Source organism: Nicotiana tabacum, chromosome 11, assembly GCF_000715075.1.
Source record: "Nicotiana tabacum cultivar K326 chromosome 11, ASM71507v2, whole genome shotgun sequence".
Lineage (NCBI taxonomy): Eukaryota > Viridiplantae > Streptophyta > Magnoliopsida > Solanales > Solanaceae > Nicotiana > Nicotiana tabacum.
In genome coordinates this window covers 50232121-50303721 of record NC_134090.1, presented here as the reverse complement: position 1 = coordinate 50303721, position 71601 = coordinate 50232121, and the positions used below count along the sequence as shown (strand labels likewise).

General features: G+C 38.3%; 5 protein-coding genes across 5 annotated transcripts; all 5 read right to left on the bottom strand.

The window, feature by feature from the left end:
- Positions 1 to 4621: 4621 nt before the first annotated feature.
- On the bottom strand, positions 4622 to 5920 carry LOC142165833 (uncharacterized). Its single transcript, XM_075224210.1, has 2 exons — positions 5307 to 5920; positions 4622 to 5206 (listed from the first exon to the last, which is right to left on the bottom strand). Exons 1-2 carry the CDS (start codon positions 5802 to 5804, stop codon positions 4622 to 4624), a joined length of 1083 nt encoding a protein of 360 aa, XP_075080311.1. The 5' UTR covers positions 5805 to 5920.
- Positions 5921 to 15682: 9762 nt separating this feature from the next.
- LOC142166279 (2,3-bisphosphoglycerate-dependent phosphoglycerate mutase 1-like) lies at positions 15683 to 21237 on the bottom strand. The gene is made up of 8 exons (XM_075225072.1): positions 21041 to 21237; positions 20590 to 20867; positions 20246 to 20469; positions 19227 to 19345; positions 18995 to 19151; positions 18783 to 18884; positions 18580 to 18699; positions 15683 to 16251 (listed from the first exon to the last, which is right to left on the bottom strand). The coding sequence occupies exons 1-8, from the start codon at positions 21151 to 21153 to the stop codon at positions 16204 to 16206; spliced, it is 1161 nt and encodes a 386-aa protein (XP_075081173.1). The 5' UTR covers positions 21154 to 21237; the 3' UTR covers positions 15683 to 16203.
- Positions 21238 to 24155: 2918 nt separating this feature from the next.
- Positions 24156 to 26370, bottom strand: LOC142166278 (uncharacterized). Its single transcript, XM_075225071.1, has 2 exons — positions 25448 to 26370; positions 24156 to 25347 (listed from the first exon to the last, which is right to left on the bottom strand). The coding sequence occupies exons 1-2, from the start codon at positions 25943 to 25945 to the stop codon at positions 24757 to 24759; spliced, it is 1089 nt and encodes a 362-aa protein (XP_075081172.1). The 5' UTR covers positions 25946 to 26370; the 3' UTR covers positions 24156 to 24756.
- A 10444-nt stretch (positions 26371 to 36814) lies between these two features.
- LOC107814760 (2,3-bisphosphoglycerate-dependent phosphoglycerate mutase 1-like) lies at positions 36815 to 42371 on the bottom strand. Its single transcript, XM_075225070.1, has 8 exons — positions 42175 to 42371; positions 41724 to 42001; positions 41380 to 41603; positions 40359 to 40477; positions 40127 to 40283; positions 39915 to 40016; positions 39712 to 39831; positions 36815 to 37383 (listed from the first exon to the last, which is right to left on the bottom strand). The coding sequence occupies exons 1-8, from the start codon at positions 42285 to 42287 to the stop codon at positions 37336 to 37338; spliced, it is 1161 nt and encodes a 386-aa protein (XP_075081171.1). The 5' UTR covers positions 42288 to 42371; the 3' UTR covers positions 36815 to 37335.
- A 2920-nt stretch (positions 42372 to 45291) lies between these two features.
- Positions 45292 to 47000, bottom strand: LOC107814761 (pollen-specific protein C13). Its single transcript, XM_016640220.2, has 2 exons — positions 46643 to 47000; positions 45292 to 45826 (listed from the first exon to the last, which is right to left on the bottom strand). Exons 1-2 carry the CDS (start codon positions 46785 to 46787, stop codon positions 45495 to 45497), a joined length of 477 nt encoding a protein of 158 aa, XP_016495706.1. The 5' UTR covers positions 46788 to 47000; the 3' UTR covers positions 45292 to 45494.
- Between the last annotated feature and the right edge of the window lie 24601 nt (positions 47001 to 71601).

The window sequence follows — 71601 nt, the reverse complement described above, 5'->3', positions numbered from 1 at the left end:
TAAAGAAATCCATCTTTAAATTTGAATAACTGTGTAAATTCTGTAACGTTTATAATGCCATGCACATGCATATAAATGTCGTGTCATGCATATGTATGAGTGTACATAATATCATCAAGCCACTGAGGGCATCCCATCATATCGTTTCGGCCACTGTGGGCAACATCATTAACATATACTAGCTGATCAGGTGGTGGTGCGTATATAACGCCGTAACCTTTTTCTCATATCCCATATACATATATATACATACATATAAATGCGCGTATATAACACCATCTGGTAATGGGTCAATGTACTTGTATAAATGAATGAAATGCATGAAAAATATGTAATAATCTTAATATTCCTTCCGGATAAACTTTTTCAATTGCATATTATTCTAAGACCCATGAACAGAAGATATAATAATATGTCACATGGGGAATCAAGAACGCAGAGACCCCTAGTATTTATATGAACAGAGTCATTTATAAAAACTGTGTATTTGCTCATTTATTCTGTATAATTGGACCATGCCAAAAAGAAAGAAGGAGTAGCCTTAACATACCTGGAGTAGGAAAAACTTCGTATAATACTCTTGGAGAAGATTGCACGTATTCCTTTAGAACCGCAAAATTTTACGTTGCTACGATTCTAACAAATTCTTGTTGGAATTGTGATGTTGCAATAATTTTTCGTTGGAAGCCTTGTGGAGTAAGTAGCTTTTGTTCTTCAAGTATTTTGAACTTAGGAAAGTGATATAGAAATGAGAATGGACATTCTGATGCTTTGTCCAAAAGAAAAATGGTCCAAACTTTTAAGTCTTTACCCAGTAAATCCTAATTGCTCTTAGTTAGCCACCTAGGCATAGAATGACTAAGAGTCATTCTTAGTCTTGTGGCTTTGGGCCACATTTTGGGGTGCAATTTATTAATTTTTATCCATTTATTAGTAAATTGGGTAATGTTCCGTTACCCGGTAATTAACCAATTACCCGCATAATTTAAAAATTATCTCAAATTACTTAAAATTTTACTTATTTTTAATATACTTTATATATTATACTACAGTTATGGTACTAGTTCATAATTATCGGGTATTATCGCTCGACCCGTATTTTATCCCAAATTGGTCACTTTCAACGAAACTCGTTTTTCTTAATTCGTGTACCCTTTATCCCTCATGACACTTAATTATCGCTTGTTATAAATAGCATAAATACGTTAACCTCAAGATAATCTCACCCCCGAGTCTACGTCAATTAACTGAAGATGAAAATTTTAACGTACGAAAACGCGAGATGTAACAAGCATTTTGCATAAGCCAGAGCTATTGGGCAGATTAGCTAAATGGGCCATAAAATTAAGAGAGCATGATATCACATATCAACCACGAACGGTGATATTCAAGAGTCATCACCGACTTCAGCGCAAAAATAATGCACAAAGTCAAAATAGAAGCCGCCCATGCTTCTCTACAAATACAAGATCTATGGATTTTGTACACCGACGACGCTTCTAATGCGTCGGGGTCCGGGCTGGGGCTTGTACTCGAAGTCCCCACGGGTGAAGTGATTCACCAGTCCATAAGATGCCCGGACATGACTAACAATGAGGCCGAGTATGAGGTCGTGATTGCAGGATTAAGGCTAGCACTCAAGTACAGAGCGAGGTGACTCGTACTACACTGCGACTCTTAACTCGTCGTCAACCAAGTCATAGGGACTTTCCAGATCAAAGAACAAAGGTTGCAAAAATATCAGGCCTAGATCTGCAAACTACTGTCCGAGTTTGACGAGTGTCAGCTTGACCAAATTCCTCGAGCACAAAACATCGAAGCAGACGGCCTCACCAAATTATCAACATCTACTAAAAACATAACCGGAGAAAGGAACGTGATTACCCTCCTCCACTCATTGATAGATCAAATCGAGGTAAGGACTATAAATCTAACTTGGGACTGATGCAACCGTATTGTTATATGCTTGCAGGATGGCATACTCCCAGATGATAAAAAAGAAGCCAAGAAGCTTCGGATGCAAGCGGCCAGGTACAACATCATTCATAATGACCTACACAAGAGGATGTATGGCGGCCCCCTTGCGAAATGCTTAGGCCCAAATCAGACGCGGGGCGTCCTTGAAGAAGTCCATGAAAGGCCACTATGGAGATCATTCCAGCAATCGAACTCTGGTCAGATGTCTCACACAGGCAGGTTATTACTGGCCCACTATAAAAAAAGAGGTTGCAGACTTCGTGAAAAAATTCAAAAATGCCAAAAATATGCCCTAGTGATCCACCAAGCAGGCGAGCACCTCTACTCGGTCACTTCCCCTTCGCCGTTCATCAAGTGGGGAATGGACATCGTCGGTCCCCTCCCTGCGGGGCGAGGTAACGTACAATTTCTTTTGGTTTTAACTGACTATTTTTCTAAATGGGTAGAAGCAGGAGTATTCGCCCAGATACGCGAACAGGAAGTGATCGCCTTTGTATGGAAAAATATTGTGTGCCGCTTCAGCCTCCCCAAAGAGATCAGTTGCGATAACGGACCCCAATTCACAGGAAAAAAGGTCGCCAATTTTTTTGAGAAATGGCATATCAAGAGAATACTCTCAACACCGTATCACCATGCGGGAAACGGACAAGTAGAATCCTCCAATAAATCAATACTGAACATCATGAAGAAAAAGCTTGAGGACGTCAAGGGACTATGTCCAAAGTTATTACCATAAGTGCTTTGGGCCTACCGAACTACGCCAAAGACGAGCACAAGAGAGACACCCTATTCATTAGTCTATGGGACTGATGTGGTAATACCAGTCAAAGTTGGATAGCTCAATCTAAGATATTCCCATTAGAGTGGGCCGATAAACGATGAAAATAGAAGGCAAAAGCTCGATGAAGCCGAAGAACGGAGAGATATAGCCTACATAAGGATGATCACCCAAAAAAAATAGGTGGAACGCTATTATAACAAAAAGGCCAAGATCAGACCACTCAAAGTCGGGGACTACGTGCTCAAAGTCAAAACATAAATAAGGAAAGACCCGCAGGAAGGCAAATTGGGAACAAATTGGGACGGCCCATACAAAATCGCGGCAATAGAAAACAAGGGGTCATTCCAACTAGAAATAATGGAAGGAAAACTACTACCAAACAACTTGAACGTCGCCCACCTCAAGTACTTCAATGTTCTCCAAGGCATACTCTTTTTTACCTCACTTGAGTTTTGTCCTAATTGGGTTTTCTCAAGAAGGTTTTTAGCGAGGCGACAAGAGGGACACTTCAAGCTGAAGTACGGATGGAAGAAGGCAATGGACGATCAGTTCATTGCCCAACCTCTCAACACTTCTCTAGGTTGCCCAATGAAGGGACTAGATAGACTGGGGCTAGAATGCCAGCCCGGAAAAAATGTAAATTTCTCCAAGTGTATGAACGAAACACAATTGCATGAAATTCGCCCATATTTTCGTCAGAGCAACATTTCCCAATCCATAATCGGCCCCCGGCCTTAACAAAATAAAAGTTACTTTCGACCCTGCTCGAATTAACTAAGTACGGGTTATATTCGACCTCGTTCGAATCAACACCCACTCGGCCCGCGACCGCAATCAAGCAAAAGTTACATTCGACCTTGCTCTAATTAACTAAGTATAGGTTATACTCGACCTGGCTCGAATTAATTCACAATCAATCTCTCTCGAAATAACTCACATTCGAACTCGCTCGAATTAATTCACATTCGACCTCGCTCGAATTAATTCACATTCGGCCTCGCTCGAATTAGCTCACATTCGACCTCGCTCGAATTAACTCACATTCGACCTCGCTTGAATTAATTCACATTCGACCTCACTCGAATCAATTCAGATTTGACCACGCTCAAATCAACTCACATTTGACCCCACTAGAATCAACTCACATTCGACCTCGCTCGAATTAATTCACATTCGGCCTTGTTTCGAACTGACTAAATAAAAGTTACAATTGACCTTGTTCGAATTGACTAAGTACAAATTATATTCGACCACGTTCGAATTAACACCTACTGGCCCCCGATCATGACCAAAATCAAATTCTGTTTCGACCTTGTTCGACACAAACAAACTAAGTTTTTGCGATTGAAGGGACCAAACGACAAAACAAAAGGAAGAAGCATACAAGCCTGAACTGAAAGAAAAGAATCAGATACGAACAACGAAAATGACATTTCATACTTCACAAATATATTTTTTAAAAGGATAGAGCAAATGCCCGCAAAAATATGTACAAAAGTTACAAGCAAAAAGAAAGAAAAACAACTACTCGCTACTTAACCCAACAACGCCATCTCCACCCGTCTCTCCACCATCGTCGTTGCTGTAGGAATACTTATCCTCGTACCAGGAGTCCTATTCAATCCCATCCACGTCTTCCTCACCATCACCGACTTGTGTTGTAGCGGGATCATAGACACAAGTGATTCGAGCTTTACACGCCTTAGTGCGGGCATCCTCGAAGTTGGCCTCAGGTTCTTTGCCCGCCGTCATCAAATCTCTAAATATATCCAGCTGGGCCTCTGCGTGAATCCACTTCTGATACAAATCCCATGGAACATTCGGGAAAGCAGAAGTACGAGAGGAGGATGGCTGAGCCAACAACTAGGACTTCTCGGCCTCAAGGGCGATGACTCGTTCATTAAGGACCGAAGCTTCCTTCTCTAACTCCCCTATACGCTCATCGAGTTGCTCCTCTCTGAACCTCGCCGTCTCCAAGTCACTCACCCGCTCTATATGAAGAACGCGGATTACGGCCTCTAATGCCTCCACTTGCCTCAAAGTCGCCAACCGATCCGATTCTGACTTCTCCAAGTCCACTGTCCTCCCGGCGAGCTCACCACCCAAAGCATCCACCTTAAATAGACTTTTTTCAAGCTCTGCTCGCAACGAGATCACTTGGGCTTGGAGATCGACACATTGGGCCTCGACCCCTTTGATCACCTTGAGCTCTTCCTCTTTCTCTCTCAGTGCTCCCTCGAGGACACTACACTTGCCGATGACTTTCACCAACTCGTCATATTTTTCCTTCAGCTCGTCTTGGAGAGCTTGGAAGTTACCACTCCCACCAAATTGCATGCAAATCTCTCGGTGTTTACTACGGTACTCGTGGTAATTTCGTTCCATCTTCTTGAAAATGGCCTTACGCCTCTCCTTCCGACGAGCAGTCTCGATCTCCAAGATAATGGTCTAAGAAAAAAGAGGAGAAAAAGACCAAAGTTAAACAAAAGAACAAAAACAGAGCACAAGGCATGGAAACTACGGAAACTAGAAAGGTCAGAAAACTTACTCTAAGGGTAAGGTCGGCTATACCCATTGATAGGGCGACACCGTCCAAGGTCTCGAGGGTCCTGCCCTCCACATCAGAGAAAATAGGACCCAAGGAGGGAACTACGCCCTCTGTGTTCAACAATAGGTCCCGATCCATGGGAACCACGATGGTCCGCGAGGACCCTTCCAACCTGACTTCAAAGCAAGTAAACCCCTCGCTTAATATCCGAACCTCATTAGGATCGAGATTGGAGCCCGTCTCACAACCATCCTCAGCAAGCCCCTTACCTCTTTCACCAGTAGACGAGATGGGAACATCAGCTGGTTGCGAGGAGGATGGCTCATCTCGCCGCATAGTACCTAGAACCTCCGCAGACGGTCCACCAGCTCCAATGTCAGCATCAGGAAGGGGCACATTCTCTATGACTTCTGCTGACGGCAGGACTTCAGACAAAAGACTTGCACTATCTTCAGGCAAGACGGCAACTGGCTTGCAATCATTCCTTGTAGAGTCCATGGCTCAGACAATTCCATCGCCGACATCCACAAACCTCCTTTTACGAGGGATCAAATCCTCCTTACTCGATGATGACTCGTCTATAAAATGAAGTAGGGGAGAGGCCAGAGTCTCTGGTGCTAAAGCCGTTGTTGGTCGAGCCGATCTAGCCAAAACTGGAGGCTAAACAGAAGTGGATAGCTGGGCATGCTTGGCCACATTCACACTAGGGGCGGACCCCATCGTAGCATCGTCCCCCTATGAAAGCTAGGGGAGAAGAGGTGCATCAGTTGACGGATGGTCACTTCGACCCCAGCTAACTCCGCATATTTCGAGATTATGTAGATGAGTTTGTAGTGTAGGGAGAAAGTTGGGCCATGTAGACTCGGTAATAGCGGCAAAACTCCTTGGCCAAGGGGAGGATATGGAAAGAATAATCCACATGGAAGGGGTACGCGTAGAAAGCACAGTACCCGGGGTGGTGTATTTTTATTACGTCTCGCCCTACGGGAACTAGGTCTACATGAGCGGGAATTTTGAATTTATCCCTAAACTCAGCAAGGGCTACCTCTTTCATCAACGACTCCAAAATCTCAGGGTCGTCCTCAGGCATCTTTGAGAAGTCAAATCTAGCCTTCTCACTACAAAAAATTATTTCCTCCACCGTAAGGAAGCTATCATCCTCAGCAACAGTGGCAACCCCATCGTCATAGGGAGGCATGCGCACTGCCAAGGAAACAGGGTCAGGTACCCCCCAGAATTTGAAGACACATTAACCACTTTGTTTATAAGTAAAGAAGGTGTAAACACAGAATAATCAAGAGTAGGAAGAGCCACCAGAGTCGGTGATAGCAAAACACGAAAGTGAAATCAAAATGGCAAGGATTCTGAGTGAAGAAGGAAGAAGAAGGTATGGAAATCCAATGTTTAGGTTGCAAAGAATAAGGCAAAGGATTTTGTATCCCTATTTATAAGAGTTCAGGCATCAATATCGAGAAAGCAAACCGTCATTTCCTAGCTCAGGAACCAAAATGGCAGAGGCACAGGAAACAGCGCAAGGTATTGGGAAAACGCATAATAATGACGCATAATGACTGTCATGCCCCCTTTTTCCCATCTTCGCGGAGGGAGGCCCGGGTTTCGACATTCATGGGGGTGCAATGACTCATTTCCTTTTAGGAATTGGGTATTTGAAGAGTCGCCACCTAACGGATTATGGTGCGTTAGGGTACCTAGAGCAATTAACTCTTGGGTTGGTTTGCATTACCAGATATTAGGGTAAGGGCTCGAAATAACCTCGAGGGGAAGGTGTTAGGCACCCCTCTTGGTCCATAACTGTGGGTCCCATCCGAACTTATATTTACAAATTAGTTCATATAAACAATTAAGTTGTAAAGCTCATTGAACAAGTCAAGTAATGAAATAAAGGTTTGAACAAATTATACAAACAAAGTTTTAAATAAGGAGAGGATTTGGGGTAAGAAGGGGTCCTAGGTTGTTTAGCCTATAGGATCACCCCATGCAATGTCCGGTAAACACTCCTCAATGAGGGGCTACACGTGACATTAACGCGTAGTCATCATATCCCATGTATACCCTTCCCATCCCCTTATTGGTCATGCAAAGCGAGTGTTTGGTCATTGATTCTTATTGCGTGTTGCTACCCGTCCCATCTTAATAGTCCCGAAGGGAGTTGGGACCCTTACCTATAGGTCGTTCTAGACGTACCCCTAAGGTTTTAAAGGCAAAACTCTAAAGGCGACAGTCAAAAAGTATCTAGGAGTTTCACATAATGAGAGCAAGTAAAAGGCTCATAGTTTCCTCCGCAAACAAGCATGCATGCAGCACGACTCAACCACAAGTAAGGTCTTTAGTAATCAAAGTCCTAAAGCAGGATTTCTAAGTGATTATGCAGAAATAAACCACTTTCAAATACAGAAGTCATAACATTATTAGCTGCCTAGGACCTCCTCTTTAAAAGTTTATTAGAATTCAGAGACGTCAAGTGACAGCTTCAGAGAAATGCAAGTTTTGAAAATGCCCTAAGGCTTGCCTATATGTAGAACTGTGTCTATGTTAATGCATAAATAGACAAGCTTTTGAAATAGAACCTTTCAATACCTATAGTCAGAATATCTAACGGGATTAAAGAAATTATGAAAGGACCGATTTTAGAGAGTTATCGCTTGACAAGGCCAGTTTTAAGAAGTAAACTAGGTGAGATAAAATTGACTCATTAGGCTAATTAGATTATCAGACATAATTGCGAGTAGAAGTCCCTATAGGCATGGTATCTAGGCGTGTTACTGGTTTTAGGCAATTTTCAGTAACTTATTAAATCGGAATTATGTCTTATAGGCATGGTATCTATACTTGAATTGATTTAAAACATGATAGCTTGGAACCTGGAAACATGGTTTCTAATATGACAAATGCAGGATTTATGAACATGGTTTATATCTGATGCAAATGACATTAAAAGTGAAAACCTATAGACATGATGTCTATTATGCAAAATGAAATTAGATTCAACAAGAATCATACCCTATAAACATCTTTTCTATTGAGTAAAGCAAGCATATTTGAAAGTAAAATCGTAAGAGCAGGATTTCTACCCATATTACCCCACAAAGTATACATCTACCCACCCCTTTTACTAAATTACCCCGAATATCTGTTTACAAAATATTGCATGCCAACAAAAAGAATTACATAAATGAAATAGAAAACTAAGAAGCTATTCTATAGGGAGCCTGCAATCAGGCCCAAGTTTTCCAAAGCCTCCAATGGTCTTTCAAACCTCATTTTCACAGACAAATCAGGGTCTAGGTGCATTAAAGTTCCCTAAGGGTCTCAAGGACCCCGGACAATGCTTACATCTAGACTTACTAGCCAAGAATTGAACCAGTGTAGTGTGAAAAGCCAGCCTCAGTATGCCAGAGTTCCAAGGGTTCTCAAGAGGATCCCAATGCAGTACACATACTAGAGGGAGCAGAACTTATTAACTAAGAGTAGAGTGAAAGTGCAGGACACATGTTTGAAAGAAGTTTATTAAAGACTGGACTTAAAGGTCTATTTTGAAAGCAATTAGTAAAGAAATAGAGGTTGTTTGAAAGAGGTTGGAGTAGTAAATAGAGTTCAAATACTTCAGGATAAGACCACACACAGCAAGTTCACAGAATCTAAATGTATTTAGTAATCACACAGGGGTTAAGGGGTTTGGGGATACACAGACATTGCCTGCAGACACATGACCCCAGCAGGAGTATTAGGACTGGTATGGACATGCTCAGAGATAGCTTGACACTGGCATAATCACAAACCAGTCATGAGGAACATAAACATTTAGAGGGGAATAGGGATTTGGGATTCACAACATGGTAAGTGCACAGTAGGTAAAGGAAAATAATTGTCCAGACATGCTTGAATCACACAAGGGAATACATGAGCTTAAAGGGAGGGGAGTTATACTAGCATGTTTAACTACAAACTCCACAACAAAACCATAAGTAAATGCAGACAAGAAATAAAAGAAACTGAAATAAGAAAAGAAACATGTTGTTGTTGTGGCTGTAAATTAAACTAGGACATACCAGTGAAGATAGAAGTAAGTAGAATGAAAGAACCAAAGAGCACAGATGATTAGCCTTGGCTTGCAGCCGGCTAATAGAATAACATAGAGATTTTAAATAAGAGAGGGGTGTTTTTGGAAGCCAAGTGTGTGTCGTTTGTGAAAGGCTTAGGGTATTTATAGTTGAAAGTAGGTAGTGGAATAAGGTAAAAAAATATAGTAGTATACTAATTTAAGAACTCAGAATCAATCACTTAGAGAATCAAGGAAGCACTTCCTTGAGTTAGGGGAATCAAGGTCAAACAGAAAGATTTAGTACCATATAAGGGGGAAAGGAGGAATCAGTGCATAATTAAACAAAGAAAGGAGCCAGAGTCCATTAGGCATAAAGTAGTCGATTAGGACCAAATTTAGAAAAACCCAATTAAGGAAAGACTAAGTAAAACCCAGTATCATAGTAAATAAGGTAATAAAATCAGTGAATTCAAACAGACGAGTAGAATTCTAGGGTCTTGAAGGAAAATCTTTCATTTACCAACAGTTAAGGAAAATCAGAATCAATCATGAGGGGTCATGATTCTGCGTGTTTCAACATATAAATAGAGACCAATGAACAGAAGTAGCAAACAAAACAAGGTCAATTATATAGGCAGAAAGAAATAAGAGATGAACAAGCACAGTCATATAGAGGTGATGTAAGTAGGCTAGAGATTCAGCATGACATATTCGAAGCATGGTGACCACGAGAAATTGACAAGACCAAGGCAAAGAAAGTTATGCTAACACACAGAGCCTAGGAAAAGAGAATCATGCTAACACACGGAACCAAAGTGAAGAAAATCATGCTCACACACAGAAACAGAGTAAGAAAATCATGCGAACATACAAAAACAAGTAAAGAAAATCAGGCCAACACACAGAAACAAGTAAAGAAAATCTTTTAAAAATTAGGGCTTTTAACAGAGTAGAGTTAAAAAGCAGTAGGAATATAGAATCAGTTAAGATAAACGAGGGAAAAAGGTTTAATCATAAAGAAATCAATTGAAACGCTATACAAAGAACTCCGAGAAAACCCTAGTTTTCAAAGAAAGTAAGAAGGGTTTAGACTAGAGGATCTTTCAGAAGAAAGCTCGAAAATAAGCAAATCATAGAAGGAAACAGGTTTAAAGCATGAAAATAACACAGATCTGAGAGATCCAGAAGAGAGTTAGGGTTTCAAAAGGAAACCTAGGTAGAAATCAAAAGAACCTGTTATAACTTCATAAATCGTAACACACATGGTGTGATTTTGCCCAAAATCACACTAGAGAAGTCTCGAACAACAGAATCAGGAACCCGAGGTCCGAATCGGCATGGCCCAGGACACTTGAATGCCTTAGAGATGATGAGCAAGGTGATGAGAGTGACCCTTGGAGGCTTGGGGTTTGAGAGAGTCGCCGGAGATGACCGGAGAAGGAGGTGAGTGGAGGAGTCTAGGGTTAGGTTTGAGAGAAGAGTGGAGATGAGAGAGCATCTGAAGGAGGCGCCTTTGTAAAAGTGACTTAGGGTTAGGGGTCGTTTGAAAATTAAAAAGGAAAGGAATTATTTGGATCGTTGATCTCCAAGATCAACGGTCAGGATTAAAACGGGTAGGTGGGTTCTGGGTTTGGGTAAGGATTAATAGGGTATGGGTCGGGTGTTTTGGGTGTGAAATTGGGCTGGAAAGGGGTCCAATTTTGGCTATAAGTGAAAGCCAAATTTGGTTGTTATTTAAATAGCCAATATCCTCTATTTAATTTATAAAAAAATAGTAGGTAATTTCTGGAAAATAAATTAAGGTACAAAAATGATTTAAAATACATAATTAATAATTTAAAAATACAGGATCCAATTTTATGCATATAAACATAATTATATCTAAAAATGGGCTAACATTGCAATTATATGTAATTTAGCTTTTAAAAATACTAAATGTAATTGTGAAAACACATAAAAATTACATTAACCATATTTTGGCATAAATATAGAAATCCAACAAATGAATTATCAAAATAATAATTTCAAAAATAATTATTGGGATTTTATGGATAAAAAAGGGGAGAAAATAAATCAATTTAAACCCTTAAAATTATGAAAAAATAATAAAAACCTTGGGCATGCTTATGTATGCATATATATGCTATTTTGAAGGCTTTTATGTATATTCAAAATATATAGGGGAAAATTGGGTATCAACAATGACATGACGCTACTCTGAAACAACGTGACCCTAGGTTGCGGCTCACGGAATGCCACGTTTCTACCCCGTCTGAAATGCTACTACTCGATCTGCTCGCCTAAACTTCTCAACCATAACAGAATCCGCTCATCGAGATCGTCCAGGATCGACCTCAATAAGCAGAGGGACTAACTGTATAGGTCAAAATCCGCCTCAAGGAGATTTAGCATGAAGTGGTATTATGAAAAGTGATATGGCCGAGGTCGACTAGTAAACAGTGGGGCTTATAACCGGGCGGTCAATAACGGTCGAGGTCAAGTATCAAGGGCAATACTAATGGGCTAGTTTTTGTAATAGGATATTTAGGAGAATATTTCATTGACTATTCTCTGTACTTGTACTTTTAGGGTTGATTGGGTGTATGTCCCATATAAATAGAAAAAGAGATAAGGGGAAAGATATGTAACATTTATTTTATAAGAACACTTTTTGAGGAGAAGAAGCTCTCTTTAGAAAAGATACAAATATTACCTTTCTAATAAGATTCTTCCATCCATTATTCCATACTTTCTCATCAGATCCGAGAATAGTTCTAATATTCTAGGATTTGTCTGTCACTCATCACTATCAGAAAGACGAATCATCCACCTCATCCAATATTGGGTGAATCATTCTCCCTATTTACGTTAATGCCATTTATTGTTAAATATTGCATGATATTCTCTTATCATTACTGAAACTTTTCAGAATATTAAATTTTAATCCCCTACCAATATTATCTTGCAATATTTGTGCTAATTAATTATAAATCTAGGGATATTATCATTAACTCGGTTTAACTCCTTGTTACATAAAATTAATTAATTTAATCAAAGATTTACACTTTTTGGTCAAACAAGTCTATATAGTGAAGTGTTGTTATATAAGGATGTTGTTATAGAGAGGTCTGACTGTACAATTTAAGATGTTATAACATATTACCAATTTTTATAGGTTATTAATTAATAATATTAAATAGAGATATCTATAATTACTTATTGTGTAAATAAGTTTTACTGTCATTATATAGAATTTAAATTCTTTAAAAATTGGTATTAGCCTTTATTATTGTTGTACATTGTATAATTTATATGTATGCCTATTGTTCACTCAGTTCTTCACTTTCAGTATCTCATTTTTCATTTGAAATAAGTCAAGGATTGATTGCTACTAGAGAGATTGATTTTTATTCTCTTTTTTCTTTTTCTCCCTTCTTTGTTTTTAACAGATGGGTTAATTCGATTGCAAAGTCAAAAATAACTACTAGCAAATGTCCTTCAAAAAAGATTTCTGAAGCTTCTCCAGGTTGCAATCAAAATTGACATTTTAAGCCGCCAAAAAGACTAAAAAACTCAACATTTGTCTTTGTTGCTAAACAGATGCATATTATTGAAAGCACTAAAGAAGTTCAAGTAGTAGTATTTTAACAAGGAACTAATTTGAGAGATGTTGTTTCAATCAAGTGCCTGTCGATTAGCAACCTGCAATTAGTCAACAAGTGTGAATATCATGCAGTTTTATTTGGTGCACAAATCAAATTAATCAGTACCTGAGAATCTGTCTCCACAATTAGTGAAAACAGATTATTTGTTTAGCAAATGATGATACTTACTTGACACTTGTTATAATATCATATTTTCCCTTTAGATTAATGAGCAATGCCTAGACCTTATGTTTAACGATAAATTTATAATGTCCTTCTTATTGTAAATCTTAACACCTCTGCTTCAGTATGCGAATATACAGTTGCATCACATAAATCACTTTTTCCTACCTTAATATATTTCTTTAACCCACTTTGACATCTCATTTCTCCACCTGGCCAAAAGATAAACTCGAGTCGTTAATTATAAAATTATTTTTTTTTAAGTGAATCCTACCATTATTCGAGCCGCAATATTTACACAATGCGCATAGTAGTATACGCGCACACCAATGAAAGGCATGCAGTGTTAGATGAGGGATTCACACTGGATTCAGCTCAGAGAAAGAAAAAAAAAATCTCGTGGAAAATCCAAGGAATGGGTGACGTTGGTTGCTAAAGTCAAGTCATTATTGGATATTAAACTTTGTTAGTCGCTAAAGTCATTATTTTCTTCCTTCGCTTCATAGCGCGCAAGATTTACTTTTGGAGCTGAAGTGCGAAAGTCACGTGACAGTCTCTCTACCAGGCCTCGCTACTTAAAATTTTGTAAAAATAGCACGGTATAGCCGTTTTTGAACTGGTCATTCAAAAATAGTCAGCGTTTATCAAGTCATTAAAAAATAATCATTATTTTGATACAACAGAGACCGGTCTGGCATAATATACTGGAGTTTGGTGCACCTGTGTATCAACTCCAGCATATTATGCTGGACCGGTATACTTTGCTGGCAGGGGCGGCCCAATATTGTTGGTGGGCTAAAGTAAAATCTTGATGAGGGGCCCTAATTTGTTAACAAAATAAATTTGTATATTTTTGTTTGAAATCTATTTTTTAAACTTTTTTAAATGATAATATAGCTAATCCGATCCATTTAAATTCTCCTAATACATTATTGATCCTAATGCAAAATTGTTATAGGATAGGTATTTAACAAAAATTAATTCTTGTTATCTTATTGAGTATACGGATCGGAGTATTATCTTCTACTTGTAATATTTCCTTTAACGTCGGCTCCCACCCTCCAAGAACTCCCCACCTTGCTCTTGGGGTAACTCGAACTCACAACCTCTTGGTTGGAAGTGGAGGGTGCTCAACACTAAAGCAACCCACTCTTGTCAAAACAAAAGATATCTTTATACCCTTTAAATAAAAAATCAAATTTTACCCACTAAATAAAAAAATCAAAGATATCTTTATACCCTTTAAATTATTAAAATCTCAACTATCAGCGCTAGTCACAAATTAAAATTTTCTTTTCCTTTTTGTATTAAGTTATTTACTTTTTAACATTAAGATACTCAATTTTTATATATAAAAAAAAAATAAAATGACTACCAAGGGAAAATGGGGCCCCCAAATTTTGGGGGCCCTAAGCCATTGCTTGTGCTGCCTCACCCTTGAGCCGCCTATGTTTGCTGGTTCCAGTATAATATACTGGAGACTGAAGCATCGGTGCTCCAAACTCCAATATATTATGTTGGACCAATATACTTGCTGGAACTCCAGTATATTATGCTGGAGTTCTAGTGTACTTATGCTGGAACTCCATCATATTATGCTGGAGTTCCAGCATACTTATCCTGGAACTCCAGTATAATATGCTGGAGTTCAAGTATACTTATGCAAACTCCAGCATAATATACTGGCGTATTTTCCGAGTTTTAAACAGTGTTTTCGCTCAGATTTATCTTTACATGAAAAGTGGCTAAATTTCGATTACTTTTGAAATTGGGCTATTTTTGAACGACCAGTTGTAAATCTGGGTATTTTTTAAATTCACCCTAAAATTTCTTTCTTTTCATCCCATTTCCACACGGCTTAACAAATTTTTTGGAACGCTCTTCCTAATTAAAAAAGTTGTCTAAATACATATTAAATAAGACAAGAAATCCCCACCAATATCAGTATAAATGGGGCAGAAAATTTGAGATTACGCAGGTAAACTTGTTTCAGCTTAAGTAAATGAGAATGGATTGTAGGAGGGTAAGTAAAAAGGGTTTTTCTTTTTGATTCGTCCATATCAGACCCGACCCGCACGTCTGCTACCCCTACACATTAGCAAACAACTTGAAATTTATGTAAATACTTTTCTTTTTGTAAATAAATCAACCACCTACCCTTTCCAGTAACTAATAACCTATTTGGCCAAGCTTCTTTTTGGTCAAAAGTGCTTCTTTTTTTTTTTTTTGCCAAAAGTACTTTTGGCCAAAAATTGAGGTGTTTGGTCAAGCTTTTGAAAAGAAAAAAAGTGCTTTTGAGGAGAAGCAGAAGCAGTTTTGGAGAAGCAGAAAAAAGTAGTTTTTGAGGAGAAGCACGTTTGAGAAAAATACATTTAAAAGCAATTTTTTAAAGCTTGACCAAACACTAATTGTTGCTCATAAGTGCTTTTCAAAATAATTAGCCAAACACAAACTGTTTCTCACCAAAAGTACTTTTGAGAAAACACTTTTGAAAAAAAACACTTCTCAAAATAAGCTGATTTTTGCAGCTTGGCCAAACGTGCTATAAATCTGACAAGTCAATATAGAAGTTGAACATAAGTCAACCAATAGCAATGAAATACATTGCAAACCAATAACAATAGACAACAAACTCTCTGATGTAAGTAATAGAAGCTCTGGCTAAAGAAACATGAAAGAATGAATTTATAAAGTTCCTCAAATGAGGATAGTAAGAATCAGCTAAGTAAATTACCCCCCAAAAAAAAATCAGCTAATCAGAATCAGCTTTGGATCTGGTCTACACCGTTCCACAAAAAGTGCTCAAATTATATGCCAGTCGGATCTTCCCTGGCATACTCACTTGAACCACTAAGAGGGGCACAATTTGTGATTGTTACATGCAAAAAATGTCTTCCATCTTGGCTCTGGTTTTCTCAGAATTATTGAAGACAAAATGCCTCAATGAACATCCAGCGACATGAAGATATTTAAGCTTCCATCCTAGATTTTCTTCAGGGACAAGAAGTTACAAAGACACTTCATCTAGCAGATTTTGCTTGTACAAGGCCAAGCTCTGCAGAAAGGGATATAAAATACATAAATTTCGACAGCTCTACAAGCTTCATGCATCAAATCAGACGTGCATCTAGCAGAAAAGAGAAAAGCATTGATGATCGCTATGATAATGGTGTGACAGAAATGGTTGTTAAAGTCCATTAATGACAATATGAGATGCTGTTCAATATAATTCTCATTCCAGAAGGGAAAGTATGAATGTAGAGCAAGTGCCAGGATTGCACCTTTCATCACAAACATCATACTTGCTGCAGTAAGTACCCTTCAACCAATCACCAAATGACTCATATAGTTCTACAGCCTTAAACGTAGCACTTCTACCACTTTATTATATGCACACTGAAATCCAACATAAGAGGAACTTGTCTAACATTATTAGATAATTGTTGGGCACGCATAGCCCCTAAGTGGTCCTATAGATTATGCAGCATGACTCGTCGAATACAAAATATGAGGCCTGTAGGCAAGTCTGTCACCTGGAATGCCAAATGGGAGGCCTATAGTAGTAAGTCAAGAGAGGTCAACTTGGATATTCTATAAATGATTCATGCAGATCTTGCTGATCGTCTTGGATTTTGAATGTCTGATATTCGCTTCTCTTATTTCATAAGGCCAAAGATCTGATAGGAAATTAAGCGCTTATTATATACCCTTCTCTTTCAATGGACACTACCTATACACCTTGTTTGATACCAATTCAATTGTGTCCACTTTTTACTAGTTCTTAACTATTTTCACTTCGAACAGTAATCTCTAAACAATATCGGTGGGAGGGAGGGAGGGCCTTCTATCTTTTCACTAAGAAGAGATTTTTTTTTTCCTATAGGTGGAAATTAGAGACAGATTTTATGGAATTATATTTTAACAATCACACAATATTATGGTAATATATAGTTACATGCTGTATCATCTGAAGCAATGTATCAACAATGACTTTTATGTTTGTCTTTTTCTCTTGATCATTTGCTAAATGCCTAAAAATCAAGATAAATATAATTCTTTTGATGAGCATAAAACAAGTACATTAAAGGTCATTTCACGTAACCAACTGCTCCATCCAGTAAACAGAAGTCTCAATTTGCAACTCCCTACTATCAGACCCTCCATTACCGCCATGAGAAAAAGGAGAAAAACATTGATAATTTTATTGTTAAAAGCTCACTTGAGGTAGGCTTAAACCCTGAAGCTAAGTGCAGCTTCAGTGCTCTCACTCTCAGGGCTCCCTTTAGTAGGGTCAGACTAAACAATGGATATAGCGGGCAAACTGATTTAGTCATTACTAAGAAAATGTTATGAATGATTATGTGAGAGATGAAGAGTAACTAATTAAGAATATAGCATATGAAAATCAGTCACTAAACATAAAATTATTAAACATTAAGTTTGCTTGTTTTGTATCTCAATTGGAAATTTAAAATCGAAAACAGATTTCTAACCTGATTGTTGTAGCTATTTTAAAAATCTTTTGTTGATATAATTGTTTTTTGTTTTTTGTAGTTACCTTTTCATGAATTACCTTTTTTCCACTTAGGCTTTATTCACTAAAACCCACACTTCAATTGCGCTTTGCGCTTAGAGCCTTAGCAAACATTGTCTTTTTTTTTTCAACTCTTGTTGCCTTTGATAATATTCCCATTTTATCAGGGCTCCCTTTAGTAGGGTCAGACTAAACAATGGATATAGCGGGCAAACTGATATAGTCATTACTAAGAAAATGTTATGAATGATTATGTGAGAGATGAAGAGTAACTAATTAAGAATATAGCATATGAAAATCAGTCACTAAACATAAAATTATTAAACATTAAGTTTGCTTGTTTTGTATCTCAATTGGAAATTTAAAATCGAAAACAGATTTCGAACCTGATTGTTGTAGCTATTTTAAAAATCTTTTGTTGATGTAATTGTTTTTTGTTTTTTGTAGTTACCTTTTCATGAATTACCTTTTTTCCACTTAGGCTTTATTCACTAAAACCCACACTTCAATTGCGCTTTGCGCTTAGAGCCTTAGCAAACATTGTCTTCTTTTTTTTCAACTCTTGTTGCCTTTGATAATATTCCCATTTTAGCGTTATGGTCAAGGAAGCACATCTTAATCTTCTATTTGAAACTTTCGTCATGCTATTGTGTCCTTGGCATCATAAACGTGATATCTCAATAGGGTAATAGCACAACGTCAGCTTAAACTGATCTTTCTATCAATTTACTAGTGTTTTTTTCAGTTTCACATCTGAAGTACTTCAAAATACAGAAATAAATGGAAGCTACCTACCAAACTAACTCCTACAGAATGACATACATTAGTTAAGCAGAAAAGATATCTTACCTCTGTATAAGCATAAACTCCGGCCTCCATAGATCCCAAGGGACTTCCCCTCCTGATGAACTGATTCCCTTTGTATATGTAAAGCATTGGTACTCCAGTTGAGAGTTCTAAGTGGATGACCTGTTACCAAGGAGCTATTCAAACCCAACTAACATGCATAAAAAATGCATGGTACTAATGAGAAAAAAGGCAATACTCATTACCTCCTCAGCAGTCAATTTATCAAGATACATTAGGATGGACCTCAATGAATTTGCATGAGCTACTACCATCACATTCTTTCCACCGGAAAGTTGGGGTTCAACCTGCCATTAAATGTTCAATTATGAGAGGTCATGATTTCAAGCCCTGCATCAGTAGAAACTAGTCTCCTCTTTATGCGTTTATGCTTTTTATAAATCACAGCAGCTTTTACTTGCTCTTTGAAATAGGTAACAGCTCTTCGCAGGCACATTTCCAAGCTCTCACCGTTGGGTGGCTGAGCATCATAGCTTCGGCGCCATTTATAGACTTGCTCTTTCCCGCATCTTTCAGCTGTTTCCTGCTTATTATATCCTTGAAGTTCCCCGTACCTGTAAAATAACATCTTTTTGAAGCGAGGACGACATCATACTGGAATAAAAACAAAATGAGAGCTGTGAAAGTACATTCTTTCATTCAGTTGCCATGCTTTAATAACAGGAACAGATTGCATCTCGGTGCCTTCACTATAAATTTGACTCCATAATTTGGCTTGTTCAGTCTCATTGTGTATAATAATGGGCACCTGGAATTCAAGTAGGATTAAGTTCTATATACTGTGGCCTTTTCTTGGATAATTTTAATATCTTTCTGCGCATTATACGGGTGATATAAGAACAAAGAGCACGTAATCTTTGGCAAACCAGCATTTCAGTAGCATGGAGACAATTTACACTACAACCAGGAGGGAGTCTCATTTCTTGAAACTCTGTATCATTCCAATTTTATCGGATGTCCCAAAGGGACCTCATTTCTTGAATCTCCTGGAAAGATTTAACTAAATATTGCAATAAAGACACTTTTTATTTATTTATTTATTTATTTCCTGAAGTGTTTATTTTAGAAGGTAAATCTTGTTTTACCGCCATCCATGTAGCTTGCAACACGAGAAAGAAACCGAGAAGGAAACATTAAGCCATGCATAACTAAGAAAAAGACTTTTCAGTAAAGGATCACAATATCCAGGAAGTAGGAAGAACATTTCCCAGAACCAGCCAATAGATTTAATTATTTGTTACAAAGCTTAACATATTTTTATTTCACATTGCTAATTCAAGCTGTGTCCTCATGGATTCTGATTTCTGAATCAGAAATATTGACATAAACCAGGTTAAATGATTGAAAACAATAAGCAAAATAAATGTAACAATTGATAAGGGGAACTTCCTCCAAAATCGCTCACCATGAAAAGGATCAGTTTTGGCGTACATATAATAGATCCTAAGGGGACTTGACATAGCATAAGAACAGACACCATGATGGCAGCTGTAATGGTCCAACCGTATGGGAAGTTTCAAACTATAGACTAAATTCAAGAATTTTTTTTAGCTCTATCCTAAGTTATAACAAAGCATTGCAATAGTTAACAGGACTATACTTAAAAAAAAAAGAACAAGTTATTTCGAAGACCAAAAAGCAGAAGTACCTTCTTGCAGTGGTGCTCTGTTAAAGCAAGCATGGCAGTCATCTGAGAACGAATCAATGCAGAGATGTAGACAACATCAATGGGTAGGTGTCTGATTCTCTTACCGGCTTCAATTGCTTCTTCTACTCCTTTATTGGTTAGTGGCACATCTACACAACCAGTGAACAGGTTCTTCTCATTCCACATCGATTCTCCATGCCGTATTAAGATTAAGTATGATTCAGCTGCAGAGAATAAAGCCTTAAATAGGACAACAAGATCACGAAGATACCACACAACAGTTAATGAGTACACTCACTTTTTGATAGATGATAACAAGAACTATTGGAGAGGAATGTACTCACGTGCTGATCTCCGTGAATCTTTGGTACTTGACAAGGAGGAGAAAATTGGCTTAATAGCACATAAAGATGAATTTGGTGAATGCCCTATGCATTTTACAGAGTGCCCCAAATTGCAACTTCCTTTTCTTAAAACTGGTTTCATTTTAAGACCCCCATATGAAGATGTAACCAAGAAGTTCCTAAAGCCCTCATTAGAAGCACAAGTGTTGCAACTTATGAAGTGTATTGCTTGGTGATAACCACCAGAAGCAACCATATTGACTTTGCAGTTATCCCAACTAAGCATCACAAAAGGAAAATGAATAGACATCAGTGTCCAGCTAATTTCAAAACAAAAGCAAGTAACTGCATTTCATACATACTCAGATGAGCTAATGGACAATTTTAGAAATAATGATAAGTTTATGATCAACTAGTAAAAATAATTTCACGGATAGTTGTGTTATCATACATCCTATCAAGTTGATCATACATGTTCATAGTCATGTAACTAAGAACATGAAGAAAAATCTTCCAAATCGAGAATGTGGTCACAAACATAAACAGAACTTTAAACAGATGCATTTAAATAGCTCAAATACATAAAAGAGAATTGTTTTTTAATTTTGAAAAATAAAATCTTGATTACGCATGTGAGTTAACAAAAAGATGATCATACCTTTTTGTGATCAAACTGGACCTTCAAGAACTGTTTAAAGCACTTTGGAATCAAAAGAACGGAAATACAAAGAAGATCATACATGTGAACGCGGAGATCTCAAAGACCGGCTGTCGGAGGTCGCTGTCATTCTGTAACAGTTAATTGCGACGCCGTTTCATGCTCGTCACAGTAAGTTGCTCGTGTTCAACTTGGGCTTGCTTCATTCGGGCCTTTGTCCATGGGCCGTCTGCATGATTTTGTTAAGATTTGGAATTTTTACCACCTTATTTATTTCAAATAAATATCATTTACCTTTTTGATTACCTCCTACCCCTAAGCCACTAAATACGCAATTCAATTACACTATTTTCTCTCTCTTTATTTGATAAGCTATTCAATAATGAAAGCACTAAGTTTCCTCTTTATCAATTCGCCATCTTCAACTGCACCAATCCGAACCACCGAATTCACCATCGCCGAACGCCGAATAATCTTCAAATTCAAGTGCTGATGACTCTTCTTCGTCGTCGTCGTTTTGATATGGGCATATTTGGTCTGATTTGAATTCTTGTGAAGGCTACAACGGAATGAACCTGGATGATTTGTCGGCGCACACATGCAATGTTTTTCTTTTGATGATGATTTTGTTGGCCGCTATTCTGCTGTGGTTCACGGCGGTGAACGAGACGACGGATTCGCTGAAAATTAGGGTTGTTCTTGAACAAAAGACGACGGAGTTTGGGGCTGAGCAACTTGATTTTCTGTTAATATATTTCAATGTATTTTTATATATTTCATTGTATTCATTGTCTTTTTTTTCATTGTAATTCAATGTATCTCGTTGTATTCCATGTATTTCATTGTATTTACTGTTTTTTTAAGTTGTATTTCAATATATCCCGTTGTATTCTATGTATATCATTGTATTCACTGTCTCACTATATGCCATGAATATATTTGTATGTTTTTTTAATTAATATAATTTATGTATTCAGATGTATTATATAGTTTCTCTGAAGATCGCTATGTTTTTGGGGTATTTTTCGGTTGAGAATCTTTTTTATAACTGTAAATATAAAATTTGTGTGTTATAATTGAGTTCGTTGAGTTATATTATGAGTCTATTATGTTAATTGATTCACTTTCCGTTTAAAAACATTGTAATCCCCTATTTCACGCCGTGAATACAATCGAATATAATAATATCCAACTGTAATCTCATGTTTCACGCCATGAATACAGTCGAATACACTCGAATACAATAACTGATTAGCTGGACTTCTCTGATTCACGCCTATTTTTGCTATTGTATTCATGAATACAGTAGTTTAAATACATCTACTACATCTTATAACAACAGAAAACGTATTTACAATCCGTAATATAGCAAATAGTATCTATAAATAGCTAATTACCACTAAAAGATGGTGCTTTGAAAATTTTTCTTAAGATTTACAGCCACCTTCGTTGTTTTATTTAGGGTCATATTCCCAAAAGGTTTGGAGTTAGTATATAATCTATGAATACTGGTTAAGAAAGTATAAATCACACCGAGTAGTTATTCTAAAGGGCTGCTATTCAGGAATTAACCAGTGCGTCCTGAATTTCAGTTTTTCAGTTTAATTTTTCAGGACAAAAATATCCCGAGTTGTTTTGAAGTTAAGATTTATAGTTTAAAATTTCAGGACAAAATAACTACTGGCTAATCTCTAAATAGCATTATTGAGAATGACTACATGTGCACTTTCCCGCTAAGAAAAGTATTTATATAAAGATCCCTTATGATAATTCCCTAATCTTTCTTCCATTAAGTATTTCTACTTACTAATCCTAGCATAGTCCCAATGGTGTCGTCATTTTGTTACATTTTAATGTTAGCAACATGTTTTGCTTCTTGGCAAAATATTACTTGTTGATTAAATTTATAGCATCTTTTACTAAATTAATACTTGTGTAAAATTATTGGAGGAATCTGATAGAAAAAAAAAATCTGCCTGAATCGGATGAATAGACTTGAGTATCTGACTGCCGTGAACCTCCATTTCATGAGTTATTTATCAACATTGTTAGGAAGTGAAAATTATAGACCAAAACTCCTGGTGCCAAAGCAGCGTACCATCTTCCAATAAAAACTTACCCGCATCCTATGTTTACACTTGATCATCTTAATTTACTATGGTCAAATAATAAAAACTTACCCGCATTCTATGTTTACACTTGATCATCTTAATTTACTATGGTCAAATCATAAATTACAGTAAGAATATGTATTAATTAACTATGGTAAAATGATAGAGCGTAGATGAAGATATGTGTCATGTATACATTTAATTGGTATAAACTTCAGACGCCATATTAATTGTACTCTAGTAAGGCGAAAGCTATTAGGACAATAAGAAAGATATATATGCCCCTCTTAATAAATGTACTGTGTATCCGAGGAGTTTCAAGACCAAGACAAGTTGTTTAATGTAACTCAAACTCTTCACCTCAGCTCAAAATGGTTGCAAAATTTAGTCGTGGTAGAGAGTTCAGCTCTATTTTTCCCTTTTTCCTTTCTACTTTGCTTCTTTGCAATTTATCCTTGATACCAATATGAATTCCACAAGTAATATCATGTAATTTATGGAACCAGATATTATTATGCCCTTTAGGGTTCTTACAAGGTAATATGTTAGTAAGGCACAAACAGGTAAAAACTTAGCAGTTTAATAATAAGAGTGTGTAGAAACATTGTATTGTACATTCATAGGATTAGTATATATGCAGATAAGTTTTAACTCACAATCACTCCCACCCCCTAGAATGACACCAATCAAGGCTTTTCCCACTATAGGCACTTCAACAGAAGGATGTGAATGGAAATGACCTGTGGGGCAAAGATTTCGCTGGAATAAACAATTATTGTAGAGATCAGAAGCAACAATTTTAAAGAGCCATTAAAATTTAACTCAAAGACTAAAAAACAACATAACACTTGGAAGTTGAACGTCCAGAGATACAATAACAAAGATAAAAGTATGAAGTTTGATGCCTAAAGCATCATCAGCAACATCATAATAAGAATAAATATAAGCCCTAAACAATAAACATCAAACAAAGATTCATAGTAACAAGTCATTTGTTCCTTCAGTATTGGTCCTCAGTCAACTGGTATTGCTGGAGGATCCGAGTGCAGGCGGAAAGAGGCTCATCGGAGAGGAAACCCATGTTGTTGGCGTAACGGACATCAGAGATCATGCCATTGTTGCGGGTGAGGATGACACGGGCACGGTCACGACCACCATTGGGTTTGCCACATCTTTTATCAGAGCTCTCGACGAGCACAACATCGCAGACATCGTCTCCACAGTCACGGTCGACCAAGATGTTGTATTCACCTTGTGAGTTTGTCACACCGCCAATTGTGTATGTGATTTCGTTGGTCACCCTGTTTCTGCACTCAATTTTAACCTTGGATCCTGTCCAACATAGGCACAATTTATCAAACTATAATTCGAATGTCGATTCCATAGCTTATAAAAAAATCATTTTCTTGAGCATTTGGAATAAAAGTGTGATAAGAATCTGAACATCCAATCTAAAATCTTCTCTAACTCCCCTATACGCTCATCGAGTTGCTCCTCTCTGAACCTCGCCGTCTCCAAGTCACTCACCCGCTCTAAGTGAAGAACGCGGATTACGGCCTCTAATGCCTCCACTTGCCTCAAAGTCGCCAACCGATCCGATTCTGACTTCTCCAAGTCCACTGTCCTCCCGGCGAGCTCACCACCCAAAGCATCCACCTTAAATAGACTTTTTTCAAGCTCTGCTCGCAACGAGATCACTTGGGCTTGGAGATCGACACATTGGGCCTCGACCCCTTTGATCACCTTGAGCTCTTCCTCTTTGTCTCTCAGTGCTCCCTCGAGGACACTACACTTGCCGATGACTTTCACCAACTCGTCATATTTTTCCTTCAGCTCGTCTTGGAGAGCTTGGAAGTTACCACTCCCACCAAATTGCATGCAAATCTCTCGGTGTTTACTACGGTACTCATGGTACTTTCGTTCCATCTTCTTGAAAATGGCCTTACGCCTCTCCTTCCGACGAGCAGTCTCGATCTCCAAGATAATGGTCTAAGAAAAAAGAGGAGAAAAAGACCAAAGTTAAACAAAAGAACAAAAACAGAGCACAAGGCATGGAAACTACGGAAACTAGAAAGGTCAGAAAACTTACTCTAAGGGTAAGGTCGGCTATACCCATTGATAGGGCGACACCGTCCAAGGTCTCGAGGGTCCTGCCCTCCACATCAGAGAAAATAGGACCCAAGGAGGGAACTACGCCCTCTGTGTTCAACAATAGGTCCCGATCCATGGGAACCACGATGGTCCGCGAGGACCCTTCCAACCTGACTTCAAAGCAAGTAAACCCCTCGCTTAATATCCGAACCTCATTAGGATCGAGATTGGAGCCCGTCTCACAACCATCCTCAGCAAGCCCCTTACCTCTTTCACCAGTAGACGAGATGGGAACATCAGCTGGTTGCGAGGAGGATGGCTCATCTCGCCGCATAGTACCTAGAACCTCCGCAGACGGTCCACCAGCTCCAATGTCAGCATCAGGAAGGGGCACATTCTCTATGACTTCTGCTGACGGCAGGACTTCAGACAAAAGACTTGCACTATCTTCAGGCAAGACGGCAACTGGCTTGCAATCATTCCTTGTAGAGTCCATGGCTCAGACAATTCCATCGCCGACATCCACAAACCTCCTTTTACGAGGGATCAAATCCTCCTTACTCGATGATGACTCGTCTATAAAATGAAGTAGGGGAGAGGCCAGAGTCTCTGGTGCTAAAGCCGTTGTTGGTCGAGCCGATCTAGCCAAAACTGGAGGCTAAACAGAAGTGGATAGCTGGGCATGCTTGGCCACAGTCACACTAGGGGCGGACCCCATCGTAGTGTTCCTCTAGGGGAACGCAGGAGCAGGAGCCCTCGGTCTCCTCGAGGATCTTCGGGCTAAAAACAAAAACGGTGAAAGAAAGATCAAAAGGTCGATCCTCACAAAATAATGAAAACTCAAAGCGGACAAACTCACCGTTCACAGAAGGTGCAGGACCGAACATCTTGAGGAAGGCCGGCCATTTACGCATCCCCGCTGTATGAGGGAGGACCCAGCTGACCCAATCATGGATGTCCTTGAACAAAGGAGGGAGTGCAGCCTCAGCTACACGGAAAGAAGATGAGATGTCAATGCAATAGAAATTAGAGATAACGCGTAATACAAAGAGAGAGAAAGGGGGAGAGATATGCTTACGAGCGTAGTTCCAAACCTCGAGGAACCCATCTGCATTGACCACCACGTCCTTAGTCTTGACATAGAAGTAACTGAGCCAAAACTGGTGGTTTGCCTTGTCGTCCATCTTCACCACTAAACACTTGATGCTCTGGTGGCAAAGATGTAGCATCGTCCCCCTATGAAAGCTAGGGGAGAAGAGGTGCATCAGTTGACGGATGGTCACTTCGACCCCAGCTAACTCCGCATATTTCGAGATTATGTAGATGAGTTTGTAGTGTAGGGAGAAAGTTGGGCCATGTAGACTCGGTAATAGCGGCAAAACTCCTTGGCCAAGGGGAGGATATGGAAAGAATAATCCACATGGAAGGGGTACGCGTAGAAAGCACAGTACCCGGGGCGGTGTATTTTTATTACGTCTCGCCCTACGGGAACTAGGTCTACATGAGCGGGAATTTTGAATTTATCCCTAAACTCAGCAAGGGCTACCTCTTTCATCAACGACTCCAAAATCTCAGGGTCGTCCTCAGGCATCTTTGAGAAGTCAAATCTAGCCTTCTCACTACAAAAAATTATTTCCTCCACCGTAAGGAAGCTATCATCCTCAGCAACAGTGGCAACCCCATCGTCATAGGGAGGCATGCGCACTGCCAAGGAAACAGGGTCAGGTACCCCCCAGAATTTGAAGACACATTAACCACTTTGTTTATGAGTAAAGAAGGTGTAAACACAGAATAATCAAGAGTAGGAAGAGCCACCAGAGTCGGTGATAGCAAAACACGAAAGTGAAATCAAAATGGCAAGGATTCTGAGTGAAGAAGGAAGAAGAAGGTATGGAAATCCAATGTTTAGGTTGCAAAGAATAAGGCAAAGGATTTTGTATCCCTATTTATAAGAGTTCAGGCATCAATATCGAGAAAGCAAACCGTCATTTCCTAGCTCAGGAACCAAAATGGCAGAGGCACAGGAAACAGCGCAAGGTATTGGGAAAACGCATAATAATGACGCATAATGACTGTCATGCCCCCTTTTTTCCCATCTTCGCGGAGGGAGGCCCGGGTTTCGACATTCATGGGGGTGCAATGACTCATTTCCTTTTAGGAATTGGGTATTTGAAGAGTCGCCACCTAACGGATTATGGTGCGTTAGGGTACCTAGAGCAATTAACTCTTGGGTTGGTTTGCATTACCAGATATTAGGGTAAGGGCTCGAAATAACCTCGAGGGGAAGGTGTTAGGCACCCCTCTTGGTCCATAACTGTGGGTCCCATCCGAACTTATATTTACAAATTAGTTCATATAAACAATTAAGTTGTAAAGCTCATTGAACAAGTCAAGTAATGAAATAAAGGTTTGAACAAATTATACAAACAAAGTTTTAAATAAGGAGAGGATTTGGGGTAAGAAGGGGTCCTAGGTTGTTTAGCCTATAGGATCACCCCATGCAATGTCCGGTAAACACTCCTCAATGAGGGGCTACACGTGACATTAACGCGTAGTCATCATATCCCATGTATACCCTTCCCATCCCCTTATTGGTCATGCAAAGCGAGTGTTTGGTCATTGATTCTTATTGCGTGTTGCTACCCGTCCCATCTTAATAGTCCCGAAGGGAGTTGGGACCCTTACCTATAGGTCGTTCTAGACGTACCCCTAAGGTTTTAAAGGCAAAACTCTAAAGGCGACAGTCAAAAAGTATCTAGGAGTTTCACATAATGAGAGCAAGTAAAAGGCTCATAGTTTCCTCCGCAAACAAGCATGCATGCAGCACGACTCAACCACAAGTAAGGTCTTTAGTAATCAAAGTCCTAAAGCAGGATTTCTAAGTGATTATGCAGAAATAAACCACTTTCAAATACAGAAGTCATAACATTATTAGCTGCCTAGGACCTCCTCTTTAAAAGTTTATTAGAATTCAGAGACGTCAAGTGACAGCTTCAGAGAAATGCAAGTTTTGAAAATGCCCTAAGGCTTGCCTATATGTAGAACTGTGTCTATGTTAATGCATAAATAGACAAGCTTTTGAAATAGAACCTTTCAATACCTATAGTCAGAATATCTAACGGGATTAAAGAAATTATGAAAGGACCGATTTTAGAGAGTTATCGCTTGACAAGGCCAGTTTTAAGAAGTAAACTAGGTGAGATAAAATTGACTCATTAGGCTAATTAGATTATCAGACATAATTGCGAGTAGAAGTCCCTATAGGCATGGTATCTAGGCGTGTTACTGGTTTTAGGCAATTTTCAGTAACTTATTAAATCGGAATTATGTCTTATAGGCATGGTATCTATACTTGAATTGATTTAAAACATGATAGCTTGGAACCTGGAAACATGGTTTCTAATATGACAAATGCAGGATTTATGAACATGGTTTATATCTGATACAAATGACATTAAAAGTGAAAACCTATAGACATGATGTCTATTATGCAAAATGAAATTAGATTCAACAAGAATCATACCCTATAAACATCTTTTCTATTGAGTAAAGCAAGCAGATTTGAAAGTAAAATCGTAAGAGCAGGATTTCTACCCATATTACCCCACAAAGTATACATCTACCCACCCCTTTTACTAAATTACCCCGAATATCTGTTTACAAAATATTGCATGCCAACAAAAAGAATTACATAAATGAAATAGAAAACTAAGAAGCTATTCTATAGGGAGCCTGCAATCAGGCCCAAGTTTTCCAAAGCCTCCAATGGTCTTTCAAACCTCATTTTCACAGACAAATCAGGGTCTAGGTGCATTAAAGTTCCCTAAGGGTCTCAAGGACCCCGGACAATGCTTACATCTAGACTTACTAGCCAAGAATTGAACCAGTGTAGTGTGAAAAGCCAGCCTCAGTATGCCAGAGTTCCAAGGGTTCTCAAGAGGATCCCAATGCAGTACACATACTAGAGGGAGCAGAACTTATTAACTAAGAGTAGAGTGAAAGTGCAGGACACATGTTTGAAAGAAGTTTATTAAAGACTGGACTTAAAGGTCTATTTTGAAAGCAATTAGTAAAGAAATAGAGGTTGTTTGAAAGAGGTTGGAGTAGTAAATAGAGTTCAAATACTTCAGGATAAGACCACACACAGCAAGTTCACAGAATCTAAATGTATTTAGTAATCACACAGGGGTTAAGGGGTTTGGGGATACACAGACATTGCCTGCAGACACATGACCCCAGCAGGAGTATTAGGACTGGTATGGACATGCTCAGAGATAGCTTGACACTGGCATAATCACAAACCAGTCATGAGGAACATAAACATTTAGAGGGGAATAGGGATTTGGGATTCACAACATGGTAAGTGCACAGTAGGTAAAGGAAAATAATTGTCCAGACATGCTTGAATCACACAAGGGAATACATGAGCTTAAAGGGAGGGGAGTTATACTAGCATGTTTAACTACAAACTCCACAACAAAACCATAAGTAAATGCAGACAAGAAATAAAAGAAACTGAAATAAGAAAAAAAACATGTTGTTGTTGTGGCTGTAAATTAAACTAGGACATACCAGTGAAGATAGAAGTAAGTAGAATGAAAGAACCAAAGAGCACAGATGATTAGCCTTGGCTTGCAGCCGGCTAATAGAATAACATAGAGATTTTAAATAAGAGAGGGGTGTTTTTGGAAGCCAAGTGTGTGTCGTTTGTGAAAGGCTTAGGGTATTTATAGTTGAAAGTAGGTAGTGGAATAAGGTAAAAAAATATAGTAGTATACTAATTTAAGAACTCAGAATCAATCACTTAGAGAATCAAGGAAGCACTTCCTTGAGTTAGGGGAATCAAGGTCAAACAGAAAGATTTAGTACCATATAAGGGGGAAAGGAGGAATCAGTGCATAATTAAACAAGGAAAGGAGCCAGAGTCCATTAGGCATAAAGTAGTCGATTAGGACCAAATTCAGAAAAACCCAATTAAGGAAAGACTAAGTAAAACCCAGTATCATAGTAAATAAGGTAATAAAATCAGTGAATTCAAACAGACGAGTAGAATTCTAGGGCCTTGAAGGAAAATCTTTCAATTACCAACAGTTAAGGAAAATCAGAATCAATCATGAGGGGTCATGATTCTGCGTGTTTCAACATATAAATAGAGACCAATGAACAGAAGTAGCAAACAAAACAAGGTCAATTATATAGGCAGAAAGAAATAAGAGATGAACAAGCACAGTCATATAGAGGTGATGTAAGTAGGCTAGAGATTCAGCATGACATATTCGAAGCATGGTGACCACGAGAAATTGACAAGACCAAGGCAAAGAAAGTTATGCTAACACACAGAGCCTAGGCAAAGAGAATCATGCTAACACACGGAACCAAAGTGAAGAAAATCATGCTCACACACAGAAACAGAGTAAGAAAATCATGCGAACATACAAAAACAAGTAAAGAAAATCAGGCCAACACACAGAAACAAGTAAAGAAAATCTTTTAAAAATTAGGGTTTTTAACAGAGTAGAGTTAAAAAGCAGTAGGAATATAGAATCAGTCAAGATAAACGAGGGAAAAAGGTTTAATCATAAAGAAATCAATTGAAACGCTATACAAAGAACTCCGAGAAAACCCTAGTTTTCAAAGAAAGTAAGAAGGGTTTAGACTAGAGGATCTTTCAGAAGAAAGCTCGAAAATAAGCAAATCATAGAAGGAAACAGGTTTAAAGCATGAAAATAACACAGATCTGAGAGATCCAGAAGAGAGTTAGGGTTTCAAAAGGAAACCTAGGTAGAAATCAAAAGAACCTGTTATAACTTCATAAATCGTAACACACATGGTGTGATTTTGCCCAAAATCACACTAGAGAAGTCTCGAACAACAGAATCAGGAACCCGAGGTCCGAATCGGCATGGCCCAGGACACTTGAATGCCTTAGAGATGATGAGCAAGGTGATGAGAGTGACCCTTGGAGGCTTGGGGTTTGAGAGAGTCGCCGGAGATGACCGGAGAAGGAGGTGAGTGGAGGAGTCTAGGGTTAGGTTTGAGAGAAGAGTGGAGATGAGAGAGCATCTGAAGGAGGCGCCTTTGTAAAAGTGACTTAGGGTTAGGGGTCGTTTGAAAATTAAAAAGGAAAGGAATTATTTGGATCGTTGATCTCCCAGATCAACGGTCAGGATTAAAACGGGTAGGTGGGTTCTGGGTTTGGGTAAGGATTAATAGGGTATGGGTCGGGTGTTTTGGGTGTGAAATTGGGCTGGAAAGGGGTCCAATTTTGGCTATAAGTGAAAGCCAAATTTGGTTGTTATTTAAATAGCCAATATCCTCTATTTAATTTATAAAAAAATAGTAGGTAATTTCTGGAAAATAAATTAAGGTACAAAAATGATTTAAAATACATAATTAATAATTTAAAAATACAGGATCCAATTTTATGCATATAAACATAATTATATCTAAAAATGGGCTAACATTGCAATTATATGTAATTTAGCTTTTAAAAATACTAAATGTAATTGTGAAAACACATAAAAATTACATTAACCATATTTTGGCATAAATATAGAAATCCAACAAATGAATTATCAAAATAATAATTTCAAAAATAATTATTGGGATTTTATGGATAAAAAGGGGAGAAAATAAATCAATTTAAACCCTTAAAATTATGAAAAAATAATAAAAACCTTGGGCATGCTTATGTATGCATATATATGCTTTTGAAGGCTTTTATGTGAAAGCCAAATTGGGCTGGAAAGGGGTCCAATTTTGGCTATAAGTGAAAGCCAAATTTGGTTGTTATTTAAATAGCCAATATCCTCTATTTAATTTATAAAAAAATAGTAGGTAATTTCTGGAAAATAAATTAAGGTACAAAAATGATTTAAAATACATAATTAATAATTTAAAAATACAGGATCCAATTTTATGCATATAAACATAATTATATCTAAAAATGGGCTAACATTGCAATTATATGTAATTTAGCTTTTAAAAATACTAAATGTAATTGTGAAAACACATAAAAATTACATTAACCATATTTTGGCATAAATATAGAAATCCAACAAATGAATTATCAAAATAATAATTTCAAAAATAATTATTGGGATTTTATGGATAAAAAAGGGGAGAAAATACATCAATTTAAACCCTTAAAATTATGAAAAAATAATAAAAACCTTGGGCATGCTTATGTATGCATATATATGCTTTTGAAGGCTTTTATGTATATTCAAAATATATAGGGGAAAATTGGGTATCAACAATGACATGACGCTACTCTGAAACAACGTGACCCTAGGTTGCGGCTCACGGAATGCCACGTTTCTACCCCGTCTGAAATGCTACTACTCGATCTGCTCGCCTAAACTTCTCAACCATAACAGAATCCGCTCATCGAGATCGTCCAGGATCGACCTCAATAAGCAGAGGGACTAACTGTATAGGTCAAAATCCGCCTCAAGGAGATTTAGCATGAAGTGGTATTATGAAAAGTGATATGGCCGAGGTCGACTAGTAAACAGTGGGGCTTATAACCGGGCGGTCAATAACGGTCGAGGTCAAGTATCAAGGGCAATACTAATGGGCTAGTTTTTGTAATAGGATATTTAGGAGAATATTTCATTGACTATTCTCTGTACTTGTACTTTTAGGGTTGATTGGGTGTATGTCCCATATAAATAGAAAAAGAGATAAGGGGAAAGATATGTAACATTTATTTTATAAGAACACTTTTTGAGGAGAAGAAGCTCTCTTTAGAAAAGATACAAATATTACCTTTCTAATAAGATTCTTCCATCCATTATTCCATACTTTCTCATCAGATCCGAGAATAGTTCTAATATTCTAGGATTTGTCTGTCACTCATCACTATCAGAAAGACGAATCATCCACCTCATCCAATATTGGGTGAATCATTCTCCCTATTTACGTTAATGCCATTTATTGTTAAATATTGCATGATATTCTCTTATCATTACTGAAACTTTTCAGAATATTAAATTTTAATCCCCTACCAATATTATCTTGCAATATTTGTGCTAATTAATTATAAATCTAGGGATATTATCATTAACTCGGTTTAACTCCTTGTTACATAAAATTAATTAATTTAATCAAAGATTTACACTTTTTGGTCAAACAAGTCTATATAGTGAAGTGTTGTTATATAAGGATGTTGTTATAGAGAGGTCTGACTGTACAATTTAAGATGTTATAACATATTACCAATTTTTATAGGTTATTAATTAATAATATTAAATAGAGATATCTATAATTACTTATTGTGTAAATAAGTTTTACTGTCATTATATAGAATTTAAATTCTTTAAAAATTGGTATTAGCCTTTATTATTGTTGTACATTGTATAATTTATATGTATGCCTATTGTTCACTCAGTTCTTCACTTTCAGTATCTCATTTTTCATTTGAAATAAGTCAAGGATTGATTGCTACTAGAGAGATTGATTTTTATTCTCTTTTTTCTTTTTCTCCCTTCTTTGTTTTTAACAGATGGGTTAATTCGATTGCAAAGTCAAAAATAACTACTAGCAAATGTCCTTCAAAAAAGATTTCTGAAGCTTCTCCAGGTTGCAATCAAAATTGACATTTTAAGCCGCCAAAAAGACTAAAAAACTCAACATTTGTCTTTGTTGCTAAACAGATGCATATTATTGAAAGCACTAAAGAAGTTCAAGTAGTAGTATTTTAACAAGGAACTAATTTGAGAGATGTTGTTTCAATCAAGTGCCTGTCGATTAGCAACCTGCAATTAGTCAACAAGTGTGAATATCATGCAGTTTTATTTGGTGCACAAATCAAATTAATCAGTACCTGAGAATCTGTCTCCACAATTAGTGAAAACAGATTATTTGTTTAGCAAATGATGATACTTACTTGACACTTGTTATAATATCATATTTTCCCTTTAGATTAATGAGCAATGCCTAGACCTTATGTTTAACGATAAATTTATAATGTCCTTCTTATTGTAAATCTTAACACCTCTGCTTCAGTATGCGAATATACAGTTGCATCACATAAATCACTTTTTCCTACCTTAATATATTTCTTTAACCCACTTTGACATCTCATTTCTCCACCTGGCCAAAAGATAAACTCGAGTCGTTAATTATAAAATTATTTTTTTTTAAGTGAATCCTACCATTATTCGAGCCGCAATATTTACACAATGCGCATAGTAGTATACGCGCACACCAATGAAAGGCATGCAGTGTTAGATGAGGGATTCACACTGGATTCAGCTCAGAGAAAGAAAAAAAAAATCTCGTGGAAAATCCAAGGAATGGGTGACGTTGGTTGCTAAAGTCAAGTCATTATTGGATATTAAACTTTGTTAGTCGCTAAAGTCATTATTTTCTTCCTTCGCTTCATAGCGCGCAAGATTTACTTTTGGAGCTGAAGTGCGAAAGTCACGTGACAGTCTCTCTACCAGGCCTCGCTACTTAAAATTTTGTAAAAATAGCACGGTATAGCCGTTTTTGAACTGGTCATTCAAAAATAGTCAGCGTTTATCAAGTCATTAAAAAATAATCATTATTTTGATACAACAGAGACCGGTCTGGCATAATATACTGGAGTTTGGTGCACCTGTGTATCAACTCCAGCATATTATGCTGGACCGGTATACTTTGCTGGCAGGGGCGGCCCAATATTGTTGGTGGGCTAAAGTAAAATCTCGATGAGGGGCCCTAATTTGTTAACAAAATAAATTTGTATATTTTTGTTTGAAATCTATTTTTTAAACTTTTTTAAATGATAATATAGCTAATCCGATCCATTTAAATTCTCCTAATACATTATTGATCCTAATGCAAAATTGTTATAGGATAGGTATTTAACAAAAATTAATTCTTGTTATCTTATTGAGTATACGGATCGGAGTATTATCTTCTACTTGTAATATTTCCTTTAACGTCGGCTCCCACCCTCCAAGAACTCCCCACCTTGCTCTTGGGGTAACTCGAACTCACAACCTCTTGGTTGGAAGTGGAGGGTGCTCAACACTAAAGCAACCCACTCTTGTCAAAACAAAAGATATCTTTATACCCTTTAAATAAAAAATCAAATTTTACCCACTAAATAAAAAAATCAAAGATATCTTTATACCCTTTAAATTATTAAAATCTCAACTATCAGCGCTAGTCACAAATTAAAATTTTCTTTTCCCTTTTGTATTAAGTTATTTACTTTTTAACATTAAGATACTCAATTTTTATATATAAAAAAAAAATAAAATGACTACCAAGGGAAAATGGGGCCCCCAAATTTTGGGGGCCCTAAGCCATTGCTTGTGCTGCCTCACCCTTGAGCCGCCTATGTTTGCTGGTTCCAGTATAATATACTGGAGACTGAAGCATCGGTGCTCCAAACTCCAATATATTATGTTGGACCAATATACTTGCTGGAACTCCAGTATATTATGCTGGAGTTCTAGTGTACTTATGCTGGAACTCCATCATATTATGCTGGAGTTCCAGCATACTTATCCTGGAACTCCAGTATAATATGCTGGAGTTCAAGTATACTTATGCAAACTCCAGCATAATATACTGGCGTATTTTCCGAGTTTTAAACAGTGTTTTCGCTCAGATTTATCTTTACATGAAAAGTGGCTAAATTTCGATTACTTTTGAAATTGGGCTATTTTTGAACGACCAGTTGTAAATCTGGGTATTTTTTAAATTCACCCTAAAATTTCTTTCTTTTCATCCCATTTCCACACGGCTTAACAAATTTTTTGGAACGCTCTTCCTAATTAAAAAAGTTGTCTAAATACATAATAAATAAGACAAGAAATCCCCACCAATATCAGTATAAATGGGGCAGAAAATTTGAGATTACGCAGGTAAACTTGTTTCAGCTTAAGTAAATGAGAATGGATTGTAGGAGGGTAAGTAAAAAGGGTTTTTCTTTTTGATTCGTCCATATCAGACCCGACCCGCACGTCTGCTACCCCTACACATTAGCAAACAACTTGAAATTTATGTAAATACTTTTCTTTTTGTAAATAAATCAACCACCTACCCTTTCCAGTAACTAATAACCTATTTGGCCAAGCTTCTTTTTGGTCAAAAGTGCTTTTTTTTTTTTGCCAAAAGTACTTTTGGCCAAAAATTGAGGTGTTTGGTCAAGCTTTTGAAAAGAAAAAAAGTGCTTTTGAGGAGAAGCAGAAGCAGTTTTGGAGAAGCAGAAAAAAGTAGTTTTTGAGGAGAAGCACTTTTGAGAAAAATACATTTAAAAGCAATTTTTTAAAGCTTGACCAAACACTAATTGTTGCTCATAAGTGCTTTTCAAAATAATTAGCCAAACACAAACTGTTTCTCACCAAAAGTACTTTTGAGAAAACACTTTTGAAAAAAAACACTTCTCAAAATAAGCTGATTTTTGCAGCTTGGCCAAACGTGCTATAAATCTGACAAGTCAATATAGAAGTTGAACATAAGTCAACCAATAGCAATGAAATACATTGCAAACCAATAACAATAGACAACAAACTCTCTGATGTAAGTAATAGAAGCTCTGGCTAAAGAAACATGAAAGAATGAATTTATAAAGTTCCTCAAATGAGGATAGTAAGAATCAGCTAAGTAAATTACCCCCCAAAAAAAAATCAGCTAATCAGAATCAGCTTTGGATCTGGTCTACACCGTTCCACAAAAAGTGCTCAAATTATATGCCAGTCGGATCTTCCCTGGCATACTCACTTGAACCACTAAGAGGGGCACAATTTGTGATTGTTACATGCAAAAAATGTCTTCCATCTTGGCTCTGGTTTTCTCAGAATTATTGAAGACAAAATGCCTCAATGAACATCCAGCGACATGAAGATATTTAAGCTTCCATCCTAGATTTTCTTCAGGGACAAGAAGTTACAAAGACACTTCATCTAGCAGATTTTGCTTGTACAAGGCCAAGCTCTGCAGAAAGGGATATAAAATACATAAATTTCGACAGCTCTACAAGCTTCATGCATCAAATCAGACGTGCATCTAGCAGAAAAGAGAAAAGCATTGATGATCGCTATGATAATGGTGTGACAGAAATGGTTGTTAAAGTCCATTAATGACAATATGAGATGCTGTTCAATATAATTCTCATTCCAGAAGGGAAAGTATGAATGTAGAGCAAGTGCCAGGATTGCACCTTTCATCACAAACATCATACTTGCTGCAGTAAGTACCCTTCAACCAATCACCAAATGACTCATATAGTTCTACAGCCTTAAACGTAGCACTTCTACCACTTTATTATATGCACACTGAAATCCAACATAAGAGGAACTTGTCTAACATTATTAGATAATTGTTGGGCACGCATAGCCCCTAAGTGGTCCTATAGATTATGCAGCATGACTCGTCGAATACAAAATATGAGGCCTGTAGGCAAGTCTGTCACCTGGAATGCCAAATGGGAGGCCTATAGTAGTAAGTCAAGAGAGGTCAACTTGGATATTCTATAAATGATTCATGCAGATCTTGCTGATCGTCTTGGATTTTGAATGTCTGATATTCGCTTCTCTTATTTCATAAGGCCAAAGATCTGATAGGAAATTAAGCGCTTATTATATACCCTTCTCTTTCAATGGACACTACCTATACACCTTGTTTGATACCAATTCAATTGTGTCCACTTTTTACTAGTTCTTAACTATTTTCACTTCGAACAGTAATCTCTAAACAATATCGGTGGGAGGGAGGGAGGGCCTTCTATCTTTTCACTAAGAAGAGATTTTTTTTTTCCTATAGGTGGAAATTAGAGACAGATTTTATGGAATTATATTTTAACAATCACACAATATTATGGTAATATATAGTTACATGCTGTATCATCTGAAGCAATGTATCAACAATGACTTTTATGTTTGTCTTTTTCTCTTGATCATTTGCTAAATGCCTAAAAATCAAGATAAATATAATTCTTTTGATGAGCATAAAACAAGTACATTAAAGGTCATTTCACGTAACCAACTGCTCCATCCAGTAAACAGAAGTCTCAATTTGCAACTCCCTACTATCAGACCCTCCATTACCGCCATGAGAAAAAGGAGAAAAACATTGATAATTTTATTGTTAAAAGCTCACTTGAGGTAGGCTTAAACCCTGAAGCTAAGTGCAGCTTCAGTGCTCTCACTCTCAGGGCTCCCTTTAGTAGGGTCAGACTAAACAATGGATATAGCGGGCAAACTGATTTAGTCATTACTAAGAAAATGTTATGAATGATTATGTGAGAGATGAAGAGTAACTAATTAAGAATATAGCATATGAAAATCAGTCACTAAACATAAAATTATTAAACATTAAGTTTGCTTGTTTTGTATCTCAATTGGAAATTTAAAATCGAAAACAGATTTCTAACCTGATTGTTGTAGCTATTTTAAAAATCTTTTGTTGATATAATTGTTTTTTGTTTTTTGTAGTTACCTTTTCATGAATTACCTTTTTTCCACTTAGGCTTTATTCACTAAAACCCACACTTCAATTGCGCTTTGCGCTTAGAGCCTTAGCAAACATTGTCTTTTTTTTTTCAACTCTTGTTGCCTTTGATAATATTCCCATTTTATCAGGGCTCCCTTTAGTAGGGTCAGACTAAACAATGGATATAGCGGGCAAACTGATATAGTCATTACTAAGAAAATGTTATGAATGATTATGTGAGAGATGAAGAGTAACTAATTAAGAATATAGCATATGAAAATCAGTCACTAAACATAAAATTATTAAACATTAAGTTTGCTTGTTTTGTATCTCAATTGGAAATTTAAAATCGAAAACAGATTTCGAACCTGATTGTTGTAGCTATTTTAAAAATCTTTTGTTGATGTAATTGTTTTTTGTTTTTTGTAGTTACCTTTTCATGAATTACCTTTTTTCCACTTAGGCTTTATTCACTAAAACCCACACTTCAATTGCGCTTTGCGCTTAGAGCCTTAGCAAACATTGTCTTCTTTTTTTTCAACTCTTGTTGCCTTTGATAATATTCCCATTTTAGCGTTATGGTCAAGGAAGCACATCTTAATCTTCTATTTGAAACTTTCGTCATGCTATTGTGTCCTTGGCATCATAAACGTGATATCTCAATAGGGTAATAGCACAACGTCAGCTTAAACTGATCTTTCTATCAATTTACTAGTGTTTTTTTCAGTTTCACATCTGAAGTACTTCAAAATACAGAAATAAATGGAAGCTACCTACCAAACTAACTCCTACAGAATGACATACATTAGTTAAGCAGAAAAGATATCTTACCTCTGTATAAGCATAAACTCCGGCCTCCATAGATCCCAAGGGACTTCCCCTCCTGATGAACTGATTCCCTTTGTATATGTAAAGCATTGGTACTCCAGTTGAGAGTTCTAAGTGGATGACCTGTTACCAAGGAGCTATTCAAACCCAACTAACATGCATAAAAAATGCATGGTACTAATGAGAAAAAAGGCAATACTCATTACCTCCTCAGCAGTCAATTTATCAAGATACATTAGGATGGACCTCAATGAATTTGCATGAGCTACTACCATCACATTCTTTCCACCGGAAAGTTGGGGTTCAACCTGCCATTAAATGTTCAATTATGAGAGGTCATGATTTCAAGCCCTGCATCAGTAGAAACTAGTCTCCTCTTTATGCGTTTATGCTTTTTATAAATCACAGCAGCTTTTACTTGCTCTTTGAAATAGGTAACAGCTCTTCGCAGGCACATTTCCAAGCTCTCACCGTTGGGTGGCTGAGCATCATAGCTTCGGCGCCATTTATAGACTTGCTCTTTCCCGCATCTTTCAGCTGTTTCCTGCTTATTATATCCTTGAAGTTCCCCGTACCTGTAAAATAACATCTTTTTGAAGCGAGGACGACATCATACTGGAATAAAAACAAAATGAGAGCTGTGAAAGTACATTCTTTCATTCAGTTGCCATGCTTTAATAACAGGAACAGATTGCATCTCGGTGCCTTCACTATAAATTTGACTCCATAATTTGGCTTGTTCAGTCTCATTGTGTATAATAATGGGCACCTGGAATTCAAGTAGGATTAAGTTCTATATACTGTGGCCTTTTCTTGGATAATTTTAATATCTTTCTGCGCATTATACGGGTGATATAAGAACAAAGAGCACGTAATCTTTGGCAAACCAGCATTTCAGTAGCATGGAGACAATTTACACTACAACCAGGAGGGAGTCTCATTTCTTGAAACTCTGTATCATTCCAATTTTATCGGATGTCCCAAAGGGACCTCATTTCTTGAATCTCCTGGAAAGATTTAACTAAATATTGCAATAAAGACACTTTTTATTTATTTATTTATTTATTTCCTGAAGTGTTTATTTTAGAAGGTAAATCTTGTTTTACCGCCATCCATGTAGCTTGCAACACGAGAAAGAAACCGAGAAGGAAACATTAAGCCATGCATAACTAAGAAAAAGACTTTTCAGTAAAGGATCACAATATCCAGGAAGTAGGAAGAACATTTCCCAGAACCAGCCAATAGATTTAATTATTTGTTACAAAGCTTAACATATTTTTATTTCACATTGCTAATTCAAGCTGTGTCCTCATGGATTCTGATTTCTGAATCAGAAATATTGACATAAACCAGGTTAAATGATTGAAAACAATAAGCAAAATAAATGTAACAATTGATAAGGGGAACTTCCTCCAAAATCGCTCACCATGAAAAGGATCAGTTTTGGCGTACATATAATAGATCCTAAGGGGACTTGACATAGCATAAGAACAGACACCATGATGGCAGCTGTAATGGTCCAACCGTATGGGAAGTTTCAAACTATAGACTAAATTCAAGAATTTTTTTTTAGCTCTATCCTAAGTTATAACAAAGCATTGCAATAGTTAACAGGACTATACTTAAAAAAAAAAAGAACAAGTTATTTCGAAGACCAAAAAGCAGAAGTACCTTCTTGCAGTGGTGCTCTGTTAAAGCAAGCATGGCAGTCATCTGAGAACGAATCAATGCAGAGATGTAGACAACATCAATGGGTAGGTGTCTGATTCTCTTACCGGCTTCAATTGCTTCTTCTACTCCTTTATTGGTTAGTGGCACATCTACACAACCAGTGAACAGGTTCTTCTCATTCCACATCGATTCTCCATGCCGTATTAAGATTAAGTATGATTCAGCTGCAGAGAATAAAGCCTTAAATAGGACAACAAGATCACGAAGATACCACACAACAGTTAATGAGTACACTCACTTTTTGATAGATGATAACAAGAACTATTGGAGAGGAATGTACTCACGTGCTGATCTCCGTGAATCTTTGGTACTTGACAAGGAGGAGAAAATTGGCTTAATAGCACATAAAGATGAATTTGGTGAATGCCCTATGCATTTTACAGAGTGCCCCAAATTGCAACTTCCTTTTCTTAAAACTGGTTTCATTTTAAGACCCCCATATGAAGATGTAACCAAGAAGTTCCTAAAGCCCTCATTAGAAGCACAAGTGTTGCAACTTATGAAGTGTATTGCTTGGTGATAACCACCAGAAGCAACCATATTGACTTTGCAGTTATCCCAACTAAGCATCACAAAAGGAAAATGAATAGACATCAGTGTCCAGCTAATTTCAAAACAAAAGCAAGTAACTGCATTTCATACATACTCAGATGAGCTAATGGACAATTTTAGAAATAATGATAAGTTTATGATCAACTAGTAAAAATAATTTCACGGATAGTTGTGTTATCATACATCCTATCAAGTTGATCATACATGTTCATAGTCATGTAACTAAGAACATGAAGAAAAATCTTCCAAATCGAGAATGTGGTCACAAACATAAACAGAACTTTAAACAGATGCATTTAAATAGCTCAAATACATAAAAGAGAATTGTTTTTTAATTTTGAAAAATAAAATCTTGATTACGCATGTGAGTTAACAAAAAGATGATCATACCTTTTTGTGATCAAACTGGACCTTCAAGAACTGTTTAAAGCACTTTGGAATCAAAAGAACGGAAATACAAAGAAGATCATACATGTGAACGCGGAGATCTCAAAGACCGGCTGTCGGAGGTCGCTGTCATTCTGTAACAGTTAATTGCGACGCCGTTTCATGCTCGTCACAGTAAGTTGCTCGTGTTCAACTTGGGCTTGCTTCATTCGGGCCTTTGTCCATGGGCCGTCTGCATGATTTTGTTAAGATTTGGAATTTTTACCACCTTATTTATTTCAAATAAATATCATTTACCTTTTTGATTACCTCCTACCCCTAAGCCACTAAATACGCAATTCAATTACACTATTTTCTCTCTCTTTATTTGATAAGCTATTCAATAATGAAAGCACTAAGTTTCCTCTTTATCAATTCGCCATCTTCAACTGCACCAATCCGAACCACCGAATTCACCATCGCCGAACGCCGAATAATCTTCAAATTCAAGTGCTGATGACTCTTCTTCGTCGTCGTCGTTTTGATATGGGCATATTTGGTCTGATTTGAATTCTTGTGAAGGCTACAACGGAATGAACCTGGATGATTTGTCGGCGCACACATGCAATGTTTTTCTTTTGATGATGATTTTGTTGGCCGCTATTCTGCTGTGGTTCACGGCGGTGAACGAGACGACGGATTCGCTGAAAATTAGGGTTGTTCTTGAACAAAAGACGACGGAGTTTGGGGCTGAGCAACTTGATTTTCTGTTAATATATTTCAATGTATTTTTATGTATTTCATTGTATTCATTGTCTTTTTTTTTTCATTGTAATTCAATGTATCTCGTTGTATTCCATGTATTTCATTGTATTTACTGTTTTTTTAAGTTGTATTTCAATATATCCCGTTGTATTCTATGTATATCATTGTATTCACTGTCTCACTATATGCCATGAATATATTTGTATGTTTTTTTAATTAATATAATTTATGTATTCAGATGTATTATATAGTTTCTCTGAAGATCGCTATGTTTTTGGGGTATTTTTCGGTTGAGAATCTTTTTTATAACTGTAAATATAAAATTTGTGTGTTATAATTGAGTTCGTTGAGTTATATTATGAGTCTATTATGTTAATTGATTCACTTTCCGTTTAAAAACATTGTAATCCCCTATTTCACGCCGTGAATACAATCGAATATAATAATATCCAACTGTAATCTCATGTTTCACGCCATGAATACAGTCGAATACACTCGAATACAATAACTGATTAGCTGGACTTCTCTGATTCACGCCTATTTTTGCTATTGTATTCATGAATACAGTAGCTTAAATACATCTACTACATCTTATAACAACAGAAAACGTATTTACAATCCGTAATATAGCAAATAGTATCTATAAATAGCTAATTACCACTAAAAGATGGTGCTTTGAAAATTTTTCTTAAGATTTACAGCCACCTTCGTTGTTTTATTTAGGGTCATATTCCCAAAAGGTTTGGAGTTAGTATATAATCTATGAATACTGGTTAAGAAAGTATAAATCACACCGAGTAGTTATTCTAAAGGGCTGCTATTCAGGAATTAACCAGTGCGTCCTGAATTTCAGTTTTTCAGTTTAATTTTTCAGGACAAAAATATCCCGAGTTGTTTTGAAGTTAAGATTTATAGTTTAAAATTTCAGGACAAAATAACTACTGGCTAATCTCTAAATAGCATTATTGAGAATGACTACATGTGCACTTTCCCGCTAAGAAAAGTATTTATATAAAGATCCCTTATGATAATTCCCTAATCTTTCTTCCATTAAGTATTTCTACTTACTAATCCTAGCATAGTCCCAATGGTGTCGTCATTTTGTTACATTTTAATGTTAGCAACATGTTTTGCTTCTTGGCAAAATATTACTTGTTGATTAAATTTATAGCATCTTTTACTAAATTAATACTTGTGTAAAATTATTGGAGGAATCTGATAGAAAAAAAAAATCTGCCTGAATCGGATGAATAGACTTGAGTATCTGACTGCCGTGAACCTCCATTTCATGAGTTATTTATCAACATTGTTAGGAAGTGAAAATTATAGACCAAAACTCCTGGTGCCAAAGCAGCGTACCATCTTCCAATAAAAACTTACCCGCATCCTATGTTTACACTTGATCATCTTAATTTACTATGGTCAAATAATAAAAACTTACCCGCATTCTATGTTTACACTTGATCATCTTAATTTACTATGGTCAAATCATAAATTACAGTAAGAATATGTATTAATTAACTATGGTAAAATGATAGAGCGTAGATGAAGATATGTGTCATGTATACATTTAATTGGTATAAACTTCAGACGCCATATTAATTGTACTCTAGTAAGGCGAAAGCTATTAGGACAATAAGAAAGATATATATGCCCCTCTTAATAAATGTACTGTGTATCCGAGGAGTTTCAAGACCAAGACAAGTTGTTTAATGTAACTCAAACTCTTCACCTCAGCTCAAAATGGTTGCAAAATTTAGTCGTGGTAGAGAGTTCAGCTCTATTTTTCCCTTTTTCCTTTCTACTTTGCTTCTTTGCAATTTATCCTTGATACCAATATGAATTCCACAAGTAATATCATGTAATTTATGGAACCAGATATTATTATGCCCTTTAGGGTTCTTACAAGGTAATATGTTAGTAAGGCACAAACAGGTAAAAACTTAGCAGTTTAATAATAAGAGTGTGTAGAAACATTGTATTGTACATTCATAGGATTAGTATATATGCAGATAAGTTTTAACTCACAATCACTCCCACCCCCTAGAATGACACCAATCAAGGCTTTTCCCACTATAGGCACTTCAACAGAAGGATGTGAATGGAAATGACCTGTGGGGCAAAGATTTCGCTGGAATAAACAATTATTGTAGAGATCAGAAGCAACAATTTTAAAGAGCCATTAAAATTTAACTCAAAGACTAAAAAACAACATAACACTTGGAAGTTGAACGTCCAGAGATACAATAACAAAGATAAAAGTATGAAGTTTGATGCCTAAAGCATCATCAGCAACATCATAATAAGAATAAATATAAGCCCTAAACAATAAACATCAAACAAAGATTCATAGTAACAAGTCATTTGTTCCTTCAGTATTGGTCCTCAGTCAACTGGTATTGCTGGAGGATCCGAGTGCAGGCGGAAAGAGGCTCATCGGAGAGGAAACCCATGTTGTTGGCGTAACGGACATCAGAGATCATGCCATTGTTGCGGGTGAGGATGACACGGGCACGGTCACGACCACCATTGGGTTTGCCACATCTTTTATCAGAGCTCTCGACGAGCACAACATCGCAGACATCGTCTCCACAGTCACGGTCGACCAAGATGTTGTATTCACCTTGTGAGTTTGTCACACCGCCAATTGTGTATGTGATTTCGTTGGTCACCCTGTTTCTGCACTCAATTTTAACCTTGGATCCTGTCCAACATAGGCACAATTTATCAAACTATAATTCGAATGTCGATTCCATAGCTTATAAAAAAATCATTTTCTTGAGCATTTGGAATAAAAGTGTGATAAGAATCTGAACATCCAATCTAAAATCTTAAGACAAGCGGTGGAGTAGCTAAGGGCCATTTAGACTCTTTCCGAAACTCTTGAGTTAACCTACGAGGAATAGTGTAGCAATATCTAAACTTATTGATTAGGAACATCAACACGTTAAGTTCCCAACCAGGCAAATAAACAACAACAATGTACCAAGTGTGGGGTTTGGGTAACATAGTGTATACATAGACCTTAACCTTATCCTAAGGTTGTGAAAGTAGAGAGGTGGTTTCTAATAGAAAAAACTCGGCTCAAATTAGGCAACTAAGCACATACTACATTTTGCGCAGGCATAGGCAATTGAAATAGCTACAAAATAAGCTAATGTAGCAAGAAATTAACATTTCTTCAAACATTAACTCAAGAAATATTTAACTAGAACAAGATTAACAGCACAAGGACATGAACTTTGAGCTGTTTCTTAGCAAACAAATACTCCCTCCCTTCCAATTTATGTATATTTTGCATAAAAAGGTAAATTATTTCTAAATATAGAAAGGGGTTGGCCCACAATAAATTGAAAAGGAGGGAATATAATATCAACTAGTAGTAGATCTATATGCTAGATCTGCAAATGGGAAGTCAAGAAATCACAGAAACTTGAACAGATGTTGAAAGTGGGAATAATCAAAGCAAAGAACAGGGAAAATGCAGAAGGATAAAGAAAAGTGAGGATTGATTGTTTACCAGCAAGGTACTTGGTAGCTTCAGTCTCAAAGCCACAGCGGCAAGTGTCACAATAACATTTACCCTTAACAAGGAAAGGGGAAGTGGCAGCTGCCAAAGAAGCAAAGAGTAAACAAAGAGCAACGAATGCAACCAATCTTGCCATTTCTGGAACACCTAAGGAATTTCTCTAACTTTGTTTCCTTGTTGTTCAAGTTGTAATGAGAAAAAATTTAGGGAAAAGAGAGGAAAGTGGGAAGTGAATATAATGGAGAAAGGCGTCGGTGGATGGGCTGGCAAACACAAGTAAAGTCACATGGGGGCATGAGCATCAACTGAATTTGAACAATAAAGAAAAGCTACAAAACAAAAGCGCGTCTTACGCCAATCTTCTCTACTGCCATTGCTATTTAATTCAATGCTTTCATTAATTTCGGTCCGTGGGTTCCACCTGCCCCCTTCTCCTTACGCGGAGATCTGTGTTCAATTTTTGAGTTGCTTTTACTCTTCTATTACTTCTAGTGCTATTTCCATGAAAAACATTTTCATTTTTTTTTTTTGAAAAATTCACTTTTTCATGAAATCAGTATTTGGCTATTAAATTTTTAATTTTCACTTGAAGATAAATTTTAAAAAATTTCAAAAATTTGAAAAATTTCAAAAAGTTATGTTTCAAAATTTTCACTCATATCACTCACAAAAATTCAAAAACAACCCAAAATTATATTCATGTACTAACACAACTCTAATTTTCAAATACTATTTTCATTTAAGAAAAAAATTCTTTTATTTCGAAATTTTACAATTCTTATATCCAAACGCCCACTAAATTTACTTAACTACTGGTGAGTTTTTTTGGGTTTCTCAAACGGTGTCCGATATCCGTATTTGGGCTCGACTAAATAAGGATTCGCGTCGGGGAGTCCCCATTGGAAGGTAAAGCGCTCTCTATCAAAGGTGACTTCATACCCAGGGTTTGAACCCGAAATGTTTGGTTATGGATGAATGAGTATTTATCACTCCACCACAACCTTATTGGTTTACCGGCGAGTTAAAATAGTGTTAGCTGCTTATTGATAATTATTAGTAGTACTACTTCTTTGAAGAGATCTATTCATTTTTTTACCGTACATCTTATCCTTCTCGGACCTTACTTATAAAATTCTTACCGAATTTTTATTGTTCTTGTTGGTGTAAAGTAGAGTTGATGCAAATAGATTTCATTAAGAAACTTTATTTAAAATAGCATAATTGTAATTTAGAACTATATTTTTTGCTAATAGTGAAAAATGTAAAATAGAATGCAAAACCAAAATGAGCGACCATTTTCATTTAGTAGTCTTTCAAATTATTGACAAGATAAATAAGAGTTAAAGTTTATATTGGTTATAAATATACTTGCATGGTTAATATATTCTGCATTATTCAATTTACTTTCCAAGAAGTTGGGTGTAGATTTGAAGAAGTATTCCGCAACAGCCCCTCCCCCACCCCAATTGAAAACCAACAAAGCAATAGGGCAAAAAAAGGTGGAGTGCCCACCAATTTCTTTTTATTGATCTTTTAATATTTATTTTTCTTTTTATGTAGCGTATAGAGTTAGTACTTGCCATATTGTCCGCTATAATCATTCAAAAATTATGATGCAGACCCCACATTTATGTAATTTCGGATGCTTCCTTACAATAAAAAAGGAAGTTAAAACCAAAAGGAGAACTTTCCCTAACTCATTCTTTGACACTTGACGGACATGAGTTTGATGAGAAAGAAACTACAAAAAATAACCAAATAAATTGGATTTGTGTGTGTGTGTTTGGGGTTCTAAGTAGGCATTTGGACATAAAAATTGTAAATTTTGAAACATAATAATATTTGGTGTTAAGTTGAAAAATGGTACTCCTTCTGCTTCAATTTAGATGACACATTTTTCTTATTAATTCGTTTAAAAAAAAGAATGGCACATTTTTACTATTGGAAATGATTCATTTTTAAGCTCTTCATTTTAATCATTTTACCGTTGATGAGAAGTTTTTATAACCACACAAATTTTATGACCCCACAAAGCTTTTATCCCTTAGCTTTTCAAATCACAAGTTTCAAAAGTCTTAAACTTCATACCGTGTCAAACTGCCTCATCTAAATAAAAATTGAGGGAGTATTTGAAATTTTAAATTATGTCTGGACATGCATTTCACTTGAAAAAAGATTGCAGTTTTGTGAGGGGAAAAAGTTTTTCTGAAAATTTTGAAAAAGTGGTAAAGATCACATTTTGACCACTCATTTTCAAAAAATTACAAATTTTCGTGGAGAAACATATTTTCCAAGTTTTTTTAAAATAAAAAGGAAATACTTAACGGGACCAAAATTTACGGATTAACACTTAACGATATTATGATTGTGGCACCACATTGAGAGTTTGACACTTTAATGAAATTTTTAGCTGGTCGATGTTTCATCAAAATAGTAATCTGTGGCAGATTAGTGATATACGTAAATGACAAAACTACTATTAAAAATACATTTTTTCTCCAGCAATATTTTTTTTCTTTCCCCCCTTCTTAATCTTCTTATAATGTATAGGGTAAAATATGTTATGTCACGATTGCATAAGAGAATGACAAGTGGATCCGAAGGTAGAGGATACTCAAAATTGAAGACAATTGTTCCATTTGTCACCGGAAAGGATGACGCTCATAAAGATGCAATAAATGTCTGTCACCCGGTAGCATTTAATGAAGAATATTCTACAACCCTTAATATACTTCCCGTTACAAAAGGGATATGGCATTATGCCTGTCGTTACACATTCTTCAATGGCCCTCATAATTGGCATTGAAGAGGGGCTTGATGCTAGGTCCTTATTCTCTCGGTATAACTATAAATAGTGAGCTCTATTACCATTGTAAGGGGATCTTTTTTGGAAAACTCATGCTATGATTAATAAAAAGCTTTATACAATCTTACTTTCTTGTTACAAAAGGGATATGGCATTATGCCTGTCGTTACACATTCTACAATGGCCCTCATAATTGGCATTGAAGAGGGGCTTGATGCTAGGTCCTTATTCCCTAGGTATAACTATAAATAGTGAGCTCTATTACCATTGTAAGGGGATCTTTTTTGGAAAACTCATGCTATGATTAATAAAAAGCTTTATACAATCTTACTTTCTTGTTCTTTGGCTTCATCACTGTTGTATCTGGAACCTCTGCCACCGGAATTACTGTTTGTTGTGATTTCATCTTCATTTCAAGGCTAAGTATTGCATATTTCTTTATCTCAGGATCAAATTAATTCACTTGTTTAGAAACCATGTATAAATTCAACTGTACCGTTTTACGGGTAAATAGTTTGGTACCCACCGTGGGGCCTAGACAGCTGTGTAATTAAGTTGATCCTTGCCTCTTTTACTAACGTGTTTTGATTATTTGTCTTAGAAAGAATCATAAGAAATGGCAGATAACGGTGTTAACAACACACACAATCCTGAGGTTCGAGGAGACCATCCTCATCTCGAGGATTCAATCAGTGATACCCACAATGAGGGGAACGATGTCACGCCGGTCCACGACTGGTGATACCCATGACATGTTCGGGAGACAACTCCCGGTGATGCTGAAGAAGAGCTTGTTGTTGATGCGGTAAGGGTCCTACAAGAGCAACAAGCGATCATTCTGGGACATCTCACACGGCAGGATAAGGTTATAACGGAGTTGAAGCAGGCGTTATCGGGGGCTTCTAATAATGCGAATAGACGACCATTTCGAATGCAGCAAGAACAACATTATGAACTTCAACCCATTTGGCCTTAGCCTCTTCAAATTGAACCCTCAATGGGGCAATCTCTCGACTTAAGGTCTCCACTTCCTGCTCACTTTGCTGCAAATTAGTTTCTAACACAACAGCCTCGACAGCTTTGGTTTCCTGCTTCGAGAGGCGAATAACGTCTTGATCCCGTTCAACCAAAAGTTGATCCCGCTCGGAAGTAAGTCCATCCCTTTTCCAAATCAACCTCTAAAGACCCTCGGAAGCAAGAAAGTTGGCGTACGCAATAAGAGGGTTGAATTCAGGATATTTTCAGACAAAAACAAAAGAAATGACAAACGAAGTAAAGAGCGCATCCCTGCGGCATTGTGTATTACATTGTTCAACAGGCACTCTCCCGAGAGAGGCTGTATTTTTCCCAGTCTTTCTCTGAAGCCAACGGCTTTAGATAGTTAGCAAGTTTCACCGTCCGGGATAGCAAATTGCGTCCGATGGAAACTGAAAGAGTAATGTTCCTCCTCTTTTGCGGATCTTCTGAGGGGGCACCATAACTTGCCCCGAATTCTCATAAATTGGAGACTACAGAAGAGAAATATCTTCTTCTCGGAGAATGAGGCAGGGGGAGATGATGTGGCAGTTATTGGCGGAAGAGCTGGTGAAGAAGGTGATGAAGCTAATGGCATTGAAAGATGAGAGGCAGCTGCATCAAACTCGGTGTTGGTTGTTGTCTTCTCATCAACCGAAGACGGTAGGGGCCCTGTACTACGATTAAGCAATGAGAGTTGGCATTTTCTACCATTTCAAACTCCCCCAGGGTACCAAGATATCGTCCTCGGTTGGTGTAACTAACTCAACATGTTGAGGATCTTATTGAGATGATAAGGATCGTCGTCTTCTATGTAGAGAAGCTTCTTCATCACTAGCTTCTCCATCATCATCGATCAACACGGTGTCTATGACTGGCCTAGGCGGAGGGCTCGTCACTACGACTTCCGGAGATGACTCGGGGGCGGTGTTCTTCGCTTTCTTATTCTTTTCCCCGGCTGCGAAGGAACGCTTTCTTTTTGGTTGATTGTTCTCCGGCCGGGGAATCCGTAATGAAACACGTGTACTCGAAGCAGGACTAAAGACACTTGTTTGAGTAAGCACCTCCTGAAGCAGCCTCGCCGCATCAGTAAGGTCAACCAAAACATCCTCCTCGGGGACGACAATTAAGCCCTGGGATAGACCTATATTCAATAGGAGAGAAGAATCAGACAATTTTCTCATAAGAAAAGGTAAGGAAATGATTGTCACACCTCCTTTTTCCGCGCCCGAGGGGGCGCAGGGGAGTTTTTTCCAATTAAAGGACAATCGAAACGGGATTTGTTTTTTTATTTCAGAGTCGCCACTTGGGAGATTTAGGGTGTCCCAAGTCACCAATTTTAATCCCGAATCGAGGAAATAATGACTCTATATTATAGTCTGCGTACCAGAAATCCGGATAAGGAATTCTGTTAACCCGGGAGAAGGTGTTAGGCATTCCCGAGTTCCGTGGTTCTAGCACGATCGCTCAACTGTTATATTTGGCTTATTTATCTGATTTTAAATACAATATGAACTTATGTGCAAATTTTAACTGTTAACCGCTTTATTATTATTGTTTTTACAAGAATGTGAACATCGCTTAAAATATATCTTTGGACTGTGTCACATGAAATGCACCCACAATCCGAAACATATTTTATTTGATGTTTTAGGATTTGGATTTGGGTCGCATGAAATGCACACCCGAGTTTAAGAAAATTAAATTATTAAAGACGCGCCTAAAGCGACTATCGCGTTATTATTCTGCGAAGGCCGTAAAATTCGCTAATCGACCCTCCTGAATTCTAAGTAATTTTAAACAAGTATTTACTGAGGGCCCCGCGATTTGTATTTTTTATTCGGCGAGGCTCATCTCATTCTTATTTTTTTAAATAATTTGCAACGTCATGGAAATGCATCCCGGGCCACGCCACAATCAATGCGCCCGTGACTAGAGACATATTTCGACTCCGTTGAGATTTGGATTTGGGTCACATAAATGTGCACCCGAGTTTAGGGAGATAACATTATTAAAGGCGCGCCTAAAGTAACTAGCGCATTATTATTTTGGGGTAAGGCCGTGAAATTTACTAAACGGCCCGTCCCGGAATCTAAGTATTTAACACATATATTTTGCGAGGGCTCCTCAATTTGTACATTTTTATTTAGCGAAGCTCGTCTCTTTTTATTTTTATTTTTATTATTATTATTTATTTATTTTTAAAGGATGCCATTTTAACGCCTTTAACAATGCTAAACCTTACGGCTTCTTCACAACTACAATCTCATAACTTGTCAAGATTTGCTAAAAGAAGTTAAGCGAATGAGTGTTTCGGGCGTAGCAACAACAGGTACTAATACTAATTTTGTCCAAATAAACTAAGACAATAATAACATAACACATTGAACGTAAATAATAACAATACTAATCTTGGGACTACTAATACAACTAAATCAAATGACATCAAGTAATCAATAATAATATAACACAAAAATGAACTAAAATGCATACGGTGAAACATAAGCAGAAAATTATCATATCAATTGATATATTGACATTGAACGTAAAATTTCTTTAATCCAATACATCGAGGCTTACTAACCTGAATAAACAGAAACGCATAGAGCCATGGACCAAACCTCAACGTCGACCTCACCGAACAAACTCGACGCGCCGGACCTCGACGAACAAAACAACCTCACCGGACTGAAGCAAAGACTGAGCTACTCAGCAATGCAGTGACGCAGCAACAACTGCTGTATTTCAACGCAACAACTGTTGCGTGAAGCTGCAACATAAGGGGTCGTTGGAGATGAGGAAAGGAGCAGCTATGGTGGGTCGTTCGTGTGGTGTCGAGGAGCTGGTTGTTGCTGCGTTTGGAGAGGTCGTTTGGGCAGTTGACGACGGGGGGTGGTTGGACGACGCAGCAGCCGGAGATGGTTTGGGTGAGGGTTTTCGTTGGTTTTGGTCGTTGGGACAGAAGGAACGGAGGGAGCTCTTTGGGGTGTCGGAGGGTGGTTGTTTGGTCGTGGGGGAGATGACAGACTGGTGGTTTTCGGACGTGAGGCTGGTAAAGCTGGGACGGGCAGCGTTGGTGGTCGACGTCCGGACTGGGACGACGAACAGCTGAGGTCGTCGGGGTGCAGCGATGAAGGGAGTTTAGTGGTCGTCCATGGTGGTTTTGAGGCAGCAGGTTGACGGGGGTGGTACGTGGGGGTGCCGGAAGGTGGTGACTGGTTGGTCGCGATGGCTGGAGCTTGGACGTGAGAGAGTGGAGGCTATGGCGTTGTGGGTGTTCGTGGTCTTGGGGAGTTTGACGTTGGTTTAGGGTGGTTTTCCAGCGTTGATGGAGGTGGTGGTGCGACTGAGTTTTAACTACGACGGGAGGGGTGCTGCTGGCGGGTGGTCGATGGGATGGAGATGGAGTTTGGGCTTGACAGTCGGGTTTGGACGTGAGGATGGGGGGAGCTCTTTTAGGGTTTGCTTTCTTTTTTCTTTTTGAAGAAGACGAGTGTACAGTACTTTTTCCAAAAATTTTCAAATCCTTCCCGTTCCTTTCCCCCCTCAAGTTTCCTTTCTTTCTTCTTTTATCAAGAAGAAAGACCAACAGTCCTTTTTCTTTTTTTAAAAAAAAAAATTCCCAGTCCGTGTTTTTGTAATGCAATGCCCATGAAAATGAGCCCCACGCGTGGTGGGGTTCGAGGCATATGTCCCCCACGCGTGGTGGGGTTCCCCATGTGTCCTGGACACGGTTTATTATGGGCTAGGTCCGAAAATTAGGCCTAAAACCGGGTAGTTTGAACCCGAATATTATTCTTTTGCCCGGACCCGAGAAATAGAAACACGTTGCTTAACTAGTCCTATGTAAGCAAAATAACTACCAAAAATAAGACTAGTATTTAAACAAAACTATATCTTTTTTAAATATTTTTCAAGGTTTAAAATAGCTACCAAATATTAATAAAACTATTTTTTGTAATTTTCGTTTTTAAATGTTAAGATAAAATATGAGGTAATATTTTTGTATTTTTTCAAAGTTAAAAATGCCAATAAAACTTTAATAGAATTATTATTTTTGTATTTTTTCGAAATTATATAAGGTACAAAAATAAAGTGCAATTTTTTGTATTTTTCAAGTTTATGAGAAATACATAAACTAAAATTTATATATATATTTTTTTGAAATTTTCTTTTTGCAACGAAATAAAGTAAAATAGTTAAAATAGCTATACTAGACCCAATTTCACATATTTACGCTAAAAATGTGAAAATTCTCGGGGAGGGTCAAAAATCACGTGCTTACAGCTGCCCCTCTTTGATTGGAAACACGAAGAGTTTTCCGACAAAGAACGACTAGACGTGTTTTTGACCCGACCATTACTTGGACGGACTACACTTAAGGAAAAGGGGGGAATGTGACCGAGCCCTGGTATCTGAGCTGCCTACATATCCTTGGTTATACAGGAATCAGGCCACGTGTAGTTCGGGATATGAGAGAGATAGTGAAGTGTACCGAGGTGGAGAGCCGATCAAGGTGCCGTTCCGTTGAGGTTCCGGTCCGCGGTCCTGTCATTACAACAAAAATGAAAACTGAAAAAGACTAGCTAAACCTATCGCTACTTGTTACAAGGATTCCTATCTCTTAAGTCTTCTGAAACTTGGTCTTGAGTCTTGAATGGTGCTTCATGCAGACTTTGGATCTGAACCTTGATACTTGCTAGTTGTAGGTGCTAGTTCTTGAGCAAACCACATTCGCTCTCCACTTCCGTAATCTGGGTTTTTTTCTTTTTCTTTTTCTTTTTTCTTCTTGTTTTTTTTCTTTGTTTTTGTGACCAGCTTCTGTTGATCATCCCAGACTATTGATTCGCGTTCTTGAGGCGAGCTTCTTGTTGCTTCTGTCTTGGATTGAGTGCTGGGGATTTTTGTTGTAACCTTCTGCTTTCCAGTGGGTCACTGCTTGATCTTGAAAAATGTTTCTCCGTTCTACAGGCGGACTCCTGACTTCGACACGTAACAACCTCCGTTCTACAGGCGGGTCCCTGACAATCAAAACAAACAAAACAAACAAAATTTCCTAACCCAGTTTGTACTGGGAAGATTTGTGAGTCGTTAGCAAAATCGTAACTCACTTACACTACTGATGCAATGATGAGAGTAAACTAAAGACTAGGCTAGGATGTGCATCTCCTATGAGTAAAACCAAAACTCTTGCTAGCAAATGTGTTTGCTAAAATAAAAACCTCAATAACTCAAACTAGAAAGTGTGTCTTCTATGGTTGAATCGGAATGAGCTAAACTAGGAAGTGCGTCTCCTAAGGGTGAAAACTTCAGTGACTAGAACTAGGAAGTGCGTTTCCTATGAATAAAATCTCGATTAGGAAGTGCGTCTCCTACGGGTAAACTTCAAAAACTGGACTAGGAATTGTGTCTCCTATGGTCGAACTTAAAATGAATCAAACTAGGAAGTGCATCTCCTAGGGGTGAAATCTCAATTCCGGAAGTGCGTCTCCTGAAATAAAATATAATCTAAAAAGCCAAACTCGGGAGTGTGTCCCCTAAAGCAAAAGTATAACCTGAGTGAACCAGACTAGGAAGTGTGTCTCCTAACAATGAAAACTTAATTCAGGAAGTGCGTTTCCTGTGCATGGAATTAAACTTAGGAAGTGCGTCTCCTAGGGGTAAAACTAAACTTTAGGAAGTGCGTCTCCTACTGGTGAAACTTGCTTTAGGAAGTGCGTCTCCTATGGTGAAACTGAACTTTAGGAAGTGCGTCTCCTATGGTGAAACATATCTTAGGAAGTGCGTCTCCTATGGGTGAAATGAACTTAGGAAGTGCGTCTCCTATGGTGAAACTGAACTTTAGGAAGTGCGTCTCCTATGGTGAAACTGACTTAGGAAGTGCGTCTCCTATTGATGAAACTTGCTTAGGAAGTGCGTCTCCTATTGGTGAAACTTGCTTTAGGAAGTGCGTCTCCTATGGTGAAACTGAACTTTAGGAAGTGCGTCTCCTATGGTGAAACATATCTTAGGAAGTGCGTCTCCTATGGGTGAAACTTGCTTAGGAAGTGCGTCTCTTATTGGGTGAAATAAACTTAGGAAGTGCGTCTCCTACTGGTGAAACTTTTTAGGAAGTGCGTCTCCTACTGGTACAATGGATTTTAGGAAGTGCGTCTCCTACTGGTGAAACTTGCTTAGGAAGTGCGTCTCCTACTGGTGAAACTTGCTTAGGAAGTGCGTCTCCTACTGGTGAAACTTGCTTAGGAAGTGCGTCTCCTACTGGTGAAATATTTTTAGGAAGTGCGTCTCCTATTGGTGAAACTGAACTTAGGAAGTGCGTCTCCTATGGTAAAACTGAACTTAGGAAGTGCGTCTCCTATTGGTGAAATATTTTTAGGAAGTGCGTCTCCTATTGGTGAAACTGAGCTTAGGAAGTGCGTCTCCTACTGGTGAAACTTATCTTAGGAAGTGCGTCTCCTACTGATAAAACTTGCTTTAGGAAGTGCGTCTCCTATGGTGAAACTGAACTTTAGGAAGTGCGTCTCCTATGGTGAAACTATTCTTAGGAAGTGCGTCTCCTATGGTGAAACTATTCTTAGGAAGTGCGTCTCCTATTGTGAAACTGACTTAGGAAGTGCGTCTCCTATTGATGAAACTTGTTTAGGAAGTGCGTCTCCTATTGGTGAAACTTGCTTTTAGGAAGTGCGTCTCCTATGGTGAAACTATTCTTAGGAAGTGCGTCTCCTATTGTGAAACTGACTTAGGAAGTGCGTCTCCTATTGATGAAACTTGCTTAGGAAGTGCGTCTCCTATTGGTGAAATATTTTTAGGAAGTGCGTCTCCTATTGGTGAAACTGAACTTAGGAAGTGCGTCTCCTATTGGTGAACCTATTCTTAGGAAGTGCGTCTCCTAATGGTAAAACTGAACTTAGGAAGTGCGTCTCCTATTGATGAAACTTGTCTTAGGAAGTGCGTCTCCTACTGGTACAATGGATTTAGGAAGTGCGTCTCCTATTGGGAAAAACTGTTCTTTAGGAAGTGCGTCTCCTATTGGGTGAAATAAACTTAGGAAGTGCGTCTCCTACTGGTGAAACTTTTTAGGAAGTGCGTCTCCTACTGGTACAATGGATTTAGGAAGTGCGTCTCCTACTGGTGAAACTTGCTTAGGAAGTGCGTCTCCTACTGGTGAAACTTGCTTAGGAAGTGCGTCTCCTACTGGTGAAACTTGCTTAGGAAGTGCGTCTCCTACTGGTGAAATATTTTTAGGAAGTGCGTCTCCTATTGGTGAAACTGAACTTAGGAAGTGCGTCTCCTATGGTAAAACTGAACTTAGGAAGTGCGTCTCCTATGGTAAAACTGAATTTTAGGAAGTGCGTCTCCTATGGGTGAACTATTCTTAGGAAGTGCGTCTCCTACTGGTGAAACTTGCTTAGGAAGTGCGTCTCCTACTGGTGGAACTTGCTTAGGAAGTGCGTCTCCTACTGGTGAAACTTGCTTAGGAAGTGCGTCTCCTACTGGTGAAATATTTTTAGGAAGTGCGTCTCCTATTGGTAGAACTTGAATTTAGGAAGTGCGTCTCCTATAGTAAAACTAAACTTAGGAGGAAATGCATCTCCTATGGGTAAAACTGAACAAACCTAGGAGGAAATGCATCTCCTATGGGTAAAACTAAAACTTAGGAGGAAATGCATCTCCTATGGGTAAAGACGTGGAATGTATGCCTCTATTATCTGGGCGGGCTCCCAATTTCAACACTTGAAATAAAAGACTGAATGTATGCCTCTGTTATCTGGGCGGGCTCCCAATTTCAACACTTAAAATTAAAGACTGAATGTATTCCTCTGTTATTATGGGCGGGCTCCCAATTTCAACACTTAAAAAATAAAAAGACTGAATGTATGCCTCTGTTATCTGGGCGGGCTCCCAATTTCAACACTTAAAATAAAAGACTGAAAGTATGCCTCTATTATCTGGGCGGGCTCCCAACTTCGACACTTAAAAATAAAAAGACTGAATTTATGCCTCTGTTATCTGGGCGGGCTCCCAATTTCAACACTTGAAAGTAAAAAAAGACTGAAATGTATTCCTCTCGTTATACAGGTGGGCGCCTGGTTGTAAAGATATGAAAAATGATATGCCCGCATTATACTGGTGGGTGACCTAGAACAGAAATGAAAAGACAGAAATGTATTCCCGCATTATACTAGTGGGTGACCCAGAACAAAATGAAAAGACAGAAATGTATTCCTCTTGTTATTCAGGTGGGCGCCTGTCTGTAAAGATATGAAAAATGATATGCCCGTATTATACTGGTGGGTGACCTAGAACAGAAATGAAAAGACAAAAATGTATTCCTCTCGTTATTCAGGTGGGCGCCTGTTTTCAAAACTTGAAATAAAAAGACTGAAACCAACATATCCTATTTGAGGGCGGATGAACCCAACAGATCCTATTTGGGGGCGGATGAACCCGACATATCCTATTTGAGGGCGGATGAACCCAACATGTCCTATTTGAGGGCGGACGAACCCGACAGATCCTATTTGAGGGCAGATGAACCCAACATATCCTATTTGAGGGCGGATGAACCCGACAGATCCTATTTGAGGGCGGATGAACCCCACAGATCTTATTCGAAGGCGGATGAACCCAAAATATCTTTAAGACTTGAAAATGTCTTACCTCGAATACATGCTGGGGATTGGGATGAATTTTCCTTTTCTACCTTCCCCAATTTTTATTATTATTCTTTTTTTTATTCCTTTTTTGTTTTGTTTTTGCATAGCTTCTTCCTTCAAAGACTACCTCCCTTGATTTACTTACTTGTTGGGGGGTAAAATGTTATCAGCTGGGGGTACCTGACTTCCAGAAAATTTTCTAAATGGAAGGAAAATTTTCTGCCCCAGTTTGATAATATCCCTTGTGGCATGCGTTTCTGCATCAATGCCATTTCCTTTACCTGTTTCAAATCAAACAAAGTTGTTAGTTTAAAACATGGTGGTTGGTTGTGATACTCCCAACGGGATGGCCTTTTCTTTTTTCCTTCCTTGCTTTGCGTTGCCCAACTTGTTGGGGACGATTTTATTTGCTGGGTACAATCCCTTTCTGCTGGGGATATCCCTCTTCTTTTGTGGCATAGCTCGGAAACTGGCATTTCCCCGACCTTTTAGTCTAGTATGGATTTCGCCAAATCATACTCACTGCTTTCCTTACTTTGTCCATGGGCCTTGGCCTTGAGGTTTATAACTTTTGATAAAGGCAACGGTATCCCTCTTGACGCTTGTCAATCCTTTTGTCAATTCCATTTTGCTGGGGATATCTTTTTTGACACTGGCCTCGCACTTGTTCTTTGCTGACTATACCACTTGGAGGTACTAGTCAGATCTCATCTGGCATAATTGGAAAGTTGATGGCATATTTTGAAGTCATTTCATACTTGTTCTGACCGGACAGACTCTATTGGGGAAAATTTTTTTATGAAAGGAGAAAGATAACAGAAACAAAATAAAAGACAAAAGAAACGATGACTCTTTTACAAAAGAAACTATAAATAAAAACCTATCAAACGCAGATACCGACTCTAATGGCCATGACATGCGTATGTGGCCTATCCTCTGCCGTCAATCATCTTTTTAAGATCTTCCATTGGCGATTCCCCCTCTGATTCTCAATCTTATTCGACTTGTAGTGCCCGAAGGGTTTTCACTATCAAGTCTCTCTCATTTTTGGCTTTTCTCTCAGCTTTCATCGCCTTATGGTGCCTGTGAAGGTTTTCACCAATAAGACTCTCTCATTTGTATCACTTTCCAGCTGGGAATTTGGAGTGTTGCCGGCATGACTCTTTTTATTGGAGATTAGAGTCCTTTCTGTTGTGGAAACAGAATGTTATGTTCGCCGGTAAGAATCTTATTTGTCTGACTTGGCATCTTTTGAAGACTGGTCAGAAGGTCTTTCTTTGGACCGTAATGTGGGTTTTGGATAGGGCTAGAAAGAAAGGGTATAAAAGGCTCAAAAATGCATTAATTTTGGGTTATTAGTTACAACCTTCGGAATTAGATTTATTCACAATAAACGCAACATTTGCCCCAGTTTCTTGCTTGGGGATATTTTAATTGATTTTTTCATTTTTCAAAACTATGACCGAGCCGTGAAGCGCCTACGTATCCTCTTTGAGGAATCAGGTCAAACGTAGTTCCCAATTCCTCTTTTTCATTTAACTTTCCCTTTTTTGCTTTTTGTTATCATTTTTCTTTTCTCTTTTCCTTTTCTCATTTTCTTTTGTCGTTTTTTTTCTTTCTCTCTTTTTCTTTCATTCTTCTTTTCCCGTTTTGTTGTTTTCTTTTCTTTCTTTTCTCTTACCCGCCATGCTTGCGTATTTTATTCGTTGCTACTAATTCCGAACGAGGGGTACGAAAGAAAATAAATAAGGCTCAAAAGGGGTAACGAAGGATAAAGTGTTTGGGTAGCTGAACAAAATGCCTTCGTCATTCCAGTCTTCAAAATATGCCAAATGCAAACAACACGATTTAAATTTGTAGTCTCTTCTGATGGTGCTGGACTTGACAATTATATTCAACATCTGTTTGTTCATTTGTCACTTCTAAAGCACCGTTGGGCGACACTCTCATTCTCATTATTATGAACGACCCTCATGCCAATTTAGGCGAATCTTTCTTTAACGATTTTCTTTGTGTTTAACTTGCCCCAGTTCCACATGACTCGGGCTCCAAATAATCTCAAACCGTCCTTATTTCTTTAAATGGTTTGATCGCCTTTCTGGGGTTTTATGATTAACTTTAAAGACTAGGCTCAACTGTGTGCGCATGTCATGTCACTAGAATCGGTGCTGAAAAAAAATGACATAATGACTACACAGAAAGATGACTGGGAATAATCAAAGACTGAATTTTTTGCATTGGACTGAACAAATGGTTTTAAAAACAAAGCAAACCGGAATAAAATCCTAAACAACTTGGACAAAACTTAAACAAAACCGCTATGACAAAACGGAAAGATAAGCGGAAAGACATTGACACAAAACAAATCCGAATTACAATCCTAATAATCCGAACAACGGAAATGACAACAAAATAGACCATCACAGATCCTTTCCGGTTGACCCAAAATGGAGTGTCTTTCCAACTATCCAAGCACGGCATCTCCGGCTGACCCAAAATGGAGTATCTTCCAACTGCAAAGCATGACATTTTAGCCATTGAGCTCTATATCAACATTGCCAAGACCATCCCCAACTTCAGTATTATCAACATCAATCAACAAGTTCTCAAGATGATTCGCCTGCTCCCTGTCACTGTCGTCGATCACAATTGCCCCTTCCTGAATCATTCTTTCGATTTCCTTTTTCAAAGAACGACAATCTTCAATGCTATGTCCTTGGACATTAGAGTGGTACATGCATCGTACAGCAGGATTGAACCCTTTTGCATATGGATCTGGAGTATAGCCAAGGAGCGGCTCAATCAGTCCTGAAAGCTTTAGCTTTTCAAACAAACTTGCGTAGGACTCCCCAATTGGCGTGAAATTGTTTCCTTGCCTTTGTTTTCCCCCATGCCCCTGTTTTCTAGGGTCGTTGGGTGCTTGAAAACGTTGTGAAGGCAAGAATGCATTACGTGGTGCTGGCTCTCGCCAGCGGGGGTGACCTGATAGTTGACCCTGCGACCGGACCTTGTTCGGAGGATAATATTGAGGCGGATTATATGGAGCTCGGGGGCAGGCTTGGGCATGATGGTCTGAAAAGAGTGGCTCTGATGGTGGATAGTAGGGTTGTGGAAGGTTGTATGGAGTGTGGGGCCTGGGCTGGTAGTGAGGGGAAGGACCTCTGAATTTGGACCCAGTACCTGCTTCGACTGATGCGACCTCGAGCACACCTCCCGCGCCGCTCTGAATAGCTTGGGTCGTTGCCTTGAGCGCTGAGTAATTTAGGATTTTGTCAGACCTTAGGCCCTCCTCTATCATGACCCCTATCTTTACCACTTCATTGAAGGATTTCCCAACCGTTGTCACCAAGTGACCAAAGTAAGTTGGATCAAGTGTTTGCAAGAAGTAGTCCACCATTTCTCCCTCTTTCATGGGAGGATCAACTCTGGCCGCTTGTTCTCTCTAGCGGAAACCAAACTCACGAAAACTTTCCCTGGGCTTCTTTTCAGTCCTCAGCAATGTGAGACGGTTAGGGACTATCTCGAGATTGTACTGGAAATGACCTGCGAAAGCCTGCGCCAGATCATCCCAAGTATACCACCTACTGGAATCCTGCCTGGTATACCATTCTAGCGCAGATCCGCTCAGACTCTGGCCGAAATAAGCTATTAGCAGCTCATCCTTGCCGCCTGCCCCTCTCATTTTGCTACAGAATCCCCGCAAATGTGCCATGGGATCACCGTGCCCTTCATATAAATCAAACTTAGGCATCTTGAACCCAGCCGGGAGTTGGACGTCTGGGAAAGGGCATAGATCTTTGTATGCTACACTGACCTGGTTGCCCTGGGGACAATAAACCCAGAACCACTGGTTCAGGGTTAAGAATTCGAGCTTAGTATAATTGTTATTATTTGGCTTTATTTATTATCTGATTTTATTACATGTTTTGAGCCTAATGTGCTAAATGCTGCTTTTACTGCTTTGATATTGTTTGAACTGTACATATAAACTGTGCCGAAACCCTTCTCTTCTCTCTTGAGGAGCGCACGCTGGTCGTGGCTTCTTTCTGTTAGTGTCATATGCCAAAATAGAACGAGGATTCGGAGGAGTTGCAAAATCGGATGGCCTTTTGGTTACCGGTACACAGCTCCCATCCTTGGCTCGAGTTGTCCGCTCGGGTAAGCCAGGTCTAGAACAAACACCCAGGTTCTGAACTTAGTATAACAAAGCCACATGCCGGATCCCTAGTAGGAACGTTTATTTGCATCATGTGCATCTGACTTAGGGGACTCAACACAGGGGTTGGGTCCGTCTAGGACAAGCAACCTGAAAATAATAGACCATCTTTGGCATCTTATGTGCTACATGTTGTATTTAGTCAAGGGCGTATGGGTCATTTGGTCATTTCTAGCATGATGTTATTTTAATCAAAGCATGGGGAACATTTGTGGAATCCAAGAAGCCTTGGAATTCCCTATGTCCCCCACGCTTGCTTTTTGGGAAAGCACATGGGGAACATTTGTGGAATCCAAGAAGTCTTGGAATTCCCATATGTCCCCCACGCTTCATAGGTTGGGAAAAGCGCATGGGGAGCATTTGCGGAATCCAAGAAGTCTTGGAAATCGTTATGTCTCCCATGTCACATTTTTGAAAGAAATAATAAATATAAAAAATAAAATTACAAATAAAAACAAAGCATGAAAATTCAAAAAAAGATTTTGTATGTTGTCATCATTTTCCACATATAAGAAAATCGTGAAAAAAAGGAGAAAATAACAGCATAGAAGTCCTAGTAGAGTCGAAACTCTGACGAAATTTTGAAAATAAAAAAATGTCTTGTTAGTTTTTTATATTGAAAGCAAAGGAAAAATAAAAATAATAAAAAAAAAGAGGTCATCATTGTTCTGTCTGGTTTTTTTAAAAAATATTAAAGAAAATAGTTTGTTTTGCCATTAAATGAAAATGAAAAAGAGTTTGGTTTTTTTTTTAAAAATGTTTTATTTTATTTTATTTCGCTTGTCTATGAAAATGCCAGAAATAAAAATAAAAAGAGTCCGGCGTTGAATGTGATTTTATTATTTGTTCCAAAAATAAGTATATATATAATCCAAAAAAAAATTTCAAAAGAAAGTTCAAAATTCAAAAAGATAAAATAGATAAATAAAAATCCGAAAATATTTTGATTCTTCTTTAGAAAATTCAAAATTCAAAAATATTTTCTTCTTTTCTTTAGAATAAAAAAAAACGAAAATCCAAAAATATTAGTCTTTCTTTTAAAAAGAAAATCAATCAAAAAATAATATTTCCTTGCTTCTTTTAAAGTAGTTCTTTTACACGGAAATTCAAAAAAAGAGTTAGTTCATCTGCTTATTATTATTTGCCTACTTATTCTTATTTGCCCGAACTACGCGGGTTTGATTCTCACCGGATGTGAGATACGTAGGCAGCCCTCATCGGGTCCAACCCCACCTTCTCAAAAAACAAAGGAATGTTTTATGTTTTTCGTTAATTTGTTTGTTTGTTATGAGTAAAAAATAATAGTCTATTTGATTGTTGTGAAGAAAAACAATAATAAAAATAGAAAATGGAAAAGGGTCTTCTCAAAATAGTTTATTTGCCCGAACTACGCGGGTTTGATTCTCACCGGATGTGAGATACGTAGGCAACCCTCATCGGGTCCAACCCCCTTTTTGCTAAAAAGCCAAAAACAAATAATAATGAAAAAAAAAAAACATGTCAAGTTTTTATTCATAAATAAGTCGGGTGATGTCCAACTTCCCCTTTTACAAAAAAAAATATAGCAAAATATATATGTCAAATTTCATAAAGAAGCCAGGTGATTCTGCGTTGTCATAAATAGCCGAATGTTCCCGAAAGGGACGCCGGAAGGCTGACTTTGCATAAAACAGCCACCTTTTGGGTCATGTTTAGGAGTTTGGTCCAGTTGACCCGCACAGCCTTAAAAATCTTCGTCCCCGAGGCGCTGAAGGGCCGTGTTTGCAACTCCACGTTTTCATTGTAATTTGAAAAAAAAACAAAGAGTCAGCAGTTAGGTGAATACCGTTCGGATTTTTGGTCAAAAAAAAAAAACCAACCCAGCTTCGGCCGCGTCTTAAACCGTTCTTGCCGAAATAGCCTTAGAGTATCTTTCAGTTGTCGAAAGGTTATTTTCGTAAAAGAACGGACAAGTTTGTAAAAGTGTCATAAAATAATCCTCCTCGGCCTCGAATTCATGTGGAATTTGGAAGGGGCCACGTTTGCAAAAATAACCGTTCGGTTGCATTTGTCAAACAGAGGAAGGGGGTCAGCCTTTTGTTTTTGAGTTTGTAAATCTTTTGATTAGAATATGTGAGTTGTTTGATTTTCAAGTTTGCAGGTCATCTTCAAACCTTTGAAACCTAGTTTGTTTTAAAATTTAAAATGTGTATTATTGTTTAGCTTTTATTGGTCCGAACTACGCAAGGTCTGATTCATGCGGGGTCATGATACGTAGGCAATCTCCATAAGATTCGACCACAACAAAAAGAAAATGGAAAAAATCAAAAAAAAAAAGGAAAAATGAAAAAATCGAAAAAGAGAAAAGAAAAAATGATCGAAAGAAAAAGGAAATACAAAATAAATACAGGGGTTCCCAAAGTACTTCAAAGGGGCAAATAAGCAAGTCGGGGTGACGCATGTTGTTTAAAGCAAAGCATGTTAGAAACGGTTAACTGCCTAGGGGCATTGCATCCTCAATGTGTTGTTGTCAAATCTGTTAAACTCTAAACGCTAACAAGTTTGTTGTTTTCCGAATCTCAAACAGTTAGTTGTTAAAGAATTCTGGCAACACACCCTTACCAAACTATATCCAAAGGACCGATAACAACAAGCATGACTACTTCAGAGAATAGTACCGAGGAAGAAAGGCCGGTGAGCCAGCTGTTAAAGGAAGCAATGGAAAAGATAGAAAGGATGGGATTAGAGATGAATGCAATGCAGCTAGCTCTAGCCAAATCACAAAAGAGCCCTGAGCCGTTGGGGCACATGCCGGAATACCCTCACTCCGGCCCTTCAACAAGCCATCCGAATCCCCGTTATCATCAAGAAAGAAGCCCTCATGATTCCCAAGCTCCACCGCCCCATCAACCTCTCCCAATACCAAATGTTCCGACTTATATGGGACCCACATCAGCCACCTTGCAAAGATCAAACAGCGAGCCATTACTTCAGGCTCCCGATACGCAATACTATCCCCTTGAGCCTACATTCCATGCCCCCGAACCACATGACTACAATCCACATTTGGAGGCACCGACCGAAATTGAAAAGCCGGTTAAAGCCCCAGAACAAGATGAGGTATTGAGGAAATTCAAAAGCCTGGAGCAGTCCTTCAGGAACCTGCATGGATTGGGCAACCAGGTCAGCATGGCCTACAAAGATCTATGCCCTTTCCCGGATGTCCAACTCCCGGCCGGGTTCAAGATGCCTAAGTTTGATTTATGTGAAGGGCACGGTGATCCCATGGCACATTTGCGGGGATTCTGTAGTAAAATGAGAGGGGCAGGCGGTAAAGATGAACTGTTGATAGCCTATTTTGGCCAAAGTCTGAGCGGATCGGCACTCGAATGGTATACCAAACAGGATTCCAGCAGATGGTACACTTGGGATGATCTGGCGCAGGCTTTTGCAGGTCATTTCCAATACAATCTCGAGATAGTCCTGACCGTCTCACGTTGTTGAGGACCGGGAAGAAACCCGGGGAAAGTTTTCGTGAGTTCGGGTTCCGCTGGAGAGAGCAAGCAGCCAGAGTCGATCCTCCCATGAGAGATGGAGAGATGGTGGACTACTTCTTACAAACCTTGGAGCCAACTTACTTTGGTCATCTAGTGACGACAGTTGGTAAATCTTTCAATGAAGTAGTAAAAATGGGCGGTATGATCGAAGAGGGACTCAGGTCCAACAAAATCCTGAGCTATTCGGCAATTAAAGCAACCACTCAGGCCATCCAGAGCGGCACTGAGGGTGTACTGGGGAAGGAGAAGAAAGAAGATGTCACGACTGTTGAGTCGGGAGCATGGTTCGGATCTAGAGGCTCGTCACCCTACTATAGCCACCCACGACCCTACCACCAAAATTACCCCCGCACTCCATATAGCCCTCCACAACATTATTACCCACTGCCAGATCCCCATTTTTCTGTTCATCATGCACAAACCTATACCCACTCTCCAGCACACGCACAATGGCGTGCACCGGCTCCCCAAAATACATACCCACCTCCACCAAACATATATCCACTTCCGAGGGCCTATAGAAATCCTCCAGGGTCAGGTTTCCGGGGGAATCAAGCTTTTAAGAATGAGAGGAAGCAGAAATATACTCCGCTGGGAGAATCCTATACTACCGTGTTCCACAAATTGAGGCAGTTAGGCCTATTGAATCCTATTGAGCCCAAATTACCAAATCCCCTTCCTGAAAATCTTGACCCTTTAGCAAGTTGTGAATATTGTTCGGGGGCTCCCGGACACGATACTGAGAGATGTTGGAAGTTGAAGAATGCCGTGCAAGAGCTCATCAACACAAATAGGATCGAGGTTCAGGTTCCAGAGCCGCCAAACATTAATGACGATCCGTGCCGGTGAAAATAGTTCCAAAAAAAAAAATCAACAATTGGACGGCTACTCCTCTTCCTATCCGAAGGGAGTCTTGGTAGTGGGCTCTGATTTTTCTTTCTTGTTTTGGATTATTGCAGAGTTGTAATCCAGTTTTGTTTTAGTGTGAAACTCTGTTATCCCGTATTTTTATAAAGTGAAAGCTTCTCTTCTTATTTTGTTTTGAGTCTATTTTTCTTCCTTTTCTCTTTCTAAACAATGCTCTTTATACTGATTCCAATGACATGGCATGCATAACGGATCTTCAACTTAATCTAAAAATCAATCTGATTTCGAACTGATTATACAAAAGGTCAATCACGATGACGAATTGGGATACGATGATAATAAAGCCTTCAAAGAGACAAACAGAGAGTTTAAGCTAGTTAGAAGAGAAATCTAAGCCCAACTTAAATGACGCATAAGACATCAATTTAGGGGATGCAGACGATATCAGGAAATTTAAAGAGGGACAACAAGTGTTGAAACGGATCCTCCCACATCAGGCCAAAACAAAATGGAAAATTTGTCCCGAATTGGCAGTGGCCGTCTATTGTGACCAAGATGTTATCCAGTTGCACTTCATGTCAGACAGATGTCGAGGGAAGATGCATCGACATTGCTATTAATTGTTGTTTGTTTGTTTATACTTGGCATTCATCGGAGAATGAAATGACGGAGGCAATTTTTTCTTCTATCCAAACATTTTAACCTTTGCTTGTTCTTTTGAGCCTTATCTATTCTTTCATACCCCTCTTTTGGAATCAGTAATGAAAATGAGAAAAAAAAAGAGAGAGAAGAAAAATATAATAAAAACAAAAGAAAAAAAAGAGAAAGAAAATAAGAAAAAAGAGAAAAAAAAGGAGTTGTGAACTACGTTTGACCTGATTCCTCAAAGAAGGATACGTAGGCGCCTCACGGCTCGGTCATAGTATAACCAAAAAATAAGAATCCCCAAGCAAGAAACTGGGGCAGAAGTTATGTTTGTAATGTTGGGAAAGAAGTTCGATTCCAAGAGTTGTAATGGTTTTTACCCATCAGAATTATTTTGAACCCTTTTTGATGCCCTCTTTTTCTTTTAGCCATAAACAAAAAAAAAACCCATGTTGATGTCCAAAAAAGACCTCCCGATCAGAATCCGAGGAAAGCCAAGTTAAGCAAATAAAAGCAGAGAAAGTCGGCAACGAATTGATAACCTAAAGAATCCCCAGCAGAGTCGCCAGAGCTGTCACACCTCCTTTTTCCGCGCCCGAGGGGGCGCAGGGGAGTTTTTTCCAATTAAAGGACAATCGAAACGGGATTTGTTTTTTTATTTCAGAGTCGCCACTTGGGAGATTTAGGGTGTCCCAAGTCACCAATTTTAATCTCGAATCGAGGAAATAATGACGCTATATTATAGTCTGCGTACCAGAAACCCGGATAAGGAATTCTGTTAACCCGGGAGAAGGTGATAGGCATTCCCGAGTTCCGTGGTTCTAGCACGGTCGCTCAGCTGTTATATTTGGCTTATTTATCTGATTTTAAATACAATATGAACTTATGTGCAAATTTTAACTGTTAACCGCTTTATTATTATTGTTTTTACAAGAATGTGAACATCGCTTAAAATATATCTTTGGACTGTGTCACATGAAATGCACCCACAATCCGAAACATATTTTATTTGATGTTTTAGGATTTGGATTTGGTTCGCATGAAATGCACACCCGAGTTTAAGAAAATTAAATTATTAAAGACGCGCCTAAAGCGACTATCGCGTTATTATTCTGCGGAGGCCGTGAAATTCGCTAATCGACCCTCCTGAATTCTAAGTAATTTTAAACAAGTATTTACTGAGGGCCCCGCGATTTGTATTTTTTATTCGGCGAGGCTCATCTCATTCTTATTTTTTTAAAGAATTTGCAACGTCATGGAAATGCATCCCGGGCCACGCCACAATCAATGCGCCCGTGACTAGAGACATATTTCGACTCCGTTGAGATTTGGATTTGGGTCACATAAATGTGCACCCGAGTTTAGGGAGATAACATTATTAAAGGCGCGCCTAAAGCAACTAGCGCATTATTATTTTGGGGTAGGGCCGTGAAATTTACTAAACGGCCCGTCCCGGAATCTAAGTATTTAACACATATATTTTGCGAGGGCTCCGCAATTTGTACATTTTTATTTAGCGAAGCTCGTCTCTCTTTTTTTTTATTATTATTTTTTTTTATAATTATTTATTTATTTTTAAAGGATGCCATTTTAACGCCTTTAACAATGCTAAACCTTACGGCTTCTTCACAACTACAATCTCATAACTTGTCAAGATTTGCTAAAAGAAGTTAAGCGAATGAGTGTTTCGGGCGTAGCAACAACAGGTACTAATACTAATTTTGTCCAAATAAACTAAGACAATAATAACATAACACATTGAACGTAAATAATAACAATACTAATCTTGGGACTACTAATACAACTAAATCAAATGACATCAAGTAATCAATAATAATATAACACAAAAATGAACTAAAATGCATACGGTGAAACATAAGCAGAAAATTATCATATCAATTGATATATTGACATTGAACGTAAAATTTCTTTAATCCAATACATCGAGGCTTACTAACCTGAATAAACAGAAACGCATAGAGCCATGGACCAAACCTCAACGTCGACCTCACCGAACAAACTCGACGCGCCGGACCTCGACGAACAAAACAACCTCACCGGACTGAAGCAAAGACTGAGCTACTCAGCAATGCAGCGACGCAGCAACAACTGCTGTATTTCGACGCAACAACTGTTGCGTGAAGCTGCAACATAAGGGGTCGTTGGAGATGAGGAAAGGAGCAGCTATGGAGGGTCGTTCGTGTGGTGTCGAGGAGCTGGTTGTTACTGCGTTTGGAGAGGTCGTTTGGGCAGTTGACGACGGGGGGTGGTTGGACGACGCAGCAGCCGGAGATGGTTTGGGTGAGGGTTTTCGTTGGTTTTGGTCGTTGGGACAGAAGGGACGGAGGGAGCTCTTTGGGGTGTCGGAGGGTGGTTGTTTGGTCGTGGGGGAGATGACAGACTGGTGGTTTTCGGACGTGAGGCTGGTGAAGCTGGGACGGGCAGCGTTGGTGGTCGACGACCGGACTGGGACGACGAACAGCTGAGGTCGTCGGGGTGCAGCGATGGAGGGAGTTTAGTGGTCGTCCATGGTGGTTTTGAGGCAGCAGGTTGACGGGGGTGGTACGTGGGGGTGCCGGAAGGTGGTGACTGGTTGGTCGCGATGGCTGGAGCTTGGACGTGAGAGAGTGGAGGCTATGGCGTTGTGGGTGTTCGTGGTCTTGGGGAGTTTGACGTTGGTTTAGGGTGGTTTTCCAGCGTTGATGGAGGTGCTGGTGCGACTGAGTTTTAACTACGACGGGAGGGTTGCTGCTGGCGGGTGGTCGATGGGATGGAGATGGAGTTTGGGCTTGACAGTCGGGTTTGGACGTGAGGATGGGGGGAGCTCTTTTAGGGTTTGCTTTCTTTTTTCTTTTTGAAGAAGACGAGTGTACAGTACTTTTTCCAAAAATTTTCAAATCCTTCTCGTTCCTTCCCCCCCTCAGGTTTCCTTTCTTTCTTCTTTTATCAAGAAGAAAGACCAACAGTCCTTTTTCTTTTTTAAAAAAAAAAATTCCCAGTCCGTGTTTTTGTAATGCAATGCCCATGAAAATGAGCCCCACGCGTGGTGGGGTTCGAGGCATATGTCCCCCATGCGTGGTGGGGTTCCCCATGTGTCCTGGACACGGTTTATTATGGGCTAGGTCCGAAAATTAGGCCTAAAACCGGGTAGTTTGAACCCGAATATTATTCTTTTGCCCGGACCCGAGAAATAGAAACACGTTGCTTAA

What these genes read in the sequence shown, in the direction of transcription:
- LOC142165833 (XM_075224210.1), bottom strand. Translation starts at nt 5,804, where the DNA reads ATGGACTCTACAAGGAATGATTGCAAGCCAGTTGCCGTCTTGCCTGAA. An exon ending in TAGCCGACCTTACCCTTAGA is followed by an intron (nt 5,207 to 5,306) that starts GTAAGTTTTCTG and finishes CTTTTTTCTTAG; the next exon opens with ACCATTATCTTGGAGATCGA.
- LOC142166279 (XM_075225072.1), bottom strand. Translation starts at nt 21,153, where the DNA reads ATGCATCTGTTTAAAGTTCTGTTTATGTTTGTGACCACATTCTCGATT. An exon ending in TTACCTATTTCAAAGAGCAA is followed by an intron (nt 18,885 to 18,994) that starts GTAAAAGCTGCT and finishes ATTTAATGGCAG; the next exon opens with GTTGAACCCCAACTTTCCGG. An exon ending in ATAAATTGACTGCTGAGGAG is followed by an intron (nt 18,700 to 18,782) that starts GTAATGAGTATT and finishes CCTTGGTAACAG; the next exon opens with GTCATCCACTTAGAACTCTC.
- LOC142166278 (XM_075225071.1), bottom strand. Translation starts at nt 25,945, where the DNA reads ATGGACTCTACAAGGAATGATTGCAAGCCAGTTGCCGTCTTGCCTGAA. An exon ending in TAGCCGACCTTACCCTTAGA is followed by an intron (nt 25,348 to 25,447) that starts GTAAGTTTTCTG and finishes CTTTTTTCTTAG; the next exon opens with ACCATTATCTTGGAGATCGA.
- LOC107814760 (XM_075225070.1), bottom strand. Translation starts at nt 42,287, where the DNA reads ATGCATCTGTTTAAAGTTCTGTTTATGTTTGTGACCACATTCTCGATT. An exon ending in TATGATCAACTTGATAGGAT is followed by an intron (nt 42,002 to 42,174) that starts GTATGATAACAC and finishes TGTGATGCTTAG; the next exon opens with TTGGGATAACTGCAAAGTCA. An exon ending in AGATTCACGGAGATCAGCAC is followed by an intron (nt 41,604 to 41,723) that starts GTGAGTACATTC and finishes TATTCTCTGCAG; the next exon opens with CTGAATCATACTTAATCTTA.
- LOC107814761 (XM_016640220.2), bottom strand. Translation starts at nt 46,787, where the DNA reads ATGGCAAGATTGGTTGCATTCGTTGCTCTTTGTTTACTCTTTGCTTCT. An exon ending in AGCTACCAAGTACCTTGCTG is followed by an intron (nt 45,827 to 46,642) that starts GTAAACAATCAA and finishes TATGTTGGACAG; the next exon opens with GATCCAAGGTTAAAATTGAG.